A 72,089-nucleotide genomic window follows, 5' to 3' on the forward strand; every position below is an offset into this window, starting at 1 on the left:
TTTCAAAACAAAAATGAGTTTTGAATAATCTATAGCACAATGCATTGTGTTCTCTTTTATTAAAAAAATCAAAATAAACTTTTCTAATATTACTGTTAATATCACAATACAAAAAGAAATGAATTTCATATTTTTTTTTTTTTTTTGCAGTTTGTGCATAATCTATTTTTTCTTGGCAATTTAAGATATCTTTCCTCTTCTATTAATAAATAATGATCACTTATTCTAAATTTTGTTAACAGTTTTCTAAATTCAAATTTTGAGCAAGGTAAATATTTTTCTTCTGTATTATTTAGTTTTACGTGTTTATAGATAGTAGGTTTGCTGTTGTCCTTTATATTTGTTATTTTATCATTTATTAGCTTTTCATTAAAATGCTTCAATTCTAATCTTATTTGTTCTCTTAAAGTTTTAGTTTTCTTATGTGAGGAATATTTCTTCAATGTGTCCAAATCCATACATGTTTCTTCTAACACATGTTTTACATATGAAAACCAAGAATAAATTCCCAATTGAGAAAAAACAAAAGATTCTTTCACAAGAGAATTAATGTCCCAGTAATTCGGTTTACAGAGGAGATAGAAATGTTTCCGTTTTAATAAATATGCAATATGCTTTGTCCATTATAAATATGTGGATAGTCTAGGTTAGTGAAGGATGAGTTCTGGCAATAATGTTAAACCCTCCACATAAAATGCCTGTCCCAATTCATGAGTACATGTATGTAATTTAGTGGATGTCATTGGTTGCTGTATGTCAAACTTGTTTTTTAAAACTTTTACGTTTATTATTTTGTCATAAATCGGGCTGTTTTCTCGTTCGAATTATGTCACATTTTAACATGTCGGTGCTATTTTATAGCTTACCCTACGTTATGGGTTTTGCTCATTATTGAAGGTTGTATAATTTAGACTATAATGAATTCTTGTCTCTTTGGCAATCATACCACCTCTTCTTACTTTTATATAGCTTACTTGTGTCGGTGATGAACTATTTGCAATGCATTGTTTCAGAAGACTTTTTACTACATTTTTTCTTGGTTCATATCCATAATTTGTCATAAATATATGATTGATTTATAAATAAACCTTTACACATTGATGCAGTTTTTTCTGTAATGTTTAATAATTCTGAAATTTGAGAGTTAGTCTATTTTCTTATCTTTTGCTAACTGTAAAATTGTTTATTCTCTCCCAAAAACCCCAAAATGTAAGATTCAAGGTAACAACAGGCAAAAATAAGGACCAAAATCAATGATTAAAAAATTAATGTAGTGCTGTTCTGAAAACATAATCACCAGAGTCTTAAAAGTTTCTATTATTACAAAAATAATATAAACAAATAGATATTGGTATATCAAAAATTAAATACATTTGTCAAGTATGCCAATTGTAAAACCGTCATTGTAAATCGAAAGACCGCACATTTACTCAATCTGAAATCTATTTGCATTTAAATCTTTTATATATTAATTACGAAAACTACACACTAGAAGGACTGTTACCGCAATGAAGTTATTACTATCCATAGCTTTTGTGATACATTGAGGATACTAGAGGATACTATGATATATTCTACATCTTACATGGAGGTTACACTAATTTGAGAACCAACACTATTTTATGTGTTAAGTAGATGTGAAATCACACCTATAGGTTATACACAAGACGATTTTTAGTGTTAAACACTCATATTTTTAGTTTGCTGTAGAAGCAATACAAAATAAAAAAGATGTGGTATGATTGCCAATGAGACAACTATCCACCAGAGACCAAATAACGTAGACGAAAGCAAACTTAAGGCTTTTTCTTTATTAACTTAGTGGTCATCCTGTTGGTTACTGGACTGTGCAGACCTTCATTGTGTGTTTTATTTTCTTTACGACATATGGTCGATATATGAAAGGGAGAGGTTTGTGTTCACTTAAAGGCTGGTGTGCACCGTTTAATTCTTGTTTGTGATATGAATTGGGGTCAATTTGTCACGGTCTGGAAGGAGTATCTATCTAAAATAAATGTATCTTTTATATCGTCATCTTCGATTTTTTTTTTAGCAAAATTGTCACAGATACTACGCCAATAATTTTAAACAGCATTAGGAATTCGTTTTCGTTTAGAATTTAACACACTATCACATAGAGCATTAGAATCAAGAGTTCGAAATTACAATTTGCGTAGGTTGAGACTGTCTTAACAAGCAATGGCCTATAAAATGTCAAAGATAACGTATACACAATGTGAAATATATTGCCTATAATGAAGCATGCAAATTCATAAAGATCTAATTTTGAACCAATTCTTAACGACGTAAGTTATACTTTAAATTTTAAGTATCGAACCCACCAGACACACATATATTGCATTCTTTTTACGGTTGATATTTTTCTGGTACACGGGAGACAATTCAATTTGATCCATAAACTTTTAAAAATATTGAAAAACCTGTACCCAATCGGCTAATCTCGGGTGACTCCGTTTCTCTCCGTCTCAGATGGAGATACGGAACCGGCCGAGTTGTGATGAATGCACCTGTGCCATCAAATTAGGAGTCCTACATTATTCTATTCTGAGTACCAGCATGGGGTGAAAAAGTTGTTGCTAAAATGTAAGCAAATAATTGTGCTATTATAACCATCAACGTTTACCAGTTATTACGTATGAACTCGGTGCAAGTATTTGGTTATAACCTATGCAGAATTGACAAAAATAACCGAAAATCCTGTTTTGAGAGTCTTCTAAACATGAAATTAAATTAGAAAAAAATCGAAACTTTTCAGCAAGTAATCAAAGTTTTAGCTGAAGTATCATTAATTGTCCTCGAAGATGGTTTTGCTATTTTCATGATCAGATATACCGGTGTAATTAAACTTAAATCTGCGTTCATACAAATATGTTTTATCATATTTAATATCACTTTACTATCACTGATGCGAACACTGACGTATTCTGTAATACACGTAACATAGAGATTTAATTATTAATTGAATGAATACTTTATTACAAAATTAACCAGTCTATATTGCATTACGAAGGAACGGATATCATCTTCTAATTGCATGAACGAAAACGGATAATTTTACATTTACCAAACTGAAGGGATACAAGAGGAAATTATCAAGCTACCGTTTCCTTTGAAGGGAATTCAATGGACTATTTTCCCCAAAAAAATAAATAAATCCCAGTGTCCCAGTGAATGACATATTGAAAAAAAATAGAAAGGATAGAAAGAAATAGTTGTGCTAATTAATGCGACGGTTCTTCACCTTTTAATCTTGTAAATTTTGCCAGATCATTTTTTTTTATATAAAATACAGAGGCATCTATATATTCTAATGTATTCAAAAGCATTGATCGTCAAAAAAAGGGGGGGTCCAACCTCCGGTCCCCCCGGATCCGCCACTGATAATACATAAATCGGACTCTACTTCCTTTTTGTTAAACTGTCACAGTAATTCAAATACCTGTTGTTTTGACTACAGACTAATTTTTTTAAATGCACTAAACATTTTATCGAATACGGCATTTGGTTCAATCATGGAAGTAATATAGTACTTCCATGGTTCAATCATAGATATAATAGCATATCTATGGTTCAATGAAAAGTTGAACATGTTTTAATCCTATATGTGTTTCAATTGATAAAATCAAAATATTTTGATGATAAATACGTATTTAACTTATTTGTAATACAAGATAATGCTCATCACGGTGAAAGTTTAACTACCATCCGTTTAGGAAGTTGTAAACTTTTAACGAGCATATTTACAACTATATATTCTCATGGAAACCAACTGGACTCCTAATAATACATCACATATCTTCACGTCCATCGAATTACATTGACTGACTGGACCTAACCTAGAAAAATTGTCGTGCGATTCTTATTATGTTCTATGTCCACTTTTGATAAAAATGGAGATAGCGATATATTTGAGATCCAGGTGCAATGGCTTATCTCCCCATACAACTATAAAACGAGATTTCTACATTCTAGGAGTTTTTGTCAGAACTATACTACTTGGACATCGGTTCGGAGAAAAATAATTTTATAGTGTTGTATCGCCACTATTTTTCAGATATTACTGTTCTTAAACAATTGTTATCATATTTATCTTAGTAATAATATGATTAATTGTTTTTTATTTTATTATTTCAACTAAATCTTTGAGTAATACTCAGCAAATCAAGCATTACAGAATTGGGGATATTACAGAATTAAAAAAAATCCATGGTCTATCTCCAATACAAATAATGGAAATAATTTCTAAAACAATTTTTGTATTGTGTATTGTAGTGTTCGATCGCCAGAAAAACGGATGCTTTATTTTTTTAAAATGGTTGTCAAGTTATTCAATAATAATTGAACAAAGAGTTGCTCTTCAAGTCCATAAATTTGATTGCTACATATCTTTTTTTTTTAAACCTGGGTCAAATATATATGATATTGCACTTTTGAAATATTCAATTTCCTACAATTTAAAAAAATGGGATTTGCATAATTATAACATTCACACGACGAAATACATATTGTTTGAATAAACAAATTGATTCTCTTAATGATACTTGCATTCTTATGGAAACTAAAATACTTTACATATTTATGTAGGCGACAACGCGGAAAAGTATGTATAATGGGAGACAGTCTTATGTTGAAATATTAAACAAAATCGAAAACTTAAAAAGTATGTTAAGTTTTCAAGAATATTAATTGTTAAAGTTCTAACTGAAAACGTTCTCGAGATATTCTTCCGTAAGCGTTAACACAAATTTTCGGTATTCATGATTTTTTATTGATATATATGTAAGCCTCAAATCTATGTCCAGCCTCAAATCTATGTCTTTTCCGCAAATCTATGTCCCTTTTAATATTGCGTCATAGACGTTCCAAATTTATGTCCTTTATTGTCTCAAATCTATGTCTTTTATTGTCTCAAATCTATGTCCTTTATTAACTCAAATCTATGGCCATTTTTGTCACAAATCTATGTCCTTTATCGAAATGTGGTGACGTAAGACATAGCAAGACGTAATCAAGTAAAAAAATATTTGTAGTTTCATTCTTGAAGGCACATTAATAAAGTAACACGTATGCTCGTTATGCCAATAATTTGTACACAGAATTATGTTGTGGTTGTTGAATGTTGATGTCATGGTACACAATGGATTTTAAAAAATACATAGATTCGAAACCGGAATAGTTTCACCAGAAAAAAAACCTTTTTTAATAAGATAGTGTCACAAAATGTCGTTGTTAAACCGGCAATAAATTATACCCTAAACATTTTTATGTGGTACCTATACATTGAAACATTGAACAAATAGGTGTATGTGTTTACAGATTACGATACAGAATAGGTTCAATTCATTGTTGAAGGCCATACATGTATCTTTAGTTGCTTGTATACAGATGTCATTTCGTCTCAGGTTGTTTATTAACTTATATTTCGTATTTGTTATCAAGACGTAATGAGTAAAGGGAAGTAACGATAATTACTACAGAACAATTAAACAAGGGATCAAGAAAAGCAAACAATTTGAAAATGTTGTAGTTTTACAATAAAATGTAAATCATACAATAATTACACACGCATGTAAAATTTATAAGCACAAACATGGAGAACACATCCCAACTTAACATTGAATTATGGGAAATGACTTAATAAAACAAAAATCCTTTCAGGCCGTACTTATTAGACTGGCATAAATTTGCGCATGGCGAAACAAACTGGAAAAAGATTTAAGAAAAGAACACAGATTTGAGGCCGTATCTTTTAAACGAACATAGATTTGCGAATGACGTCACGATTGAAAACAAATTTGAAAATAGGACACAGATTTGAGGCCGTATCTTTTTGAACGGACATAGATTATCGATTGACGTCACGATGGGGCACAGATTGGCGAAACGGACACAGATTTGAGGCCGTACACAGATCTGAGGTTTACATATATATATATATTTCTCACGACAAAACACATTTTCATATCATTTATCTATGTTCTTAAAAATTATTTTCATGAATATTTATTGATGAAATTAATATATAACAAGCGATAAGGAATGTTATTTTGCACTCGATAATATCCGCGTAATTATACGAAATACGTTCGGTTATCAGTCAAAAGCGCAAGGAAATTTCTGCGGCAACATAACACCGGTATGACCTCTCAAGGTCACATCCGATGTAAAAATCGTAAAGCTACATTTATGAATGTGTATAACTGTATTCTTATTATTGGCAGTTCCTGTGTTACACATACATTTGGTGAATTAATTGTGAGTATAGTATCAATGGTGAGGTTTTATAGATAAAATGAATCTAGTACATGTAAAGCATTTTCAATCGATATTTGATAACTATTCATTAGAAAAATGTGATGGACAATGCACCAATGCTAAAAATCATCCAGACTTTCAATTCAGTATGTTTACAAAATGTGAAGTAATGTTCATAGTTAAGGTAGCTCACGTGTCTTCCGCCATCTTGGATTATACAATAGCAGGAAACGATCGGTCTAGATCTTTAATGAAATGTGCAAATTTTGAGAGAAGAATGCCATTCATTTGTTAGACTTTTCATCTAAATGAAGAAAATTATGGATTTTATTATATTTTTGTGACTGTTTTTCACAAATATTTTGTTTGATGCAGTTTTTTCAACTTTGCTATACAAGGGGAGATAACTCAGGTAATATAACTTTTATACTGGAATGTGTTATGAAATTACCAGTACCTTATTTTGTTTTGCAGCAAGAACACAAGTCCCATGACCCTATTCTGTCTATCTATATTTGAAAGCCCATTATAATAGCTCTCTTATATTTTATCTTAAAATTCTATGGTTTAATTTTCTTTCTATCACACAAAATTGTGTTTACCAAGAATAATCTATACAAAATCTGATAATTTTGCACATCCTATAGCTTGAGAAAAAGCCCTGTGACCCATTCTTTTTATTATATATTTGAGAAATCCATGATATAAACTACATTTTGGCAAATTATTAAAAATTTCTATGGATTTTAATTAAGACCCACCATCTTTTTTAACGGCGTTTTTCTATCAACGGCGTTACACCTCCATAAGCCTGGAATTGTTATGGCGGGTCACATATATTGAACACCTCAAACATAGCTTGGAGAAAATATACCACTAATTGTGAGCTTATCAATTTGAGAAAAAAATTCTCGGAGAAATAGTATACTATTTTCTATATCAAAGATATCAGACTGCATTGCATTAGTTCAAGATTTTTATTTTTATAAACTAACAGGTTACGAAAAATTTAAAATAACGACATGCCTTTTAGATGTCCAATCGCATCAAAACATTGAACCTTGAACATATTTAAACTTTTGAAAACTGTTGTAAACCTTACGATCACCAGCCGGTGGGTAGATATTCACTTCAAGTCTTTTCTTGTAAACCTTACGATCACCAGCCGGTGTGTAGATATTCACTTTCTTGTCTTGTAAACCTTACGATTACCAGCCGGTGTGTAGATATTCACTTTCTTGTCTTGTAAACCTTACGATCACCAGCCGGTGTGTAGATATTCATTTTCTTGTCTTACTGGTTTTAGTGTTGGCCATATCATTTTCTATTTCAATACTCGCAAGTTGTGACCTTTCAGGTTTCATTTGCCTTAAAGCTTATAGTTTTTATACACTGAAATATTTTGAAAAACGTTAAGATATAGAGGCAATTTCAGATTAGTATGCAGCATAAATATACATACTATTGGAGAAAACAATGATAAACTAACACTCGAATACCAAATATCAAATTCGTTCACCAGTTGACCGAAATTTTTCAAGGTTGAATCTTATTTTTAATTTGTTTATGGATATTTAAAGATACAATAGATCTCAGTGTCACTATGAATGAAGTTTTGAATTGCGCAGATTTATGAAACCCAAAACGTTAACCTTTAATATGAAAAGTAGTATTCATTTGTGTATTGTATTTGAAATAATACATTTCGAAATACCGCACTCGGAGAACAAGTATATATGTACTCATAACGATTGATGAGGAGTTGTTTATTCATATATGAAATAGAAAAACAAGGAAGTTAATAGTGATACTAACGTCGCAAAACAACTATATAACTGTGTATTGAGGTCACAAGTTTATACTTTAGTCCACTCCCATGTGTACATTGATATGATTAGTCAACATTTGCTTTAAGAAACACCACAAAATATTCGAATAAAAGAAGGAGGGCACAATGACAATTGTATCATGTAAAACGGATTCTGTGAAAGTTTTATCGAAATCCAGTAGTTTAATATAAGCTGCAGATATGACACGTCTACCTTGTTATGTAATATAAAAAAAGTACATATTATGCCACATGAAACTCTAAAAATGATATTGCACAATGTAAGACAATGTGAGCTAAAAGAGGGACGAAAGATACCAGGGGGACAGTCAAACTCATAGATCGAAAACAAACTGACAACGCCATGGCCAAAAATAAAAAAGACAAACAGACAAATAATAGTACAGATGACACAACATAGAAAACCAAAGACTAAGCAACACGAACCCCACCAAAAACTGGGGGTGATCTCAGGTGCTCCGGAAGGGTAAGCAGATCCTGCTCCACATGTGGCACCCGTCGTGTTACTTATGTTATTACAAATCCGGTAAATAGTCTAATTCGGTAAGCTAGCTATGCAAGACAGATTATGTGAAAGTTTTATGAATATTTTATCAGTGGTTTACTTAGCAGGAGTTACAGATATAAGACGACTATCCCCTATGTAATATGATGGAAGTCCATGTTATCTTACATTGTGCCGAATGATTTTCGAAATTTTCTGTAGTAAAGCACGAATTTTGCAATATTACATGAAATGGTAGGCGTCTTATATCTGCAACTCATCATTAACCACGAGTTAAATTTTAATAAAAAGAACTCACAGAATAAACAAATAATAAGAGGTACATAATGCCATTAGATATTTAAGATACTATGAAAGTTTCAAGGAAATCTAGTCAGTTAATTAGAAGAAACTGTGGTAACAAAGTTGTTGAAGTAAATTCTAAAGGCCAAAACAAACGCAGGCATATTTCATATATGGAGTTTTTTTTAACAAACTTGTCTCTTAAAATAACTACAGTTATCAAAATATGACCTGAACATATTTGATCACTATCGACAACAAATCATCATGTTTCTATAAGCATGGGTTTGTCTTAAATAATTATTAAAATATTTTCAAATGATATTTAGCAATTCAAAAACAAAAAGCAAAAACAAATGAATCCCAAGAAAAATACAATAAAAACATAGAGACAAACACAAAAGATTAGACTTCTCTATATATTTGTTGCTTGAATCAAACGTAGCAATGGAAATAAATTATCAATAAATAATTAATAAATTAGAAGCGAAATATTTCAATTTTTTTCCCTCGTTCTTGGAGATCTATATTTTATGACAATTAAAAGCGTGTGTCATCTTTCAACTGTTCTTTTGATTCTATATTGTACATATTTTTCTCTAATTTATAATGCACAACATTTGCTCCCATAAAAATGGCTGCACCCAAGATAGCACAAACGCCACCTAAATAAAAGGCATAATCGTACGATCCATTTATATCTTTAAGTAAACCTACAAAGATAAAGTTGAATGTAGTTTAGGTTTCATGGTTACGCATGGAATATTCAATTGTATTTAAATATATTTGACCACAGTCAAGAATTGAACAGAAAAATCTAAATCTAAATCGACTCGTAAGAAAAACTAGCTACTAAAATTTGTGACTTAATATCATAAATATAAAATAAAATCGTTTCATGCATATTTTCAGGACGAGGACAAAGTTACAAAAGGGCCATAAATATAGGTAGATCAAGAGAATGGACAGATGATTTTTAACTATTACTCCAACTTAACATTTGTTAATAGTACACAATACTTATAAGTAATAGTAGAAGTATACGTATTAGTCTTCTACTACTAGGTCGGTACTAATGCTGGGGGACTATTAGTCCCAGATGATGCAATACGCCCAAAACCTACTTCTTGAAGTCAATGATACATTTTGTCTGTATATTGTCAGTTATTTTTTTTTTTGCAATTAAACTAAAGCCTAAAATTGCAACTCCCACAGGCAAAATTGACCTAATATGGTTTAAATTTGTTTGTTCATTCCGGGTCGTTTAAGGATATTTACGCTCTCAATGTTTTATATTTTTTAGCTTTCAAAACTTTGTTCTCGGATAGCAGAATCACGTGTGCATATATATTGGTTTCATACGTTTTTGTTGTTATTGTTGTTGTTGTAAGACTTATTAGGGTTGTTTTCATTACTTCGACTTATGGTTTTTGATTGTCCCCTTGGTATCGGCTCTCTCTTTTTTTTTGCCATCTATCTAACCTTGCTGTACAAACTCATTACATCGTTATCGTTCGGGTGAACATCCCTTTCTCTACAAAGAATCGTAGCATTATGTCACCACTGTTTCAGAGTTTGCTTGCTGTATATATATACGTACCAGATAATGGAGGACCTATAAATGTTCCTATTCCTTGAAACAGTATCAGTATTCCAAAACCACAAGATAAGTTTTCTTCTCCTAGGATATCAACAATTACAACCGACTGCTGGGATACACCGTTTCCAAGAAATAATCCAAGTATAGCACATACTATCCCGAATTGAGTGGTATCTGTAACTAGCGGGATAAACATTGTCGTTACTCCCAAACAGAATAGTGCTGCATTGTAAATATAGCATCTTATAGGCAATATACACTTGCGGTCAAACAAAAACCCTGATATGATTCTCCCAAGTCCGTCACAAATACCGACAACTACAACTGGAAACGATTCAAACTCATCGATGCCAATTTTTACTGAAAGCGCGGGAAGAAATATCATGCTGGACTGGTAAGACACGTTGAAAAGCACAACTGCTGCGCATAAACTACTGAAACGATTATTTTTTAAGAGAGAAAAGTCACAAAACTTTCCGTTTTGCTTTGTTTCTTTATTTTTCTCATCGACTTTCAGACTGACTTTAGCAAAACGGTTAATATCCTTTACAATAATTTTACTAGTCCTGTGTACTGTATCCGTTGGCAAAGATCTGGCATTTTCTTGTGATTTAGCGAAACTTAAGACACTTTTATTATTCTCAGTCCATTTCAGTATTTGTAGTTTTCTACAAAAATAAAAAAAAACAAACTATTTATAATCTTTCTTTCTGTACAAATACCCGTTTTCATTTCAATTGCACGTGCAGACAATATAATTAATATATAATATGTAACATAAAGTCAATACAGTTAATGTGGTTAAATGTTTTCATTAGTTTTGACTATGTGTGTCCTTTTTCCGATTGTGACATTTTGACTGACTGTGAATTCGCACGATGGGTGATGCATACATAACAGTAGACGCTGACCCTATCGACGCTCCCGGGCTCGCTCCTTTAGGAGTTCATGCGATTCTTTCAGTTTTTGTTTGTTACCTTGCTTTGTCTCTTCCTAATCGATTAACGAGATTTGAACATGAGTAAATTACTGTCGCCTTAATTGCAAACCTTGAGGAAATAAAGAATAAATATATTTAACTTCAAGCTGAGTCAATATGTACATATATGGGTAGGTAGATGCCAACATATCTTTTTTATCTATACACAAATGCCTAACCATATAAAAATAAGCTGTGGTATGATTACCAATGAGACAACTCTCCACCAAAGACCAAAATGACGTAGAGGTTAACAGCTGTAGTACATCGTACGTCCTCCAACAATAAGCAAAAACCCAAACAGCATAGGAAGCTATAAAAGGCCCCGAAATGACAAATGTAAAACAATTCAAATGAGATTTATGTACAAACCAATAAACGAAAATCAAATATGATATACAGCAATAAACGACAACCACTGAATTACAGGCTTCTGACTTGGGACAGACACACACATAATATAGCTGGGTTAAACATATTTGCTTGCGCCAAAACCTCCCCCTAACCTGAGACAGTGGTGTAATAGTACAACATAAGAACAAACTATAACAATCAGCTGAAAGGGCTTAACGCATCAGGTCGATACAAAGCACAAAATAAAACTACAAAAAAAAAAGCCAAAAGACACAGAGTACAGATCTGAGAGTACTGGCATATCACATATCACATATCACAATGTTGTGAGTAAATCTTATCGGACAAAACAAAAGATCTTCCGTTAGCACAACATTCCCAAAATGGACCAAAAATAATGTGAAAATAAAAAATAAGGCAACTACTGACGAGGCTTTTAGCTTTTGATAGACACATTAGCACGTGACTGGGTTGAAGTAGTTTTATATTTGGTATATATATAGCAGACAAACCTTCTTTCATACTCCGTAATCTGTTTGTGTAATGACAATGGTCGCAATAGAAATCCACACACAACCAACTGTAAAGCAATCCCTGTCATGATTATAAAAGCTCCAAGATATCGGTATTCCGAAAATGAGAACTCAACCAAAGTTGGCACAGCAAAAGCACCCAATGCCACACCGGAGGTACCCAAACCAACAGCTATACCGCGTCTTCTACTGAAATACATACCTACGATAACGACACCTGGTCCGTATGCCAAAGTCTTACCGATACCTGAAAAAGTATAATAATATGGACATGATTAAAGGTAGATTTAAAGAATATATTTACTATTCTTCTCGTTGTATTTTATTTCTTCAGTTTTCGAAATTATCCTTATCTTGTTCAAGAACGGTGGTTTTTATTCTATATACAAAGCAGGCACTGCGTTAAATATGGACCTCCCTAATCATTTTACTTTTCTTGATTTCCGTCGTCATTATACTTTTTCACATTATCATCGATTATTCTTCCAGAACTGTGAAGTACCTCTTAACATATTCATATCATTTAATCTACTATTAGCCATGCATATACTGGTAACGTATATTTCATTTAAGAATTGAAGGCTTCTTTCTGATATTTTATCGGGGAGTAAAAGCGTTGACCGAAACAAATTTTGTATGAATCGCGAAAGCGCTTCATGCTAAAAAAAGTGCGCACGATCAACACTTTTACAACCCTATAAAATTACAAAAAGAAGCATTCAATTCTTATAATTTCATTTTTATGCTACAACCATGAAAGTACGAATTATATCAAATATTTAGTTTTTTCCTATGCATTTTGTGACGTTGTCACGGGAAGCACGTGCTGTCATGAATGTTGGATTTTATTGGAAAATAAAATCTAGATTTGGAATGTCTCTCGATAGTTGACAGCCAATCAAAAGTATGGATTCTTATGAAACATACATGTTATGTAATTATATGTCTATATCATCTTAATTCTCTTTTTAGTATTCTTACATTAGTTCAACATTTTAAAATGCATTAACTTTTTAACCTTCCATTTTAACGTCTTATTTATTTTTGTAGTTTGTTTTGTAATAATTACATTACATGTATGTTTCATGCTAATCCGTAATTTTGATTAACTGAAAACAATCACAAGGCCCTCCGATATCAAATTATATACCAATATTTCCGTATAAAATACAACAGCAGTGACTCCACGTGCTATCCGTGGCAATGTTATAATAATGCATTGAAAAACAATAATAAATCTTGATATAACTTAATTTCATGGTTGAAGCACAAAAATGCAATTATAAGAATTGAATGCTTCTTTTTATAATTTTATAGGGTTGTAAAAGCGTTGATCGTGTGCACATATTTTATATAAAGCTGCACTTCATGCAAAATGTTTTTGGTACCCCAATAAAACTTTAAAAAAAGCATTCAATTCTTTTTTACCGATTTTTGATTTATACATAGTAAATATTAAACACTATAATAATTTGTGTTCACTATTTTATAAACAACATGACATTTTAACAATTTGTTTTACCTCCAATAACCCCATAGCTGACAAACAAAACGTACAGGTTGGGAGAGAGTGCAGATATCACCATGGAGACAGCTAAAACTATTCCTCCTGCTACAACAACCCATCTGTACGAAAATCTGTTACACAATGCTGATGCTACTGGACCTACAAAACCAAATGATCAAACATAATTCATCACTTTCAAAATCCAGAAATTTTGCGTGCACTTATTATTGCAATTTTTGAAAAATGGACAACATGTGAGATTAATTATTGCGATTTCAAGAGTATCTGTATATCGATATATGTATCAGATACAAGAATGCAAGTTCTTATTATTGCGATTCTCTCCGAGTCGCATTACTCGCATTATAAAAATTTCGCAATAATTTCTGAATTTACAATATGGTGTCTTAATATCAGGTTATCATTGTAATATTTGTATAACCAATAATAAGGATTCCTATTTTGAGACTGCCTATCCCCATAAATATCGACACATGTTTATTAATGAAGTCAGATGTTGAGTAAATATCAAGTCAGATGTTGAGACAATATCAAGTCAGATGTTGAGTAAATATCAAGTCAGATGTTGAGACAATATCAAGTCAAATGAAAATAATATCTACAGGTGAAATACGATCTTCAACAATATACATCTGGGAAGCTCCAAATCACCATGTGCATTTATACCATGTATATATGAAATCAAAAGAAATAACTACAGATTTGACACAAATGAACAAAACACGTCGAATGCACAAATGAGGTGCATATAATAGCGACAGACAATCTATAAGACGCGGAGGAAATAAGGATTTTAACATTAAAAATATAAGTCTCAATCTATGAAAAGAGAATTGATACATTTCCCATCAATACAATGTGTGATGCTCGAAGCCAACGTAACAGATAACCTCAAACCTAATACAAGCGTTGAATGAAACTATCAAATATTGAATGTACTAACCACGAGCAACACGACGGGTACCACATTTGGAGCAAATTCTGGTTACCTTTCCGAAGCACATGAGATCACCTATTTTTTTTTGTGGTGTTCCTTGCTAAATCTTAAGTTTTTTATAAAGCGATTTGTAGACTTGTTTTTCTTTTCGTCGGTTTTCGTTAATTGCATAGGTTTTGTCGGTTCTTCTTCGACTTTGTGTTTCTTTTTGTATATTTCGCCATTTTCAAGAGCAGAAATAGTCGAAAAGGATCAAAAGTAAAGCCAAACAAGGAAAAAGAATAAGAGCTACTCTCATATCAATCACGTTTAAGTATGTCTGAAGTACTTGCCTCCAGCCAGAGTCAAGCTGACTGACAATGAAGTAACCCACGCTGTGATTGAAGCAGGTTTATTGAATTTCTCTTCAAATCGCAGGTATAATATTCCTGCTGCCCTGTTTAAACCAGCTAGAATGAAATAGTAGTTGATGAAAAATATGGATACTGTTATATAATTCTTAAATTGGTCATTACTAAGTATAGTACATTTTTTAAAAAAAATATCAGTAAATATACTAATAATCATGAAAAATATGGACCTGTTATATATTTCTTGAATTGGCCTTTACTAAGTATAGTACATTTATTTAAAAAAATATATCAATCATACCTAATCATGATAATGTTTATTTCTCATCAGTGATATGTGTTGTTATTTGGTTCAATTTATTTTAAGCGAAAAAAATGTTGTCAAATATCAAACAATTTGTTTTTAAAAATAAATTATCTGCCTTATAGAGTTAATTGGTTAAATTCGCAAGCTAAGAAACTCCATTGCATTAGGGTATGATATCTTTAAATTTAAAGTCACAAACCAACAATGAAGTGGATCATCATACTGCTTATCACAATGAACCATCCCCAGCCTCCATCTGAAGTCTCGTCTAAAGGATTTATCAAGGTCAGATCGCTATTTAGTTCTCCTTTTGCTGTTTCCGATGATGACTCTGCTCCTGTATGTGTAATCAAAACATCTGGAATTGTAGAAAGCTCCTTTGCTGCCATTTCTTGTCAGATGTGGATAGTAAATGTTAATAATTTAGTTGGATGGGAATGTTAGTTATATCCGATAATTAATTAGTAGCCACACCAAGTCCTGTTCTTAATTCATTGGTCTTGCTTCTTGTTTTTTTTAATTTTTTATTTTTGAGGTACTGATTAGTTATCGTGGTTTCCTGTAAAATATTTTTAACTAGAAATCTTATTGGACAATATTTTCTGAATCACCTCAAAAATATTATTGCTTTAAAAGTACTATATGGTTAATATACAAACAAACAAATATATATGATATCGATAAACAGATATAGACAGGTGTGAGTATTTCTTCTCAATTTTGTTTCTGAGAAAGATCTATGTATATTGTTTGTATGCCATTGAATGCCTAAGAAATCCTGTCCGAAAATGACGTCAGACCAGTGTTTTTCAGTATCGTTATCATCTGCAAATGTCAAAATTATGTATAAATTAATTTAATATTAACCCCTATTAAAATGAAAGGAAAAATTGCAGCAAATAAATTATTTTATTTTGATATTTGACATATACACGTAACATATACGATTCATAACATGTTTATGATTTAGTGTCTTTAAAAATTATTTGTAAAACAAATTGTATCATTGTCGTGACTTATAATCGTAATTTGGAATATTCTTGGGTCTCGCATCCTTTTTGCCTCCAGATGTTTATTTTTAGTCCTTTACATTAACATCCAATGAAATTCGTGAGCATCGTATCCTTTCTGTTGTTATTTAAAATTGATGATACAAGTTCTTATGTTGGTTAAAAGACACATGTCTATACACACTCAATTGACGATAAAATAACTCTTTACTTATGTCCACAGGGTAGATACAGAAAATTGAAATTCATAGGAAAATAATAAAAAAAACAACATAGAAAGCAGATGTACAGCTAACAAAATTAATCCATACAGTCATAACTCGTATAGCTTTGTGCAACTCAAATCAAACTCCCTGAAACCTGATATAATATCAAGTGTTTCAGAGTGGTAAACGTATAATAAGTACAATTTTGCGAATCTCCGATGTTTTCAAAATTCTTAAATAATGCGTGCCGCTTCATATTTTCCTCAATGGCTCGTCCTCCCAAAAACTTAATCACACAAACTATTTCTGACCTGCGAAGATCACATGACAACCATTACATTATAATTTTGTTATGTACGCTGCATTTAGTCAGTATTTTACAGAAATCTCCCAGACATGTTTAATTTCAAACTAGTTTACCATTTGTCATCAACTTATGTAGAAAATGGTGGATCAAACTTGGTTTTATAGCTAGCTAAACCTCTCACTTGTATGACAGTCGCATCGTATGATATCATACACCATCAAGAAATCAAGTTCCAAGAACGGCCATAGAATGAGGAAAAATTATAAAATGCAATTGAAATTGAATTCCTTCATTTGTTTGTTTCGAGGGGTTAGTATAGCTAGCTTGGTTGGTACACTTGCCCTTGCTTAACACCGTTTTGTGGCCTATTAGTGTTATGTATTTGTCGCTCCTTATATTGATTATATTATATTTTAAATACACTCTTCAAAATAACAAAAATATCTGTTGAGAGTATTTACGTTAAATAACGATTCAAAAAATCGATGAAAAGCGTTCTAATATTACACAATAAGGTTTGTTTGTATGTGAAAACTGCGTCTCTCTTGTTTAAGATCAATTCTTGGGGTAACCGAGGTTAAACAAACTTAATTCAACTGTTCATATCTATACCTGCGTATTATAAGACGAACTATGTTATATAGTTTATTTAAACGCATGCCTCAAAGATAAACCAAATTTACAACGTAAAAAAATCAGCGATTAAGAAATGAGTACATACATTATAAGCTTATTGCTGTTATAATTAACAATTATGATTCCGCGAAAAAAGTCATTAAAAATAATATCACGGAGAAAAATACTTATCCTACTTTTTTAATTATAAATGTTTTATAAAAAATCCTGGTAAACTTCTAGGAAAAAAGGAACATTTATCTTAATTGTCAATTACAAAGGCACGTATCTTAATTACCAGGAAGTGTGTCAACAAATTAATCATGATACATGTAATAGTTTGCAACTTTCAGTGATGTGCAGATCGTCACATTCTTTGATCTATGACACAAATTCTTGTATGTTGGTATTTCAGATATTGACAAAGTATTCCACCAGTGTATATGATATATAATGTGAAACCGTGTATCAAAATGAATGAATAGTTTTCTAAAATCTTTATAAAATAAGAAGATGTGGTAGATTGTCAATGACAAAAAAGCCAACAGTGTCCATATGAAGCGGATTTAAGCAACTAGAGGTTACCACAAGGCTTCACAATGAGCAAAACCCATACCCATAGTCAGATATAAAAGGCCTGACATGACAAAATGCGAAACGATTAAAAATTAAAAAAAAATACCGACTTGATTTATGACAAAACAATAAACGAAAAACAAATATAACAGACAACAACCAACGACAACCATTTCCTATCCTTTGACAGTGGTGTTAAAGCACAACATAAGAACAAACTTTAATCAAAATGTCGTTTATTTCTTTAAATAAGTGTCATTTAAAAAAAGTTTAAATGATGTTCATTGTTTTGTAACGTCTTGAAACGGAAATATTTCACAGCCTTTTCGAGTATTTTTGATTTCGTTGATCAATCATCATAATGCAGATGTTTCAAGAGTAATTAGAATAGTTAAACTGTCTGATTTATTCTTCCCGGCTACTTTATGTTTGCTAGATAAAATGAATTGTAATAGCATAACATTAAGTACATTTGTACTTGGATGAGAAATTAGAAATTACATCTGACAATGTTGACCAAAAATCCATTGTGAACGCGAAAAGACAAGTTAAGCTATGAATTCCTGTATCTTCTTCACGGTAAGTTTCTTACTCTAAGTTTAATCGAAGAATTAAACCCTTTTGATAAAAATGTTATGAACTGGCTGTTTCTGTATTGGCCCTGTTATAGATTAATGGTTAGCTGTATATTAACCCGAGACTCGAAGACTGTCCTTTAATGAAGTTGGTTAATAAAAGTATCAATATATGGACTTTTTCTTATTGGCCCTGTAACATGCCCTTGGTATGAATAATGGCCTCGGACAGTTGAAATGGCCCTCGGCGTTGCCTCGGGGCTATTACAACCATCCTTGGCCATTATTTATACCTCGGGCATGTTACAGGGCCAATATGAAAAAGTCCATGGATACATTAATACTATAGTAAAATATAAAAAAAATACCGACCTGAATTATGACAAAACAATAAACGAAAAACAAATATAACAGACAGCAACCAACGATAACCATTTCCTAATCTTTGACAGTGGTGTTATAGCACAACATAAGAACAAACTTTAATCAAAGTACTGAAGTACTGTTAACTCGGATGATCCCAAGATCTGAGGGCTGGCGAATAAATCATATAGATTTCCATGTCCATGTAGACAGCTACATGTAGAAGTAACTTGCAGTTGCTTTCTTGCCTCGATTGTCAAAGGTTTTGGCCACACTTAAGACGATAACATGTTTAACAGTTAATCAATAAGGAGGATATGTCCTGTGGGCACATATGTTCGAAAGGGCCAACTGAAAAAGGGGAAATGAGTTTTGCACTGTGTGAATGCTGAATAATGCATTCAATGAAAGTACGCATTCCGATCAGACGTAATTGTGAAAAAAACAATCAAACAGACACCCTCCCATAATACTAGCTTGGTTGGTACACTTGCCCTTGCTTAACACCGTTTTGTGGCCTATTAGTGTTATGTATTTGTCGCTCCTTATATTGATTATATTATATTTTAAATACACTCTTCAAAATAACAAAAAATATTTGTTGAGAGTATTAACGTTATATTATTATTCAAAATCGATGAAAAGCGTCCTAATATTACACGATTAAGGTTTGTATATATGTAAAAACTGCGTCTCTCTAGTTTAAGATCCATTCCTGGGGTAACTGAGGTTAAACAAACTTAATTCAACTGCTCATATCTTTACCTGCGTATTATAAGACGAACAATTTTATACAGTTTATTTAAACGCATGCTTTAAAGATAAACACATTTACAACGTAAAAAAGTCAGCGATTACGAAATGAGTAAATTAATTACAAGCTTATTGCTGTTATAATTAATAATTATGATTCCGAGAAAAAAGTCATTAAAAAGAATATCACGGAAAAAAAATACTTATCCATATTTTATATTATAAATGTTTATACAAGATCCTGGTAAAACTTCTTATAAAAGCGGAACATTTATCTTAATTGTCAATTACAAAGGCATGTATCTTAATTACCAGGAAGTGTGTCAACAAATTAATCATGATACATGTAATAGTTTGCAAATTTGATGTGCAGATCGTCACATTTTTTGATCTATGACAAAAATTCTTTTATGTAGGATTTTCAGATATTGACAAAACATTCCACCAACGTACTTATAATAAATAAGGTGATACCGTGCATCAAAATTAATGAATAGTGTTCTACAATTTATTAACCAACTTACTACAAAATGTATAGAAATGCCCATGCTTTATAAATGGAGAATTTCGACAACTGGTCATTATGAACGGAGAAATTGCTACAGCCAGTCATTACGAAATCTCAGTCATGCATTAGAAAATCACACCCGTGCATTACGAAATCACAGCCATGCATTATGATCAGACGAAACGGGACATCAATTAAATCAAAATGTCGTTTATTTCTTTAAATAAGTGTCATTTAAAAAAAAGTTTAAATGATGTTCAGTGTTTTGTAACGTCTTGAAACGGAAATATTTCACAGCCTTTTCGAGTATTTTCGATTCCGTTGATCAATCATCATAATGCAGATGTTTCAAGAGTAATTAGAATAGTTAAACTGTCTGATTTATTCTTCCCGGCTACTTTATGTTTGCTAGATAAAATGAATTGTAATAGCATAACATTAAGTACATTTGTACTTGGATGAGAAATTAGAAATTACATCTGACAATGTTGACCAAAAATCCATTGTAAACGCGAAAAGACAAGTTAAGCTATGAATTCCTGTATCTTCTTCACGGTAAGTTTCTTACTCTAAGTTTAATCGAAGAATTAAACCCATTTAATAAAAGTGTTATGAACGAACTGGCTGTTTCTGTATTGGCCCTGTTATAAATTCTTGGTTAGCTGTATATTAACCCGAGACTCGAAGACTATTCTTCAATGAAGTTGGTTAATAAAAGTATCAATATATGGACTTTTTTCTTATTGGCTCTGTAATATGCCCTTGGTATGGATAATGGCCTCGGACATTTGAAATGGCCCTCGGCGTTGCCTCGGGGCCATTACAACCATCCTTGGCCATTATTTATACCTCGGGCATGTTACAGGGCCAATATGAAAAAGTCCATACATTAATACTATAGTAAAATATAAAAAAAAATACCGACCTGATTTATGAATTTTAAGCCTAGTACCTTTTGTTAGCTATTATTCGTGTGTTTCTTTGTCCTATATGTTCTCCCATTTATTTGTATTGTGGTCCTGTCATGTGATGTTGTCGTTTTGGTGTTGTGTTTGACGTTGCCATTAAAGCGGGAGGTTTGGCATGCCACAAAACCAGGTTCAACCCACCATTTTTTTCTTAAAATGTCCTGTACCAAGTCAGGAAAATGGCCATTGTTATATTATAGTTCTTTTCTGTGTGTGTTACATTTTAATGTTGTGTTTTTGTTGTGTCGTTGTTCTCCTCTTATATTTGATGCGTTTCCCTCAGTTTTAGTTTGTAACCCGAATTTGTTTTTATCTCTATCGATTTATGAGTTTCGAACAGCGGTATACTACTGTTGCCTTTATTTATGACAAAACAATAAACGAAAAACAAATATAACAGACAGCAACCAACGATAACCATTTCCTAATCTTTGACAGTGGTGTTATAGCACAACATAAGAACAAACTTTAATCAAAGTACTGAAGTATTGTTAACTCAGATGTCCCCAAGATCTGATGGCTGGCGAATAAATCATATAGATTTTCATGTCCATGTAGACAGCTACATGTAGAAGTAACTTGCAGTTGCTTTCTTGCCTCGACTGTCAAAGGTTTTGGCCACATTTAAGACGATAACATTTTTAACAGTTAATTAATAAGGAGGATATGTCCTGTGGGCACATATCTTCGAAAGGGACAACTGAAAAAGGGGAAATGGGTTTTGCACTGTGTGATAGCTGAATAATGCATTCAATGAAAGTACACATTCCAATCAGACGTTATTATGAAAAAAGCAATCAAACCGACACCCTCCCATAATTATATTACAAGACTGAAGAAGTTTAGGAAACTATAATTCTGTAATCATGTGACCCTTGCTTGTGTTGCGGTGGTTGTCCCTTTTCCTTAAAAATATTTACAGCGTAGACCTTTCTTATTTTGAACACTGTGTTTTATGTTCTTTGATTAGTTTAACGGTTCAAATTTTAAAAGCAAGACCTCATCCATTTTCTTAATCATTCCATGATCTTACCAATGCATAAAATATTAAATTCATGTATTTTTACAATGTTTATAATAGCAATTGTTTTAGTTGACTAAATGCATTATTCTAACGGAAGAGGTAATTCACAGAAGCCTATTTTGGTTTGCTAACCTTAATCAGTAGTGGACCAAGGAACTTTTAAAACTGAGGGGGGAGTGGTAACATGTGAATAAGGGGAACATGAAGGAGTCAAACCTTATATTATACTTATTTTTACTTGATTTCACAGCAATTTAAATACATTGGGACTTGTGAACCATTAACCTTTTTACGGGTTCATTTTCCTTACAACTTAAAAATCATGTTTTAACACTTATTTAATTTTTTCGTTTATATTGCCAGTATAAATGGCCATTGATTTGTTTTGATATACCTGAAGTGTTGGAAATTTTTCTCTTTTCTCTCTTTTTCAATGGGTTAATATACAATAAAATGATTTGAAAGACATGAATAAGGAGATATTCAGTAAAAATCAGCAGGTCAGCAACCTAATACAATAGATTAACACGCATAGACATCAATTGACATTTGGGATATTGAAAATGCAGAGTCTATCGAAAACACTGTTTGGTTTGTTGGGCTTCATAACTTATAAAAAGTTCCTGCTTAAAGTCAAGGGTGTAGGAGCTGAGAGGGTGGCAAGGCATCCCATTTGTTTTTGGTAAAAACAAATTATTGAATATGAAAAATGAAAACTATCAAACCATTACAATAAAGAAAAGGTACTTTTTCTTTCTTTTTTTTTGTTTTGCTTTCACTTTCAGAAGTTTGCCACAACGCCATCGCAAAAAACGAAAAACGCCGAAAAAAACAAACAAGTCCACACAACACTACCAAAAAAAACCACTTAAGACTGAGCAACAGGAACCCAAACAAAAACTGGGGGCAATCTCATGTGCCCCGGAAGGGTGAGCAAATACTGCTATACTATATGCTTAAAAATCCTAATATCGTTGAGAACTAAACTTCACAATTTAATCCTCGAGACGATTTAGATCTTGACATAGCATACACACCTCGCTATTTTGGAAGAACGTATGTCTATCGCGTGCATGAGTGATTTGTTTGTACGTACGAAATTATATTAAAGATTAATTTGACTGTAATGCCAATATCCACTGAATTTACTTCTTGTATAAGAACCTTTGTACACAATAAATACATTCAATTTCATGTACAATTCCCATGTTAGCCGTAAGTTTAACGTCATCAGTTATGTGAATACTACAACCCCTGATAATTAGTGATCGATAGATAATGTAACATAACTGTGATGCTTCTCTACCCTTTAATATTTGACTGGTATACGTCATCAAATCAGGAATTCACCCGCGTAAACAAATTTACAGAATTATTTTTCTCACAACAATACATGTTGATATTACAAATAGATATTCTTAACAAAATAATTTTCATGAAATTTCATTGATAAGATTTATATATATGAAGAGATAAAGATCGCGATTTTGCACTCGATAGTGTCAGCGTAGGCATCATTGCTGTAATTGCGTTTTAAAAGCACACTCATATAAAATCGATAATCCATTAGGAACAGCCCCAACCTTTTCCTTCGCTTAACTATATAGTAGAAGTAAGAGAGTTTTCGAATAGCTAAAATTGGGTGATAAGATAACTACGGATCTCATCCGAGTAAAAATCAGTTGAAAATGGTTGGACCAATCAAATCGGCACGAAGCACCAAATAAAAATAAAAACTAAATAAATAAAATAAAATAAAAAAGATACACAATTTACAGTTACTGAAAACTAGTTCAAAGCCAATAACAAACAATAAATATTCATGTTCTTTCAGACTAAAGTATCAATCAGTGCACATCCAACGGATTTGTTGTAAAGACGTCATAAACACTATGAGAAAACATAATGACCTTGTGCAATTCTAAGATATAAGTACAGAATGTCGACAGGATGTAGTACCACAAGTTTTTATAAACGCAAAGCAATTACATATTCATTTCATGTTTTAATTCATCAAAACCAAAATCAACATTAGTACCGATGAAAATATTAAATTGATATTCTATAAGAATATGTTTATTCAAAGGAACGATGATTTTGCACGGATTGTGTCTAAGTTTACGGGCTTTATAAACAACATTACCGTCAAATTAGGATGTGATATCCTATTTTTGATGAGAATTCTACAGGTACAATCAAACTTCAAAATCATATTTTTTATATCTATGAAAGGTGTTTATTCTTAAAATGTGCGTCTCTCTGATCTATTCCCTTTGTGTATCTGAGGTTAAACAAAATACTTTGAAACACTGAGTTTTGATTTTTTTTGGAAGCATTTTTCATTCTAGTATTCAATTGAAGTAGCTTACTGTTATGTGAGTCGTGTATCCAATTTACTTGTTTGGGGTTGTGGTCCATTAAATTTTGGATAGAAAATAATGGTTGAAATTTGGCGCATTTGCTATCTATTTTCTGAACAGAATATTTTTTATTTTATATTTCTGCATTTTTACCAAAATTGTTTCTAGTTCTTGGACCCGTCAATAGTTTGCATCATTATTTTTCTAACGTTTTTAAGGATAATTTTTCCGGAAGATTTCTTTCTGTAGAAATGGAAATATACTTTTGAAAATTGGTTTAGGCATTTCATTTAGTCGGGCAGAATAACTTAAATCTTGTCAGTATCAAATTACATAGCAATATGAATAAAAGGAGAAGTGATTAAAAAGCAACCCAGCGACAAAAATGACCAAAATATACCTAGAGGTCAGTATAAGGTGTTCAACGATAGATAGATGTCTATGTAATATAAAACTCTAAAATCGTCGAGTCTAAAAAGTTGTGAATAGTTATATTAAGATCAGCCATCAACACCAAATTTTCGAAATAACAAAAATCATTAGGATCTGTTTTTAGTTATCAGAGGTATAAGGCGATCAAAAGAAATAACGAGAATCATAGTATGCCTTTATATACATGTCACATATATAACATTATAATTTTCATAGGACTAGTTTTCAGCGATAACGTAATAAATAAAATAAAAATATCAACTATTGAATCAGGTAAAATAAGAAAATGTTAACAACATTTAATATGGATAAAACGTATTATTAAATAAATATGTAGTTTCATTTCACCAACAAAAATAAAACCAAACAATCATATAACAGGAAACTAAAATTTCACTTCTTACCTTTCTGTAAACACGTGAATTTTTGATTCGTAATAAATAAAGACGTAGAAAACTATTCGTCGAAATATATTAGGAGGCGGTGTTTACTAAAAACGATAAGCGCATTTATATACATTTAATAGTATTTATTTTACTGTCTTATAAGACAACAGATCCTGTATAATCCTTTTTTCATTAAACCAGGATAACTGGAATGATGCACTCGAACTGGAGAGGTTGTAAGGTAACAAATATTGTATTAGAAAATAAAAACAACGCTTCATAAAGTTTTCCACGATTTTAAAGGTACATTCTTATGAATAGTAAACTTAAAAGTTTGGTAAGTTGCATCACCAGGAATGATGTTTCAGAGTCTTTTTCGTAACTTAAAAAATAAATTAAAAATAATAGAACGCTGAGACTCTGGTAATTTTATGTAAAATACATGGACAGTCAAAATTTTGAAAAAGAACAAAGTGCCTGTCCCAAGTCAAGAGCCTGTAATTCAGTGGGTGTCGTTTGTTGCTGTATATCATATTTGTTTCTCGCTTATTGTTTTGTAAATAAAACAGTCCGTTAGTTTTCTCGTTTGAATTGTTTTACATTGGCCATTTTAGGGCCTTAGCTTGCTATGCGGTATAGATTTTGCTCATTGTTATAGGCCATATGATGACCTATAGTTGCTAATTTCTGCGTCATTTGGTCTCTTATTTTTATAATCATATAAAATTTGAATTACTCCATGGAAATTTTTCAAACAGCAATTTGAAAGTATAAGTAACATTTCTATTATAAGGACATTTATAAAGTAGTCTTTTACGTTTATTAGTTAGACTCTTTAATATCTAGTCGCGTAAGGTCTTTCTGAGAATTTAAACAAAATTTAATTTGGATTTGGATGTGTACTGATTGATACTTTAGTCTGGGATATCGTTATTTATTTATTTGTTGTAACTGGCATTTAACTAGCTTTCAGCTACTGCGAGTACTCTTAAATTGGTACTTTGTGTTTATTCAATCTGCCATTTTCTACATGAGGAAATGCCTGTACCAAGTCAGGAATATTACAGTTGTTTTCCATTCGTTTGATGTCATTGAGCTTTTGATTTTGCCATTTGATAAGGGACTTCCCGATTTGAATTTTCCTTGGAGTTCGGTATTTTTGGTATTTTTTTTTTTTTTTTTTTTTATGTTAGTCTTCAACCTGATTTTTACAGATACATGTAATTCCTATGTTATGCTTTTATTACTCTGCCCTAGTAAGGGAGTTTTAATCTCGCCAGATTTTTCATTTGTCTGTCCCAAGTCAGGAGCCTGCAATTCAATGGTTGTCGTTTGTTCATGTCTGTCATTACTGTTTTTCGTTTTTTCGTAAATTGTATAGTAATAAGTTAGGTCTTTAATTTTCTCGTTTTAACTGTTTCACCTTTTTCATGTCGGGGCCATTTATAGCTGACAATACGGTATGTGGTTTTCTTATTGTTGAAGGTCTCACAGTGACATATAATTGCTTATATACACGTCATTTAAGGTTGCAATACCCCCTAAACAGTTGACATAACACGGTTTTATATTAAGACCTATTCATATGTTCATGCTTAAGCATTCAAAACTTTTTAATAAGTATTTCTAAAGTGCTCAGCACTTTAATGCAACAGTAATTTAACGATTTTCAAATCTCATAAATCGAATAATAAGATAAAAAATCAAAGTAACAAACAAAAACTGAGAGAATCGCATGTACTCCCAAATTAGTGAGTCATACTCCTGGTTGCATCACCCGCCATGAGAATGCACACTAAGTCAAAATGACACCATCGGGAATATGATACAATCGGTAAAATACATATCTGACTACTATTTTGGTTACTAAAGATCTAAAGCAACGAATACATGACTATATGTCGCTATAGAGTTGAGAAACGGACCAACCGTATCGGTCAACCAATTCGTGAAGGTGACCTAAAACTTATGAAGTGTCCATTTCAGTCGTTCTTTGTCATAATTCTGTTAGAGCAGGTTTTGTGCAAGAAGCACACCACTGTTGATGAAGTCCGTATAGTTTGAACATGCGCGAGCGTAAAGTTTAAAAAAAAGTAAAATAAAAAAATACCGAACTCTGAGGAAGATTCAAAACGGAAAGTCCCTAATCAAATGGCAAAATTAAAAGCTCAAACACATCAAACGAATGGATAACAACTGTCATATTCCTGACTTGGTACAGGCATTTTCTTACGTAGAAAATGGTGGATTAAACCTGGTTTTATATCTAGCTAAGCCTCTCACTTGTATGACAGTCGCATAAAATTCCATTATATTGACAACGATGTGTGAACAAAACAAACAGACATAATATGTAAAAATGTCAAAATAGGGGTACAACAGTCAACTGAGATGTGTAATCGTCATACGATTATACAGATAGTATTTTACTGCTGAGAAATAGGAAATCGACAATTTGAAAGTTGAAATTATCACGTTTGTCATAGATTCTTGTTTGTGTAATCGGTGAAATTTAAAGATAAAAAAATGAAGCAGATTTATTAGTTTCGGTAGTATCCTTAATCTCCAGTTCAATGCGATATATAAGATGCAAGCACTCGCTGAAAAGTGTGTTATTGAGTGACAGGACACCATCAATATATCTGAAAGTGAAATTAAAAAACTTTGCAAGATTTGTTATGCTATTGAGAAGGTTCTGTATAAATTTTGCTTCACATGAGTACAAAAACAAGTTGGCCAGTATTAGGTGCACAATTAATTTCCATTGAAATACCGACTGTCTGTTGAAATATTAATCCACCAAACTCAACAAATATGCTGTCGATAAAAAAAAGTACAGCATTTTAATGATATCATCTTCGGTGTATTTGGTATTGGAATCCACACAAAGTACAATTTTTCATTACTTAAAACAAGGAATTTGTATCTACGATTCCCATTTTTGTAGAAAAAACTCTCTGTTTAATGATACGATGTACTCGATTATTCAATTGCGCAAGGGGACAATCATCAATTATAAATGAATACAAGAAGATCAAGAGGTCAGCATGCGGTCTTCAACAATAAACAGATGTTTACAATATGCCGAAGTGGGTTTTAAACTGTGTGTAACTTAGTATTTCCACCGTAAATATTTCATTTTCTTTTATCTAACCTCGAGGTGAAGATTTTGTAAAAATTCCCTTTTTTGTAAGAAATTAACAAGGGCAAAGCTTATTTCGTGAAATGAATGAAGCCTTCATGATAGAAGTGTCAAAATTTTTCTCTTTTGAAAATAGAAAATAAAAAGAAATCACCTTTGTTGTCTTCTTGTCACATAAACATTAAAACAAAATGACATTATATTCTTGTAAAATTACATTTATAAGCTATGATACCTTTTACATTGAAATTTGAATGCATTTTTAAATGTTAACTGAGATATTATTAATGCATGCAATTTATTCATGCACGAGGGACATATATTTCAAATTACAAAAACAGCATATTTCGATAAGTAAATATTTGTATTTTCATTTAAACATGATGGAAAAGGTTATGTCATCTCTTTGGAGGTTTTACGGACAACATCATGATTTGATCGGCTGTCATAAAATACCTGCTATAGAAGAACCAATGGTATTGCCAACTTGATGAGGACATAGGTCACAATCCCTCTTGTTTTTTTTTTTGCCTATGAAATCCCCAATTGTGACTTCTCACCGGATGTGTATATGCTGCTAAGGCGGCTGGGGTGTCTTCCACCATCTTGGATTTTGAAGTAGCAGATAACAATTGGTCTAGATCTTTAATGAAATGTGCAAATTTTGAGAGTAGTATGTAGTGTGTAAGACTTTTCATGTTGATATAGAAAATTAAATGTTTTATCATATTTACGGCTGTATTTTCTATAAAACACAATATGTTTATTTGATTCATTTTTTTTCAACTTTGCCACATAAGGGGAGATAACTCAGAAAGTATGGGAGATAACTCAGATTAAGTAATTTTTATAATAGAAAGTGTTGTGAATTTACCTATTTTAATATGTGGCAAGAAAACAAGTCCGGTAACCCCATTTTTTCTTTTTCATATCTGAAAGCATGTTATAAGAGCTATCTTCTCACATTTTATCCTAAAACTCTATGGTGTAGTTTTCTTTTTATCACACAAAATTGTATTTGTCATAAATAATCTATACAAAATATGACAATTTTTCACCACCTGTAGCGTGAAAAAAGTCCGGTGACCCATACTTTTATTAAATTTTGGAAAAAAGCATGATAAAAACTATATTTTGACAAATAATTAAAAAAATCTGTGGATTTTAATAAAGACCCCCCCCCCCCCCCCGTCCACCTTAACGCAAAGGGGTGCCATAAGTGGCACAGGAATTACTTACATTTCTGGAGGACTCGAGTTCTTTGCTGGTCTTAGACTGGTTACGAGCCTCTCAGTTTTTAAAATTTTTCCATGCAGTGGGCTTTGTCCTTTTTTTTCTTTTGATCATTTTGTTGTGTGTGTTTCTTCGAAATTGTTTTAATTGCCTCCTTTGTAGTTATCTCTATAATTACGGTTTGAAATAATACTAAAATGTGTCATACATGTTCTTTTTGTAATTAAATATTGTTCATAGATGCCACTTGGAGCCTCCAGATTTCCAGTAAATGATCATGAGCTGACGATTCTTCATCTGGTCTTTTCGTGTCCTCTAGTTTTTGTTTAATCACTGAACAGCGATTTCCAAGTTACTTGAGTAAACGTTTTATCTGTGCACTTTCATTTAATTCATTATATGCTTTGATTTTCATCGGCTTCCGATATATTTTAAAAGATAATTTTCTGGAAATAACTTGTAAAATTTTATAGTATTTAATATTAATGGATTTTGTAGGATTGGGCAGACTTTGATATCCCATTGACAACTACTAGCGATGAAGCCAGTAAACAGTTCGATGCTGTGTTAACTCAGGTAAGATATAGCGGTCACTCATATAACAAATTGCTATAATGTGATCCACACTTCATTCGGATTTTATCCTACAAAACTTACGATGCCCTATTTTTATGAAACTTTTAAGTGTGACTTGTATAAATCCCGGCTAAATCTAGCAAATAAAATCATTTAGATGTTCACAAAAGCGCTTCGTACTCATATTATTTATGAAGTGTTATTTTCATTCTTTTTATAGCACTTATATATATATTGTATCGATACTGATGCTATTGGACTATCAGTCCACGAGGCTTTTGGACTATCAGTCCACGAGGCTATTGGACTATCAGTCCACGAGGCTATTGGACTATCAGTCCACGAGGCTATTGGACTATCAGTCCACGAGGCTATTGGACTATCAGTCCACGAGGCTATTGGACTATCAGTCCACGAGGCTATTGGACTATCAGTCCACGAGGCTATTGGACTATCAGTCCACGAGGATAAGGCTATTGGACTATCAGTCCACGAGGATATTGGACTATCAGTCCACGAGGATATTGGACTATCAGTCCACGAGGATATTGGACTATCAGTCCACGAGGATATCATCAGCGCAGTAGTTAGTGTTTCTGTACTGGCATGATTTAAAACAAAACTTTCTTAAATTGTCCATTTATAAATTTATGAATTGATAAGAAACTAAGATTCCAACTCCTTTAGACAAAGTTGACCTTTGATGGATTTTGCTATTATTTTAAGATCCCTTTTGGACATTTAGCTGTATCATGTTTCCATTCTAATTCATCCTTGGCTTTCAAATACTTGACTTTGAGCGTTCCTGAACGTAACTTCAGAAAAGGCGATTCAGACGCATGCAATGTATCCAGTGTCATTTTCACTGTTTCACAAGACAGTCAGTTATCTGTATTTTTTATCTTTTACTTTGGTCTTAGAGCTTTAAACTTTAAACTTCTTTCTTTTAACTAAAATTTTCAAAAAATGCCGAGATAGATAAATTTGGATCTTATCATTAATATTTCGAGATGAGCGATATTCCAATTTACATATTTATGAAGTCAAAGTATGTGGTCTTCAGAGCTTTTGGTTTTTTGTTGTTGTAAAGGTGCAAGTAGTACAATATCAATATTTTATCTCAACATTTGAAATATGAATTAATATATATTCTTATTTAGTATGTCGGATGGTACGAGGAAGACTCGGTTGGCGGTATCGATAACAGTATTAATAAAATGATTGAAGCAGACCCAGAGTTTGGTAACTATTCTTTAACATCAAAGTTCAATTATGATATAAGATCGATTGATTAAATGAATGTGATGTGTATTGCCAATTTCAGTAGAGTACCAACTTCGAAGAAAAAAGAAACAAATTCAATCAACAACAACAACAAAAACAATGAAAAAAAACCAAACAATCATCATGGCATAATTAGAAGTAAAACATATTTATTATTCGTTTTCTATGCTATACAAAGAACGATTAGTTTGATAATAAGATATGTAGAGGGAACGGAACCTATCTTTGCTATAACCATATTGTACAATATGCAATTGGCTCATCTCCGAATGAGCAACACGACACTCTAGTTTTGTTTAAAAGGGGTTTATGTTGATTTTTGTTTTAGTTTTCAGTGTTGTACCTTGTACTTTTTATTTTTTTTATGTCTACCCTTTGTCCTGATAATTTTCAAAATTTCTCCTTCAGCCTAATTGATGGTTAGAAAATTTACATGACCGGTTGTTTACTAGTTGGCGATGTCTTAGGGTTAGAGTCAATTGACAATCCGTTAATACGTGATGCCTAATCACTTGATATAACTTATTAACAGTTTGTATAGAAGTAACACGATGGGTGTCACATTTCGAGTATGATTTGCTTACCATTATAGATCACCTTCCGAGATGGCCCTAGTGTATTGGTGGGATTAGTGTTGCTTAGTCTTTCGTTTTCTATGTTGTGTTTCGTAGACTGTTGTTTGTCTTTTGATGGTTTGTCTTTTTTTTGGCATGACATTTGTCAGTTTTTCGTCGACTTATAAGTTTGCATCTTCCGCCTCACTTTCACACTGGTGCGAAGGAGTTGCCGGCCTGGTTAACCATTTGGTTTCATTGTTAAGGGTTTGTTTTCTTTATCTTCTCAATATTTCCATTTTTGAACTTCTTCCATCCGGCAGTAAATCATGCATATGCTGAAGAGGTGTTCGGAATGCATAAATATAAACGCAGGAACGTCCTGTCGAATGGGGTATATAAGTCCGAAGCCTCGTGTGTATGTTGACCGCTTCGCTTTCTGTGTAAAATAACCCATAAAACAACTCTTTGACGGACCCGTAGGTGGTCTTTTGAGAGATAAAATCATTTCTGCATTTATACAGCAGACCCTCATTTTCCAGTGAAAGTCGAAACAAATATTTTCTCGTTCTGAATACGCATGCTATGTTTGACCCTGGTCGTTAAAATAACAACTACAATCAATTAATTTATCTAAACCTTTGAAAATACTGATCCAGATTTGTATGTAGTGCGCACGTAAATTTGTATCAATCGTTTATATACGACATGTCTAATAAATATTCTTATCTCTAAATATTCAAAATGTTTGGGATTCTGTCTGTAGTTTTGGGTCATGTAATGAAGAACGGATTAGAATTATCAAGCCTGTGTAAAAACATCAACGCAAATGAAGAATTAAGAGAAGATATAAAGTGCATGGTTGATAAAGCTACAAAACAATATATAACAACAAGGGAGAAGAAGCATGTTTCAGCAGTTAAGCTCTGGGCAGAAGGGTAAATATTTTTCATCCGGCAAAAATTGAATAAAGAAGATCACCACATTGTTTTCATATTAAATTTGAAGCTGACATTTCAAACTCATAATACAAATGCATATTGGATGTGCAATAAGGTATATACAATTTGTAGAAAACATCACTATCTAAATCTCATATAAATAATAAATAATAAAGTTAGTCATTTTTTTTTTGCATTGTTATTACTTTTAATAAAAAACATCTCCGCTAATAAAGTAATAAATGAAACAGTCATATCAAAGTGGACGATACTAAATTAAATACATTTATGTAAACAATCGGGGAATCAATTATATAAATCAAGAGAAAAAAATATAGTATAGTACCGCATGATAGTCACGATGTTTATTAATTTCAGTGATCTGACAAAAGCATGTGAAGTATGGGAAGACATATTAATGGAGCATCCTACAGATATGCTGGCTGTAAAGTTTGCTCATGATTGTTATTACTGTTTATCACATCATCATCAAATGAGAGATTCTATCGCACGTATTCTTCCATTCTGGAACCAGTCTATACCACTTTATGGGTAGGAAATATATGGTTATTTTGAAAACCATACCATATTTATTTCAATTGTTAATTAACTTTCATTGTTTACATTAGTTTGTAAAAAAAATAAAATAGTAAAGGTTTAATCGTTCCTGATGACGGTAAATCAAGAGAAGTGCTTCGGACGCACGAAATATTTTAAAGTGTTATGTTCATTTTAAGAATAATTCATTTTTGTATTCTTGTCTTTCTTTTTTGCTTATGTACTTTGTCTATAGTGTGTCTACATGCCATTTTGTTTTTCTTTGTTGAAATAGTTATTTGTTTTTATAGAGATAAGATTATAACACAATGTTGATTGCTGGACCCCAATTTTTGACATTTTTACATATTAATATGTCTGCTTGTTTTGTTCACACATGGTTGTCAATATAATGGAATTTATGCGACTGTCGTACAAGTGAGAGGTTTAGCTAGCTATAAAACCAGCCATTCTTTTGATGTGTTTAAAGCTTTTGATTTTGTCATTTGATAAAGGACTTTCTGTTTTGAGTTTTCCTTGGAGTTCGGCATTTTTGTTATTTTACTTTTTTTTCATGTACAGAAAAGAAGATTATTGAAAGTCAAATATGTTTAGTTGTTCGAAATGTAGATAAGAACTATTATTTTGTTTAAATTAACCAAAATATGGTCAGGCACGTGCGACTGTTATAAATTTTTCTGTCTGCCCCATTCTGAATGCACAGAAGGACACGTATGATTATGATATAACTGATTATGTTTCTTCAAAAGAAGTGGCAGATGAAACAAGATAAAGACATTAAATATTTTACGGGAACTTGATTGGTTAATAGACGTTTTCAATATCATAAAAACATAAACATGTTCACATTCCTGTCCCAAGTCTGCTTCCTCGTTAAGGGTTGTCCTTTGTCATATCTGAATGGATTTTCGTCATTTGGAGAAATTGGTGTTAATGACAATCATTGTTAGTTTCTCTTAAATTTATACTTAGTACTTCTTACACTTGGAACGATTTAGAGCTTGATTTATTGTATAGACACCGGTCTATACCGTATGCTAACCCTTGAATGCCAACAAATTTTCACCTGTAATTTGTCGGCAGATCATAGAATGTAGACATTCAAGGAATAAACCGTTTAATTTATGATAGAAAACATTGTTTCTATGTATGCATAGTATTTTTAAAAAAACCTTTAAGGCACACTATATAACATTTACTTACTTTAAAGTTTTCCTAATACCTCGTATTGTTCTACTTCATAACTGATACTGATATTCATCTGTTAGATTAACAATATTGCACCTCCTTTCCCTGCAACACCTACGACATCTTTTCCCTGCAACAACTATATAAAAAGTATTATCTTTTGGCATAAAAGAGTGGAATAAATTTATACTCGCGCATCTTTTTATTAAAATTTTAAAATAGTACACCTTAACCTCAAAACTTGATCCGCCCTTGAAATGACAGGTGGTAAATTTTTCAGTTTTATTCAGATAAAGGTGTATCTAAATAAGTCTTTTATGGTCATATTCTTATTTCTGTAAACTGTGTCTTATTGTACAAAGACGAAGACATTCTTATTTTTGCAAACGAAGTAAAGGAATCATCGATATCCTGTCACACGATTGTCCGTTTAAACGTAAAATGAATATACTAATGTATAGATATGAGCAGTTTCCACAGAATAAAAGTAACAATGTTTAATTTTTGAAGGAAAATGAAGACCTCTAAAAGCATCACACTACTACCTTTCCTTGCAATACATACTTTTTCTTATCAAAATATTTCCTGGACATTAAAAGTAAAATTGCAGGCTAAATTTGTCAGACTCATTCTAATTCAACTATAATCTAATTAATTTATTATCTTTGTATACCGAGTCTTTTCCTGAAAGGACTTGGCGCTGGGCTGTCGGTGTTGTTGTTCTATGCCGTAATTGTAAAATACAGTAAAGTTTTTTTTGGGCCTTTTGCATTTCGGTATCAGTGTACTCGCTCTTATATTCAGAATTAAAGTAATTTCGACTGTTTTTCTTTAAAAGAGAATTGTCCTTCGATTAATAGTAGTTATTAAACTGAATAATAGATTCCTTACCATAAAATTGTCAATATCTTAGTTAATTTTCTTCCGTATTTATACTTGGTTTTTATTGAAATTTAAACAATTTATATATTTACATCGTATGCAATCAATGGGAAAAATGACAGCATTACACTAAACTTTTTTGTGGTATATTTTGGATGAAATATATTACTCAAGGATTTTCATGCTATTTCAAGAATAAAAACTAGAAGTGTGAGTGAATGTAAAAAAAAAACCCCACTGTCCCGCAATACCAGAAATATATTGAAGCAAGTAAATTCGATTATCAGCACTGTAACATGTAGAGCCACGATTTTTGATTCCCTAATATTCTGAGATAGTGTTCTTTCATCAATGTTCGTCTCGCCGTCTAGGAGGATTTATACTTACAAGCAGCATGGACATAGAGACAAACGGACGAACGAATAGGACTATTTCTATATACACCCACAAAATCTTGTCATGGTTTAAATATTTCATTCCGTTAGATAACATAAAAATATTTTCGAACATTAAAATCGCAAGATCTTTCAGGATAACATGTGACTTTATTCTGTCTAATATTATCCCATTATTATATAATGCTTAATCATCATAACTATGTTAAAATATTAAATTTACCAATAAGAAATATACTCCTTAAATGCTGTACATTCACAAGAAAAAAATGTTTTCTTTTTCGGGTACAATATTGTTTTTTCGACAATGAAATCAAAAAAATTCAAATGTATATAAGCAAGAAGAACATTGATTTAGTCATATAAATATTTGCAGAGTTTATTTATATTACTTTTTGTATAGATACCTATTAGGAATGCATGCATTTGGACTGGAGGAAACGTGTTTGTATAATGAAGCAAAGAAACAAGCCGAAAGGGTAATTACATATTTGAATATTAGCACTTTATACGTAAAAATCCTGTGCAAGCAATTCATACTAAATAAGCTGATCTGTTATGCTGTATTACCTAGTTGATCATTCTTACACATGAAAACTGAAGTCAAGTACCGTGTAATCTTACTTTTAACCCAAAATCTTTAAACAAATTGGAATTACATGCATATGATATTAAATATTAAAAAAAATGTCCTGTTGCAATGGTGTGTCCATAACCTAAAAACTCCTCCATCAGGTATGAGAAAGAACGGCTGAATCGCGATCCGCACATTTGACGGTCACCATCATAAATTAGTTGACCGATATAATGTGTCTTTGTTTGAACACACGAGAGACATGTTTTCGAGGTCTCAGATCTTAAGACATGAGAAAAGTCGCCTGATTTGAAATTTACCAATTGTTTTCTATTTCCTGTGTGATATTTTTTGACTAAGTCTAGATTTGCAATGCGGATGATACATGCACAGCAGGTAAACTGTTGTTGCCTCTTCTTTTTCATTTGGCAAAATGTAGATGTTTTAGTTTTTCTTTTTTCCGTTTGTTAATGATTATTCTACTTTAAGGCACTAGAAATAAACAGACATGATGCCTGGGCCTCTCATGCTATGGCCCATGTGTATGAGATGACAGGAAAATATGATGAAGGAATCAAATTTATGTCCAGTACAGAGAATGATTGGAAGGTAAATAAATATAAAGAGCAAAACAATCAAGATTCATAAAAGCAGACAAAAGAAAAAAGTAAGTGCACAATCACTCTTCTAATTTTGACTTTGGTTCGTCGATTAAACGAATTAATTGTTGTGGAGTATTTAGTTTTATTATTATTCAATCGAAATGGTAGATTACAGAGAATTAAATTGTTATCAATAAATCTATGAAATAATGAAAACGTTGATATACAAAAATCATTAGGAATGTCAAGTTCTATAGTTTTCTGAGGTTAACTTTCTTAACTGATATGCGAGATGTGGAGCAGGATCTACATGCATTCTCCGGAGCAATTTGGGATCATCCCGGTTTTTTGGTTGGGTTCCTCCCGGTTTTTTGGTTGGGTTCCTCCCGGTTTTTTGGTTGGGTTCCTGTTACCCAATCTTAAGTTTACTGTTTAGTGTTTTGAAGGCTGTTGCTTGTATGTTTGTCTTTCGTATTGTCGTTTTATCTTCGACATATGTATTTTGATTGTCATTTTGGTTTATTCTGTCTCTTCTGTATATTTTGAGAAGGCTTATTTATCTGGTAGGTCAATATTTTGGTTAAAAATAATTAAATGTGAAATAACAGACTCATCAGCCTTTTGTACATCATAAGTTTACCATCAATTGCCTGTTGACCAAGGAGGTAACTAGTGTTATAAATGCATACATAACTATGACAAATGAATCAAGCTTAGGCAAAACATGATTTATTATACACACGTTATCAGCTTATAATTTCATAATTTTTTTATGAACTCAGGTGTCAACTCTCACTTGCTAATGTCATGTTAACAGTTTGTACTAACACGAGCAACAAGACGGGTGCCACATGTGGAGCAGGATCTGCTTACCCTTCCGGAGCACCTGAGATCACACCCGGTGTTTGGTGGGGTTCGTGTTGCTCAGTCTTTAGTTTTCTATGTTGTGTTTTGTGTACTATTGTTTGTCTGTTTGTCTTTTTCTTTTTTAGCCATGGCATTGTCAGTTTATTTTCGACTTGTGAGTTTGAATGTCTCTGTTTTATCTTTCGCCTCTCTTTTAGAGAGTTATATTTGAGTACACTTGGAATCAAACAAAACTAAACAAGAACAGTTCCTTTGGATCATATTCTGTACAAATATATACTAGTTTCATTTGTATTCCGTACATATTCATTCTCTTTTTCAGGTTTGTGGAATGACTTCATGTCACAATTATTGGCACTATGGTCTTTTCTATATAGAAAAGGTAAGTAAACGCATCATAGATAGCAGGATTAAAATTTTGTACACTAGACGCGCGTTTCGTCTACAAAAGACTCAGCAGTGACACTCGAATAAAAAAAGTTAAAAAGGCCAAAAACGATGTTGAAGAGAATTAAGGACCCGAAAGGTTTTGCCAAATACAGCTAAGTTAATTTATTTGTGGCGTAGAAAATCCTTAGTATTTCGAAAAATTCAATGTTTTGTAAACGGTTAATTTATAATTTATAATTTCGACCATATCATTGATAACTCATGTAAGGTTTTAGGTTTTAGACTTCTAATCAACAAATTCGTTATTACCAAAACTTAGATACATTGTATTTATATCTGTCAAAACAATAAACCAATAATACCAGAAGTTATAGCTCGAAATGTATAAAATCAATATTGAATCTGCAAAATGCAAATGTCCTAACTAGAAGCAACTAAACCAGATATATTACACTATTAAACCAATAACAGTCTAACAAAGATTATTTGGAGATATTTTTTTTATCACATAATTTTAAAGTAATTATCATTCTGCACATTTTGTAAAAATCCCAAAGTCATTATCATATCACAACAGGGAGTAAATTGATAATGAACTTATGTAAATAAAAGCACATGGTAATTACTCTAAATATATGGGCATTTGGGAGGGGCTACTATGTCAATCATCTGTTGATACCAGTGTCCAGCTGTTAATCCCTGACCACAAGATAAATATTGTGGTCTTATCTCACTGTATTGCAACAAAAGTAATTTATATAACCATGAAAGTAAACAGAGAAAAGGAAAAAGATATGAAAAGGAAAAAATCTAGAATGAAAAAATCTACCAAAATGAAAAAGAAAACTATGGATAAGAGTGTGAAAGTATCTTTGAAAGCCTCTGACAAAGGTTCTTACTACAAACAAGAAGAATATGTCTCTGAATCTTCTACATTTAAATGATGAGCGTGTCTTCTGTTAGGAGTTTTAGGCATTTTAACCAATTTTAAGTTCATGTGAAATTTTTCAATTCCATAAAACTAAAAAATCATGTGGGACATTCTGTTTTCAGGAAGGGGATGGTCTTGATCTTTTTATGAACATATCTTTTATTGCATAATTTTAATGTTCTAGCAAATTTCAAAGTATATTTTTTTTTAAAATACAAATGAAAATTATTCTTTATAGTGAGAATGATGATGTTAAATATTGATTATAAGCAGCTGGTCAATTCTGTTATTCTCTTATCTTAGACTGTCTGGACAGAGGCGGAGCTTTGTCTATATTTCAGTACTACATTACTGATGTTGGTCAAATCTGTGACGTCAAACTCCCGCCAAATGCCAAGTTAGTGTTGAACAGTGCACACATAATGCAAAATTTACAGTCTAAGAGTATCAAAGACACAAACTGTGTGGTTCTATTGATAAAATAGTGATGTCAGAACACTCCTGGGGTGTTCCCAGTGGAATTTTTATATTTATGTTGCATTTATAGGGGTTCTAAGGGGGAAATTCAGTGTTTAGGTGATTTCTTAGAACAATTTTTCATGAGAATTGTAAGCAAAAAATGGAAATAGAAACTTTATGGGTACCCCCTTTGGTTTGGCTAAGATATATGTGATTAAATGGAGTATTTACTACAATACCGTGTCCCAGTTTTTGGATAATTTGTTTCTTAATGAATTTATAGGTCTCCAAAGATGAAAGGTGAAATGAGGTATGGCAACTGGCAGTTAAATCAATATATCTTCTTACTGGAGGCATATATCAAAAATCTGAGACACGGTTTTGTAGCTTGTGTATGGTTGATTAAAGGGATGAAAACAAATTTTTACTACAATTTGACCTGAATGTGCCATTTTCATCCAAGTTGGATGACCAGTTTTTTGGCAATTAATGAGCTATATTTTTAAAATAATCATACCAAAAATAAATGTATCTATAGATTAAGAAAGAGTAAAATTTAAGCTTTAAAATGAATTAAAGATTTTAAAAATCCATTGAGTAGTTTTGGAGAAATTAATCTTTAAAGACTGTTGGTTGGAGTCAGAAAATTCTGACTGTAGTGCTACCTTAAGATCTGTCTAGCATATGTTCAATCGTTATTATTTATCTGGACACACAAACAACATACTGAATTGTCTGAAGAGCTACTGAACAGTACTGAATTGACTGCAGGCGATTTGTCTGAACAGTACTGAACTAACTGCGGTGGATAAGACCGACAATTGACCGAAAGGCTGAAAATGACTTACACAATTAATGTTTAAACTTTTCAGATGATTTTAAGATCAGAATGACCGTTTCAGACTAAAATTAATTTATTAGTGTTCGTTTAAAATGTCATTAAATGAAATTGCCTCAAACGGTGGTTGCAGATAACAACTGTTCATCTGTTGTGGACGTAGTACCACTTAGACGCAGTAAAGATACTTTCTATTGATACTACATAATACAAATAACACTTTATAAATTTGCTTCGTCTGAAGTACTTTTCTTTTGAGAACAATCCCCACCAGAAACGCTTAAATCAAACAAATTGAAAGCCAGGATTGTGTATATATTTGAATATTTGATGAAAATCAAGAAAAATCGCGTCTAACGCGCCAAATTTATAAAATGTTTCTATAGTGTTACTATGTGTATTTGCAATTTCTAGCACTGGGTCGATACGGCTAATAGTGCACTGCTAGTCCACGAGGCTATTATCAACTCAGTGGTCAGTATTTCGGCACCTACATGATTTATAACAAACCTTAGATTCTTAAATTCTTCGTTGATTAATTTAGATTTTTTTGTAAGAAACTAAGGTGACAGCTCCCTCCGGCAAAGATTACTTTTTTTGGATTTGGCTTTTCTTTTTATGTCTTTTTGGTTATATAGGTGCTCAAGTATTCAAATATTTATACAACCTGGATTTTCATTTTGTTGTTTTGAGCGTTCTTGGTGGAAGCAAATACCGAAAAGAGCTTCTGATGCACCAAATTTATAAAGAGTTTTATTCCTTTTGAGGATATATTTGATCAAAAGAAACCAATTAAGAACAGCCATATCCACATCTCACGATTTACAATGGATCATTTAAATGCAATCATAATCAACAAATTTGAGAACGATGACATGCCACAATTCTTTTATCTTATCGGACAAAATAATTTGAAAAATCGTATATGTAAAGCGTTTAACGTCTGTATTTTCAGGGAGAATTTGATGAAGCACTTGGACTCTTTGATAACGAGGTAAAGGAAAATTAGCAGCAATGCACTTACGATATATTTTGTTTAACATTTTAAAGTTGTTAAAATGAGTACATGTATAATTAATTTGAAGGCGTCAAAATCTAAACTTCCCGTTTAATATTTCGATCTAAACACCAAAAATTGTCCAATATAAGTCTGAAAATCGTGTGATGGAGACATTTTCAGAGATGAAGATACAAGCTATCAGTTACAAATACTAAGAAGAAATTGTCAACAAAAAGATATGAAAATATTCAGGGATGATTGAAGTGTAACATAAATAAGGACTAAATATGAATAAAAGGAGACGTGTGATAAAATGTCAATGGTGGAGTAACTACACAAAACATAACAAAAAAAGAAAGAAATCAAGAGGAGCAAACATTTGCAAATCATCATACGTTGATTATTTGTTTAAAATGCAACCAGAAAACTTTAAAAGCTTTGTGGTAAGTAAAACTGATACAATGTATTGTATCTTGCAACCGGCAGCCAACATATAAGGATAAAATAACAAATACACATAAAAAATGTAAGTATCACCGAGGCCGGTGACAAACTTCAAAAATTGTGATTGAGAGTTATATTTAAAAAAAGTCTCCAAATACTCCATGCTGTTAGCAATCATACACAAAAGAAACCCAAATAGGAAGAATTATACTTTCAAAAATAGAACAACATGAATCGCAACATTATTATTATCCACAGCCGTAACTGAAAATCTATGGCATACTTTCAATTTCAAACAGTACGGAAGTCAACATTACATGTCTCATGAACAATTTTCAACAGGTTTGATCGTCATCCAAGATAATAGATTTACAATTGTGTGCATAAGCATCTCCTGGCTTATCAAACACTTTTGACAATCCACTTCAAATTATAGATCAAAGCAACAGCAACAAACAAACATGGAATTAAGAATGGGAGCCGTCATAACAATATATCTCATTGTTGGAGGACATACTGTTGCTTACAACCACGTGATTTTTTAATCTCGTGGTGAATTGGCTATTTGGCAATCATATCACATATCCTTATTTTATATAAGAGGCTCTACTATATACCAAGCTCTAAATCGCCAGAGCCTACACGATTCCTACTTGGACTTTGTATCTGATCATGACCACTATGTAGGATTTAACAGAGACCTCAAAATGTTACAAATTCTATGTTTGGTAGTTGGATTACTACATTACGCAAACGATAACTGACTTTAAAAACTTTACTATATCCTATATAAGAATACATTTATTACTGAAAACTTATTTATGAAAAAAATGTGTTTGTAGATTGGAAGAAGGGCATTCAAATCCAAATCAACCATGGAGATCGCTAATTCCGTATCATACCTGTACAGACTAAGACTTGAAGGTATACATAGATAAAGTTATTTATAAAACCTTTTAAAATTATCGATTAAATATTCGAACAGAACTTTAAAAACAATAAGATATCTCTTTCGAGACATGAAAATAACTTGTAAAAAGCCCTTTCCTTAAAGCTTCAGTAGTTGGTAGAATGTCCCGTACTGTGAACACCAATCCTCTTCCCTGTAACGATATCGTTTATCGATTACTAGTAATCGAACAAATAGTTAAACAATATAAAAAGAATAATTTATTTTATATTCATACTTTACGCAGCTTTAAAGGTCTAATATGAATGCACGATTGTTGTCCTCTGTACGTTTTGATCATTATACAGCCATTTTTCCATCATTTAATGCCGTAGGCGCCCCTCAACCATTTTGTTCTGACATATATGTATTTCACATTTAATTATTTATAACTATCCAATAGGTGTACCTGTAATTGAGAAATTCAAAGACTTCAATTCACTTTGTACTCATCATTACGACGATCATGCACTGGGATTTCTTGATACCAGTTATATGATGGCATGTCTTGGGGCAAACGACATGGATTCAGCAAAAAAGCTAACAGATTCTATTAGAAAATTTTTAAGGTAAAGGTCTGATCTAAACTATCAACCAAACTTAGGGCTTCGTCAAAAAGCTTCACTTAATCAGATACCCATTTGACAAATACCTTGTTGAAACACGAAATATTATGTCAAAACAAAAGCATTTGCAGAAGGAATAGTCGTATAAAGGTTTTAGAATGTCCGTTCTATCATCACCACTTCGTTGTACGCTGACCAGCACCTTATTTCGTTATCGGTAATGGAGGACTTTTTATAACTGAAAAGCGCCTTCACTTTTTGTAAGTTTGTATTTGATTTGAATGAAGGTTTTATCTAACCATGAGTTCGGTTATAAAAGGAGTTAGAAACCCTTTTTTATAAGGACGTTGCACATATACATCTTAATTATGCGTGTCAAATATACAGCAACTGTAATATGAACGTGTACCCGTATAGAAAACCGACGATAATTTCAGTTATCAGAAAAACAAGGGTTCAACCAGTACGATTAGAGCTTCTGATCTTATTAAATGTAAAAGCTTTACTGATGAAGTTTATTCAAAAGAAACGCGTCGTAAGTACGTTAATCGATCGCATCCCTTTTTTTTATAACCATGTGTATAGATTTCAACTTCTTCTTTTAAATTCAAATTATTGTATGATGTGTTTGGTACAGTAAGTGTGTATTATCTATCACTGTAATTGCGATTTCAGAATCATTGTATTATTGTATTCTATCTACATTCTTGTAATCCTCGGTATAATGTACAGTATTTCCATGTGTTTCCTATAAATGAAACTATTCATTTTTATCTATCTGAAAATAATCTATTTTGATACGAACTTTGAAGTTATTATACAGAATAGAATAGTCCCAGAGCAGCCGTGTCAAAACAAAAATATTATTTTCAACATTGAAAACTAAAGATTAAATCCGATACAAATCAGGGGAAATATCTCGATCACTCGCATTTTGATTTGTTTTTTCAAATATACTATGCTCTACGGTTTCATTTCTATGAAAAATTATAATAGTATTCTTTAATGCTACAAGTATCTGTCTTAGGACTTAGTCTTGTCAAAAGAATATTTATAATATGTAAATAATAACATTTTGCGGAATCCTAACAATAAAAATAGAGGAAATTGTGTATATTTCTTAAGTTGGATTTCCCTTTTTTCCCTTAATTGTAAAGGAGTAGGTCCAGTAAGACCCCTTTTTGGCCCCAAAATATAGCAGTTTTACAAAATTGTTAAAATGTAAACTTTAAGTTATTTATTGGTAAGAAGAATGCTTCTGCTACATAAATATGGGCTGTTTTTGACAATACAATGCACATATATCGGGTACTAGCATCCTTTAGTCAGGCTAAATTACTGAAATCATCACAATTTTAGCATTTTTGGTTAAATTTTAGACGTCTAAAATGAAAGTGGCCGCATTTGTGTTCATTCTTAATATTGAAATGTAAGTTGTATTTAATGATAATACATAACATATATAAAGGTTGAGGATGAACACGGATGCGGTCACGTTCATTTTTGACAAAAACCATCTGAAAAGTGACATTTTTGGCATATTAGATATATTTTTCATATTTAAGCTTGAATCGGAGCGTTTTTAATGACTAAATCAGTTAAAATCTTTCACATAAACTAATAGAATCAACTGAAATAGACACTTTAGTGTTCAAAAAGTGTCCAAAATCCTTCGTCATATGAATCTGAAATTTGAGGCCAAAATCGACCCTTACCGGACCTACTCCTTTATGATTTGACGGATTCATTTCACCCAAATATTTTAAGATTACATTTTTTCCTCAGTGATGGTAAAGGCAACACATGTGAGAGTATGAAATCTGTTGGTTCAGATTTATGTGAGGCACTCATTGCATTTGAAGATGGACAGTTCGACAAAGCTGTGGATATCATTTATCCTAAACGATATCAGATCATCAACTTAGGTGGTAGTAATGCTCAGGTAATAATCCATTCTGGATACATGTGATGTGGTTTCTGGTTTGTCGTGTTTCAAATACGTGTCAGTATATACTGAAGATTGGCAGTTTATTGGAGTAGACAACTAAAATAGTAGGTACTAGAAATCATTTTCACTCTACTCATTCAATGAACAAATCGGATAGCCAAACATGAGTTTTGATTCGAAAAGAGTGACTTTCTAACTTGATCTTAATACAAAATTTGCTTTTATTGCAAAAAAAAAAACCCAACAAAAACAGCACTTGCATGTTCATATATGTTCATACATGTATATATACTGTTTATTATGTGAAAAAACGGTTCAGTCAGATCAAATGTCGTTTCTCAAATTGATCAAATTAAAACTTAACATTTTATGATTAATATTGTGTACCAAGTCAGAAATATGACAGTTGTTTTCCATTCGTTTGATGTGTTTGAGCTTTTAATTTTGCCATTTTGATAAGGGACTTTCCGTTATGAATTTTTCTTGGAGTTCGGTATTTTTTTGTATAAGGGTAGGTATAAGCATCACCAATTTGATAGATTAAAATACATGTATATGGCTTATACCAATTAACAAAACAACTAGGGTTATATAATTTTATGTTACTCAAACTCCTTTTTCCTTATTACTTTTGCAGAGAGATGTCATTAATTTGTTCTTAATTCATGCTGCATTAAAATCGGAAGAAAAGAGACACAGAAATTTAGCTAAGTATGTGTGTTAATAATAAAGAAATGCATATGGATAAATAAATGTTTAAATGTTGAATAAACAGTCCCCTTACTTAAAACACAATAAATCTTAAAAAAAAAAGTAAACACGTGTCTATATCAGAAGCTGTAAAGAATCCAAAATGTAGACAAGTTATTAAAAAAATAGAGACAACCAATGATGTGATATCAACTCCAACCCTTAACAGGATACCCCCATAAAATGGTAACACACTTACGATTTTCCTGACTTGATACAAATTTCTTCTTACGGCATGTACATTTCTCAGTGAGATCGGTATGAGTGTGTTTGGAATGATGTCTCAGATTTCAATAAAGAAATATTTTCAAATGTCAAAACATTTACCAAATTTTATAACAAATTTATGTTTCATTATGGATGTATGATTCAACCTTATAGGCACCTTAGAGAGTGTTCCTTCATATTGATTCTTTTTTTTTTGTATCATTTGATTATGAAAAACCACTTGCACTTTGCCTCATGTCTTCTCAGAAAATATAGCGGTCGATATTAGAGTGTTAAACTACATGGTTTATATGTTAAGATTTAAGTTGTTTGAAAAGCTGGCTTGGCTGACTGCAAGTGAAGAACATCTTCAGTCATCCCTGGTTTTTGGTGCGTTCGGGTTGCTCATACTGTCTTTAATTTTATGCATAGTGTTTGGTATACTGTTGTTTGTCTTTTCGTTATTTTTTGTAATTTTATTTTCTGCTTTTCATCGGCGCTATATGTTTTTTTATTGTTCTCATGATATCTTCTGTCTCTTTTTTTTTTGCCCGATTTTTTTCTCCCTTGGTTTTTTGTTCGAGTTCATGTTGCTCAATCCTTAGCTTTCTGTGTAGTGTATTATAGACCCATTGGTGGCCTTGGGCTGTTTTATGCTCTTTGGTCGGGTTGTTGTCTCTTTGACACATTCCCCATTTCCATTCTCAATTTTATTTTGTTGGTCTTTAAGCATCTGAATGTTTTGTCCTTGACGATTTTTGTACTGTTCACAGCTGTCAAATTTCCTCGCGTTAAAAGACTTGGGGCTATTATAATCTGATATTTGGTATAGGCACTTGTCTACTGATGTTAGCCTTTTAAAGTCTTTTTATGTGTGTGTTGTAAGTTGACTGTATCATTGACGTGTGCTACACTTCTTATTTATATTATTAACATTGATATTTGGCTGTATTTGCAGATTTAAGATATTTAATTGTAAGAATGAAACATGTAACAATAACTAGAACCATCATATTTATAAATCAAATTAAACAAGACATTATCGTTAAGTGAAAACAAAGTACATTCACTCTAAATCGACTGTGGGTGTATTTTGATTCTTATTCTCATATTTAGGTACACGAATCTCTTCAAAGTAAATTCATATAAGCGATAAAGACAAATGAGCATCATAGCCAAAAGTCGAAACAAATTGACAACGCCACGAAAAAAATCTCCGAAAAACGACCTAAAGAAAAACAACAATATACAAAACACAACATACAAAACTAAGATCAGCAACACAAACCCAAACAAAAACTGGGGGGGATTTCAGGTGCTCCGCTAAGGTAAGCAGATCCTGCTCCAAATATGACGAAAGGAGGAAACATGATAAAAGCCATGGTTTGTATCCCCTGAAATTGAAAAAACCCAGTTCAAACCGTTACAATTATGTTAATTTTATTGATAATTGAACAGGTTGATACAATCTGGGCACTTGTGGTGTTATTTTGATGAATTAACTTACATTGTATTTGACTTAAAATGGCATTTTTTACACGTAGTTCTGTGAGTGAAAACATCCTTTTGGGTAAAACTTTTGCAAGATGATTGAGGCCTTAACGGGGCATTAGCTGTCAAATTCATGTTCACTGATTTAATTCAAATTCTCATATTCGACTTATAACATACTTTAACGTATATCCAAATTATAAAAAGTCTAAAATAAACAATTTACAATGCATGAACACAATAAAATGTATCAGCATTTCCCGGATTTTTTATTCAAGACGCCATCTAATTAACATTCGAGGTGACCTCCAAAGACTGCCGACGGTCATATAACACGATATAATCATAAATATAGATATAAATAGATAGCGTAGATCGTGCAATTGGATTTTTCTAGGTCTGTTTGATTTCATATTTTTGGCTAAAAAATGTTAATCATCGTTTTTACCTGTATAAAAATGAGTTTTTGTGGATCGAATCAGTCAACCAAATGGTTAACCCTTGTTTCACTTCCAATGTTGACATTCTTTTCCTTTTAATAGCTGAACACGACTAGTTCATACGAGTAAATAATTCTTCAGCGATGGTTCTTAGCTTATTTTGACAAAATTGAACCAAACTGGTTGCTAAAAGAGAATTATTATTTCACTATATCACTTTCATCAATGATTGAACAAAAAAAAATAATATTTCAAAAATTGTTTATCTCGTAGCTAATGCCTTTTTAATGGAAATATGTAAAACAAAATTCGAAAATATGAATACAGACTAATTTCTCATGAACATTTGGTGTTTTTTGATAGGTTTAGAAAAATTTTGGATTTTCGAATTCAAAGGACTAAAAAGTGGCTTCATCATACTTCCTCAACGTGTATTTCAAATAATAATGACGTAATTACAATAAGAATCACAAATGATAATACTATAATTATCATTATAAGGAGAAACATGATATTTTTTTTAATTTTAGGATGTTGATATTTGAAAGGAAAAGCCTCAAAGAGAATTCCCCCCTTACCGATCGATTAATTGCAAAACTTGTAACAGTGTAAATGGAGAAGAACGAGTAGAACATCATTGGACAATATCTCAAAAAGTAAAATAACAAAAATACGGAACTCCAAGGAAAATTCAAAACGGAAAGTTCCTTAACAAATGGCAAAATCAAAAGCTCAAACACATCAAACGAATGGAAAACAACTGTCATATTCCTGACTTGGTACAAAATTCCTGTATTGTATCAAGCTTGTTGTTGAATAAGAACAAGGTTGCATGGCAAACGCATCAAACGCAATCAACGAATTAAACATCCTTCCAATCTAAAATTTGGTGATAAGTGTACGCGTATTATAAAAGCATTTTGTCAACATACTGGTAGGATGTTCCATCGTATTGACAAAGCCGAACATTAAAAAGGCCCCCCCCCCCCCCAAAAAAAAAAAAATAAAAAAAAAACTCTCATTAAAAGAGGTATTGAGTTTATCAAACTTTACTAGCATTTTTAATAACTGTGAAACATCGAAGTTTAGATATTTAATTAAGGTGTAATACCACCATTGATTTTCCCCTATTAGTCTTTGTTAAATTTGCACTTTTCAAAAAATTGTGCAGAATTAATCTTTGTTTCAAATAAAGAAATACTTGGCATGAGTAAAGTTTTATCCTGTCCAGTACTATAGAAAAAATTTCACATAACATTTCGTTGCATATAAGAAAATAACCATCACTGGAAGTTAACCAATCAAATTTTCACCTCTTTTTTTTTACCTGTGTACAAGCTTTAGTAACTATGTAACCTCAAGTTTCAAAAATATTCTATAGAAACCCCAAATAAAAAAATAATGGTGCTTTGAAATACCCAAGATATATGTTTATGACCCAGAAATGTTTTACTGCAATGAAATGTAGGATTAATTACCTACAACTGTCAATTTCAAGGGAATATTTTTTTTCGACCTATTTTCGTATGCAGCCGGATGTGACGTACTATGATTTGGTGGTACATCGTTCAAAACCGAGAGGTTATAAACTTATTTAAAACGTATTGTGTTCGTACAGGCTAACAATGCAGCCATCAATGTGGTAGTGGCATGATGTAGATACTATACAGAAGTTCTTATAAATACGACGACAGTAGTTTACTAACGTCAAATCTCGTCAATTACGATGATACAATTCAAGGTAACAAACAAAAACTGAGTCTTATGAATTAAATTATTAGTTCTTATAATTCAATGCCATGCATTCCACAGAGAGTAAAATACGTAACAATCGTATCATAACCACATCTCAGTTAAGGCCACCTCTGAACATTTGAAGGTCCCTACTATGCATTGGTGACCTAAACTACACAAAACTCGATCAAATATCGTTTTAAATCGGCTTTTAGTAAATATATTACAACTAATATTTCTGTGCTTCTAGTTAGTTCTCTAATCAAAATTTAGAATAAAACTTGCTACTAGTAATAACTTTTGTAATAAAGCATTTGCAAATAGTGGAAGAATGTTTGGAGTGTAAATAACTCTTGATATTATAGATGAATTACGTGCTTTTGATGGTCTTTTCAATTCGGTTGTTAGTTATATTGTTTGTTAATATATAAATAACACATAGCTGAGAGGGTGATAGAGCAGATTGTTACCCCGAGAAAACATTGTCAACTGAGGCGAAGCCAAGGTTGACAATGTCTTTTCGAGGGGTAACAATCTGCTCTATCATCCTATCAGATATGTGTTATTTAATTTATTATACTGAATGTTCTGTTATTACTGTCGATAAAATTTCAAATTCAAGTAATAAACTATGACGTCTTGTACATAACAACCATCCGTATTTAATAAAGCGCACACTTGATCAAGCGTCTCCGTGAATGGTAATAGAGTATTTGCCATATGATAGCGTCGTATCTTATGAAGCACACACTTAATCAAGCGTCTCCGTGAAGGGTTATAGAATATTTACCATAGAATAGAGTTAATTGTCTCACTCGAATTAACCAATCAAAATCTGGCATTTTGACATGAAGCATAATAATATATAAGTTTCGTCAAAAAGCATCGACAGGTTGTAGGTATTCCTATAGGCACCCATTCAAGACCTGTTCTATCAGACTTGTTCTTGTATAGTCATGAATCACGGTGTATGGCCAAATTCAGTAAAGATCCGTCTTATGTCATGTAGTTAATAGATTTAATAACATATACCGTAGCCTTGATGATATTTTTGCTTTAGATAACCAAGAATTCTTTCTTTATACCGAGGAAATTACCCCGGGTAACTTTAAATACCTGAAACAGCAATCATGTTCTTTTTCTAGAATAGGATATTTCAGTATCACACGGATAATTGTATACTGAAATTTACGACGAGACGATTTTTCTTTCCCTATTGTTAATTTTCCTTTTTTGGACAGTGATGTTATTTTATCCCACTCTTACGGTGTGTACATTTTCCAACTATGACCCGTGTCTGAAGTGGCGATTTAGTTTCGCTACTCTTGGTAACCATGCACATCCCTCATTCTTTGTTTTATCTTCTTTTAAAATGTTTAATGAGATTTAAACATCGGTAAACTACTGTTGCCTCAAATTTTATTTCAATCTTATTTTTGAAACCCGATATTTTTCAATGTAAATGACCAGACATCATATGTATTTTATAAAAATTTGCATGTAATATAATTTTTAAAAATGGTATATAAGTTTATCCCAATGGGATTGTTTAAAAAAATGGAATATTTATCAAACTGTTTCTTAAGTTTAAACTTGATTGTGAATTTTTAAATATTTATTGCTTTGTTGATTATTTATGTATGTTATTGTGTCGTTTGTAACCATGCAAATATCATTAAATTCATTTTGTTTTTGTTTTAATTTCATTTTCTTAAAAATAAAACCCAAGGTGACTAAATATTCTTTGCGAAACTTGGACAAAAAGACAGGTACGTGTATAGCGTGATGAGCAGAATATGGTTCACCATCAAGAACATCTGATATCATTAGCTTTTAACGTTTATTTCAACGTTTTAGGTTTTTTCTGCATATTTCTTTCCTGTTGTCTTCAAAATTGCATTTTTTTATATGATTTAATTATCTATAATAACTTTGTTACCATAATATCATTTCACTAATTATTCCACATTCACAGTGAGACAGTAATACAAAACATTTAAGAACGCTGTCACGAGTTGGTTGACCGTTATTGAATATCTATTTCATAGATGACGACAAATCTGTTCTAATTGTCGTAACCACACTTCCGTCCTCTTTTTCTCGAATGTGACATCATCAGGTGACTTATAACCGAGTTTGTACTTACTGGAGCAGGATCTGCTTACCCTACATGATGTCACCCTGGTTTTTGGTGGGGTTCGTGTTGCTCAGTCTTGAGTTTTTCTAAGTAGTGTCTTATATACTGTTGTTTATCTCTTTTTGAATCCTTGGCAATTAAGGTCTACAGTAATTATCTTATATTCGTTATCAAACTAAAATACTTGATATCTGAGTGTTTGATACCATTTCATAATGTTTTGTTCTTATGAATCAGCCATTAAATATTAGAAAATATTTTAACATTAAAAATTTTAATAAGCCAAAGCGGAGAATTTGTTTACTTGTTTTGAAATTGAGTTGAATTCAACTTTATATATAACTAATATAGGACTTTGGTGTTGATTCAACATTACATTATTATAGGCCCTTTTGTTTTCAGCATAATTAATATTACCAATAATCAACAAGTTCTGGGTCGAATCCGATACCGATACCAATAGTATATGTCACATGTAGTTTCCGGTTGTAGTAAGAAAACCAGGTAGGGTTCAAACAGAATGATTTTGAAAGCAGAGAAAACTATGCACCTAATAATCAGCATGACTTTATCAGATGACAATACCAATAATAAAAATCAAGGCTAAAAATAAGACGTTGGAACTTTCCAATTTGTTAGCCGGCATGACATAAAAACGACAAATCAAAGAATTCATTTTTTTATATAACTAATATAGGACAATGGTGTTGATCAAATATTACACCATTCCAGGCCCTTTTGTTTTCCACATAATTATTATAAACAATAATTAACAAGTTTCGGGTCGACGGGTTCAAACAGAAACAGAAAAGCAGAGAAAACTGTGCACCTTAAAATCAGAATGACTTTATCAGATGACAATACGAATACTAAAAACCCAGGCTAAAAATAAGGAATAGGTACTTTAATTCAGTCACGGAACCGTAATGTCGCGGGTGTGTTCAGTGTGTTCTTATTTTTTAAGCCCGTTTTCACATAAACGATCATGAAAACGAGGTTGGTGACCATGTGACCTATATATTTTGGCAATTTCGAAGGGTATAACATATGTAGTAAAAAGAAGATAATCTAAACGGGGAATAAAGCCTGAAAACTGAGAACTTATAATTTTAGGAATAAAATTGATCATTTTCAATAATGATTGATGTTTTTTTTTATTCTGGAATACATCATCATCCGATTACAACATATATATATATATATACCACATTGATTTTGAAGAATTCGATCGAAAACCGATGGTTTGTCCTTATAACAGATCCACTATAATATCATTGTAAGTAAGTTTATATAAAAATATGAAGCTTCAGTTTATACTAAATGCCAAACCATCATAACTTCTTATTTTTAAGGGTAAAAAAATACAGAACTAAACATGAATGAAGCAAATATAAGCCATTCAATGGTAATTTGCCTTAGGCATGTTCCACTCGATGTTGGGTTATGAATTTGGTGGATATCATTTAACCAAAATTTAACACGATCCTGGAACAAAAATTGACCCGTAGTAATATTGACATCCAAATTGATGTAATGTGCTTTAATGGCATCATAATCTTTCCACATTGGCAGGTCTGCGTCATTAACATCTCTGAAATAAGAAAAATAATCAAAACTTCAACTAATTTAGGGCACAAAATCCAACGTTACTTTTACCTTCTTGTAATGATTATTTATATATATACAATTTAATATATATTTATTATTTATGAAAAAATAAATAGAAAAACGATTATAAATGTCTTTGTTATTTTGTCATGATTTTGTCAGTCTGTACGTTTTAATTCCCTCTGGTATCTTTTGTCTCTTTTTTTTAAATAACTAAAGCTGCGGATTTTATTTTTAATTTTCAAATTTAAGTGAAATGATGACCGATATAATCATTGGTATGTTGTTTTAAAGGGGCATTAGCAAAGAGATTTAAAACAAAAATGTTTTTTTTTTGTTCAATCAGTAATGAAAGTGAAATACTGAAATAATAATTTGCTTTGTAGCAGGCAGTTTGGTTCAATTCTGTCAAAAAAAAAATAAGCTAGGAAACATCGCAGATAAATTATTCACTTGAAAGTGAATAATTCGACCTCACTGAATCCGTATTCATGTGATCTTCAATTTAACCCCTTAGCTAAAGATAGGTTAAATTAGTCGGGATCAGTTATTAATAGGAAAATTATGTCAACATTGAAAGTGAAACACGGGTAAACCATTGGTTAACTGATTCGATCCACAAAAACTCATTCTTATACAGATAAAAACGATGATTAACATATATTTTTAACCTATTATATGAAATCAAACAGACCTAGAAAAATCTAATTGCACGTGTTCGCTGTCTATTTATATCTATATCTATGTTTATATCGGTTTATATGACCGTCGGCAGTCTTCGGAGGTCACCCCAATGGTTAATTAGATGTCAATTGGACTATAATACACACGAAATGCTGATACATATTATCGAGTCCATGTATCGTAAATTGTTTATTTTGGACTTTTTATAATTTGGATATTTGTTTAGTATGTTATAAATCAAATATGAGAATTTGGGTCAAATCGGTGAACATGAATTTGACAGCTATTTTTTCTTTAACGAGTAGCAGACAGGTTGATAAAATCCAAAGATAATTTTCAATCCCCACGTTCATTTTATATTCAAATGTGATATAAACGTCTGTATTGTGTAAAATAATGACAACATCTAAAAACTAAACAAGAATCATTCAAAACAAAAAATTGCTATGGATATATTTCCCCACTATTATTTGTTGTTGAAATTAGAACACTATTTTCTATAAACGAAATGTACATGTACATGCACAATATATATAAACTTCAACATGAAGAACTTACCCAGTTTTTGCAAAATTTGTCCAGTACTTCATGAAATTTTCTGATAGATCGGTGTCCAGAGTGGGAAGAGACACAAAACTGTTGCCAAATTGATACATAGTGTCTGCTGCATGTTCAGACCTGTTGAACCAAGGTGGGAGTGGTCCAAACAAGGGAAAGGATGGTTGACCATAGAACATATACAGAAACTGGCGACTTTTCTTTGCATTGTTTGGATCATGTAACAGCAAAGAACGTACAGCAGGGACAAAAAACAGTAAATCTGTATACAGATCAAGAATGTCAAAGGTTTGTCTCATTGTATCATTTGATTGGCCATATTGCTCAATAATAGCAGTGATGACTCTAGGGTTGCCATTGAAGTATGCCTTAGCGATTTCTGGCGCAAGAAAGTCTGTTAGAATACGTTTAGGAATTCCATCTGATATATTGAAATGAAATGGTTTCTGAAGTTTTTGAAGCGAAAAAACAAAAAGTGATGCTTCGCCACTTGTAGTTCCTATTATGACATCTAATGACCTATAAAACTTAGATGCTGGAGAATCTGCATCATTTAGAAGCTTAAGTGGGTGGTCAAGAAACAGTTTTCCGTCTACAACTGGAGCAAGTTGAATTCCTAATAGTGTTTGCTGTCTAAATTTTGACTTCATCAATCCTTCAAACAGCTCAGACGATGTTTTCCTCTTCAAACAGCTGACTAAATTCTTTTCATTGTGTGTACAATTTACAAACTGCGAAACTAGGGAAGAGTTGGCTTTTTGGCCCATGGAATAGGGGGAAATAGCTACTCCACTCTGCATTATGGCTCTCTGGAATAGTCCGTCATTTCTTGAAGCGATCGATAACAGTCCAACACTGAATCCTCCTGCGGACTCGCCAAAAATCGTAATTGAATCGCTATTTCCACCAAAAGATTCAATATTGTTTTTAATCCACCGAATAGCTAAAATCTGATCCCATATCCCATAGTTGCCATCTAAATCGGTAGTACTTAAAAATCCAAACACGTTTAGACGATAGTTTATAGTGACAACAATTACATCTCCTGTTATAGCAAACCTTCCAGCGTCATATAAAGCCGCCTGTCCAGTAGAGTATCCGCCGCCGTGAATCCATACCATCACAGATTTGTGAGTCTTAGGAGTAACTGTAAAGGGAACTTGAATGTTTAGAAATAAACAATCTTCAGTTACGATTTTGTTTACTAAAACATTCTTTACATTTTCCGGTAGATCCTGATAACAAGACGGGCTATATGTGGTTGCGTCTAATGGAGTTGTCCACGACCCATAAGGCACTGGTTTTTCAAATCGCAAATTGCCGACTGGAGCTTTGGCATATGGAATTTTACGGAATTCCAAAAGTTTGATATCTAAAATTTTTCTTTCAACTCCAGTTATGTTCCCAAGTTTTGTTCTTAATGTGATTTGTACGCAGGTAACTAAACAATAAGAAATGTTCAGAGTAAATATCAGAAAAATCAGCTTCATTGTTGATTTCTTCTGAAAAGTATGAAATAAACCAAAATAAGCAATCCTTACATCATATTTTGTTTCGTGTGTATAACGTCAACAGTCATGCTAAAAAAAGGCACCATACATGTATGTCCAGGTACAAATAGGATTGAAAACAGTCTTTTAGTAGGAGAGTGTCACAAAAAATAAATTGGGATTTTAATCCACCGTATATAGATGTATACGACTTAATCATGAATATTAATGGAGAAAGCAAATTGTGTAGAAAATGATACAGCCAAAAAAAACCCTTCAAAATACACTATTATTGTTGTGTGATTTATATTTAATCTTTTATTCCGGTTCTTATTTTGGTTTATTAAAAAAAACCCAGAGTTCCAATGTCCCCCGCGTTGCACATATTTTATCGATCGAAGGGCAATAACTAAAACTAGAGGCTCTAAAGAGCCCGTGTCGCTCACCTTGGTTTATATGCATATTCAACAAAGGACACTCTCCAACATTGTAGACGAGAATAGAATAAATGACAAAAATCTTTATTAATATTTTTTTTCTTATACTGCTGATCATTGAAGTCTGTTAAGTTCTCTCTATCTTATTTAGCTTTTGCTCCAAACACAAAAGAGAGGGTAAAAAAAATCCTAGTTTAAGGGCAATAACTCCTATAAAGATTAACAGTCTACGAATTATATCGGCAAACTTTGACTTGTTAGTAGGTCTTGGTTTCTGTCTATCTATTATAATTTTTATCATATAAGTCAAAAAGCCAAAAAATGGTAAAAATCGTCATTAAAGGGCAATAACTCCAATAAGGATTCGTCGAACAATTTCCGCCATTTGTCTTAATTGTAGATCTTGTCTTGCTGATAATTTTTGTTTATTTAAGTTTCTTTCTATCTATTATATGTTTTAAGATATAAGACAAAAAAGCAAAAAAATTGTACAAATCGTCATCAAAGGGCAATAACTCTAATAAGGAGTCAACTGACAATTTCAACCATACACTTACTTGTAGAACTCGTCCTTCTGATCATTTTTGCAATTTAAAGTTTCTCTCTATTTATTATAGTTTTCAAGATAATAGGCAAAAATGAAAAAAAAGTGGTAAAATTTGTAATTTTAGGGCAATAACTCCTACAGGAAATCGTCTGACAGTTTTGACGTATATGGACAATTGGTAGAGCTCAACATTTTGAACAATTTTACACTTTTCAGATTTCCTCTATTCATAACTGTTATCAGAATAATAGACAAAACTTGCATTTTACCCCATATGTTCTATTTTAGCCACGTCGTCCATCTTTGTTGGAAGGCGAGGTCATCGGACACATTTTAAAACTAAATACCCTAATGATGATTGTGGCCAAGTTTGATTCTATTTGGCCCAGTAGTTTCAGAGGATTTTTGTAAAAAATTACAAAAATTTACGAAAAATTGTTAAAAGTTGACTATAAAGGGCTCCTTAGGGGGTCAATTGACAATTTTGGTCATGTAACTTATATGTAAATCTTACTTTGCTGAACATTATTGCTGTTTACAGTTTATCTCTATCTATAATAATATTCTAGATAATGACCAAAAACTGCAAAATTTCCTTAAAATTACCAATTCAGGGGCAGCAACCCAACAACGGGTTGTCTGATTCGTCTGTTTCAAGGCAGATAGATCTTACCCTGATGAACATTTTAACCCCGTCAGATTTGCTCTAAATGCTTTAGTTTTTGAGATATAAGCCAAAAACTGCATTTTACTCCTATGTTCTATTTTTAGCCAATATACACATTTTGAACTTCTCCTTATCATGGTATATATATTATACCTATACAATGTATTCATCTACAGATTTCAATGAAACTTGCGGGACATTCGTATATAGTATTTTTGAAATGTTGAGCTTTTCAAATTTTTTTAAATTTTAGAACCTTTTTAACACGGTATAATCATACATGTGCTTTTGACAGGATCCCTTTCGTTGTAAGTTTAGTTTAGAATATTCATTAAACCCGGTATTCCACATTCTATCATTTAACTTAATGTTGACCGTCCTATTGGTTTCGAACTCAGTCGTATTAAAAAATTATGAAAAAAGCAAATAAATATGCTTCTAGTAATCTTTCTTACATCATAATTATTTGTCTTTGTCTGACTTTCTCAATAGATATTTGTAGTTTAATATTTATATTTTATATTTATATAATTTTGGATCTTCTAATAAAAAAAAATCCCAAATATGTAACCTGGTGTAAATAGAGACCTTTGTATATGCTTTCTTGCACTCTGGCACCTCTGATCGGCTTTATAGAATTTCAATATGTGTATGAAGAAATGAAAAGGATAGTATCCATGTATAATATTATATCCTCACATTTGTTTTCAAAGTGGCAGGTTTGATGATTGTGTCAGATGTCATTTTATCTTCCTTATATGGTTCATTTTTTACAAGATTTGTCATTTAACAGGTATCTCTAACATAAAGTGTTTGTTCGTTGTCACTTTTGTTGGATTAAACACATTATCTTATTTTTTTTTATATGGCACGAGTCCAGCTTTAAGACAAATTGTTTTAATTGTTTTTAATTTACCCGTTTTATAAAGCAAATTTTTGGAGGTGTATAGTATTAATTTCAATTTCAACTATGTTTATTTATTCATTTTTTTTAAGGAATCTGAAATTTTATACTGTTTGAAGGATTCGTAATTTGAATGGCTATATATTGCTGAAATTAAAAGTTTAAAGCATTCCTATTGATATGAATAGTATCTTTCCATTGTACCTTTCTTACAAAAATCATATTTTCCTCTTTACTTGATGTGAAAAAAAATGATTTTTGTGTTTCTCGAATCATATCAACGTCACAATTTATAAAGTATCTGAAATTTGGGTAGACCGACATTTGAAAACGAAGGGCATTGGTTACATCCAACCGAGTGCATCAAATTAGTTTGTTGCCCTATAATGATGCAAGAGCATCTTTTTCGCATAGCAAAACATATATCCCTTAAGCTTATAACCACACTTATTTTAATTCAAGCTACCGCACATTTTTGGGATGCAAAGTCAAATTATACACTTAAAATTACAATATTTTGCCGGGAGTTATTAAAACATACTTACAGTTTTTATTTACACACCACACACTCATCTATATTAATAGTTGGTTGGGGTTCTGCGAAGGTGAATTCATAATAAATGTAAGCAATTAAACCAATCTTAACCGAAGAAAAGACCTATTAAGCAAGAAAAGGTTTATTCTGGGAGGATTTCACTTACAGATAGATGGGACTTGGTTTACTGAACGAAATAAAACACCAATTTGTATCTACCAACAAATTTCCTTACATAACATGCACTCTCTTCAACAATACGGGGGCAATGATTCTAGTAAACAGAATTGCTATAGCTAGGAGAAAATGATTATCTAATGTTTCGTATATCCATTTGATCGAATGTCGGTGCATTATTATATATGCATCTAAAAACTATTATTGTTGTATATTACAATCTCTTCAGTTTAAATAACTACATTGTACATTGCATTCATCTTAGCTTTTTTCAAGGCCTTGAACATTTTTTTTATCCTATCTATATATAGCTTATATTGTTCAATTATATAAACATGCACATTGAGGACATTAATTTAAAAAAAATAATCATTATTAAAGTATTTTTTAAACACAATGATGACTGTGCACATGATGTAATCGCAAAAGCAATGTTAACATGTTTCAAAGAGAATACAGGAAACATATTGGATACCTGCGGCAGCAACCCCATAACACAGTCAAGTTTTTATTGCCAACACTCAAATATTTAAGACTGTTATCCATCCACATTAATATTGACCACTATGTACATTTTGTACCACATCAATCTAAATCTAAACACATTGTAGCATCCGATATTGTTTTAAAATATGTACACACAACTACATGAAACTGCTATTCAATTTAAACTTTTAAAACAGCTTTTTAAAAATCTTGATTTCGTTAAAATATCTTGCACTCTTACCTCGTCGACACTCAAACTCTTATATGGCCGTCAAATAAGTAATAACGGCATTGTAATTAAACAAAAAAAGAGAATAAATGCATGAACTTGATAGCAAATGAATACATATTTAATGATATATTTTTCAATGTTAAAATAATGATACAAGTTACATCCCTTATAATAGATATATGACTGTGTGATAATAAAAAAGAAATCTGAATGAGTGTGTTCGTCGTATCGACTGTTAAATGAGGTTTTATTCATTCATAATAAAAAGCTAATTTACAAAGTAACACATGTTACGTATGAGAAGGAATGACTGTGGATATTGTTTTAAATTCTTGCCCACAAATATAATAGTCATTTTCTTTCTTTTCGGTAGAGTGCGAAATGTCTTCAAATATTACTCGGGGATAAAGCGTAATGACCCTTCCTATTCTTCGTGTTTAATGCTGAAACACTTTGCTAATATACGATTAGTGCATAGGCAATTGAGAATATTATTGAAAGGACAGGAAGGGGGCAAAATTTGTTCTCAACTTGCTAATAATTTTCTTTAACATAAAAAAAAAATATGTTGTTGCAGGTTATTGTTTCGCAAGTTTTTAACCAATTTCAATCGATGATGATTGACTTTCCAGTATAACACAACATAAATAACAGCAATACAAATTCATTAACATATATATAATCGTTGTCCAATCTACATGGTCATTCAATATGTTTTCTTTTCCAATCTATATTCTTAATTAGAAAAATACCATTCTGTCAAAATTGATAGGTTATGTATGATGCAGATATAGATGAATGTGAATGTCATTCATCTTAATGTTTTGCAATGTTTCAATGAGACGAAATTATCATAGTAGTAAAACATAATATATATCTACACTACTAAAATAAAGAGGTCCAATTTGTTAGCCGGCATGACGTAAAAACGACGAATCAAAGAATTCAACTTTACATATAACTTAAATAGGACAATGGTGTTGTTTAAAAATTACACCATTCCAGGCTCTTTTGTTTTCCACATAATCAATATTACCAATAATTAACAAGTTCCGGGTCGAATCTGATACCGATACCAATAGTATATGTCACACGTTGTTTCCGGTTGTAGTTACCTGTTACCTTCTGTAAATCCTTCCTATATCAGGAGATCCTGAAATTCTTCCAGTAGTTGTTTTATGCCTATGTTACACTATAATAGTACACTATTTTACAAGTCTGTTTTCTTCCGCCTCAATACCAATATTATTTTTTGTTAATTAGTTCAAAAATTAAATTTAGTTTATAGTAAGTTTATTGTAGTAAGTAAACAGGACGAGTTCAAACAGAAAGATTTTGAAAGCAGTCTGGGCACCTTACAATCAGCATGACTTTATCAGATCACAATACGAGTACTAAAAATCAAGGCTAAAGATAAGGCAAAGGTATACTTTAATTCAGTCACGGACCCGAGATGTCGCATAGTGTTCTAGTATATATATAACATAAGTAGATTTGGTATGATTGTCAACAAGACAACTATCTTTTATGTTCAAATGGTAAATGTACGGCCTTCAACAATGAACAAAACCCATATAATACTGTATATATATATAGTATGCTATAAAAACAACATATCAAAATGTTAAACATTCAAACGAAAAAAACAACAGCCTCGTTTATGACAAACTCTATACGAAAAACAAATATTTCATACAGCAACTAACGCCAACCATTGAATTACAGGCTTCTGGCTTGGGACAGACACATATAGAATGTGGCGGGGTTAAACATGTTTTTAGCGCTCATCCCTCATACTACTGGAACATTGGTGTAATCGCACAACATAAGAACAAACTGTAAAAATCTGTTGAAAATGGCTTAACACATCAGACTGGCACGAAGCCTACAAAAAATAACTAACATAATGACAAAAGATACAAAGTACAGATCTAAGAGTACTCGCAGTTACTGAAAACTAGTTCAAGTCCAATTACAACTATAACAAATAAAACATGCTCTCCCTGACTTTAGCATAACATCTCATTAATTAAACGTGATTGTAGGTTGAAATGAAAAAGATATTGCAAAAAATTATCGCCATCATCGTAATTCAACCTTTTACGTCTATAACGTCAAACGCCACCAGAAATGTTTGCAACGTCCATGCTTTTTCTGCCATGGCGTTGTCAGTTTATTTTCTACTTATGAGTTTGAATGTCCCTTTTGTATCTTTCGCCTCTCTTTTATTCCGGTTTTAAGGGGGTAATAATATCAATCCCAGAAATATCACAGGATAATTTAATTATGATTGTTATCAATAAGTCTATCAAGTTAAAATAAAACTATCATTTTTCCCCTCCATTAATAATATTATCACGAAAAACTTTTACCAAATTCAATATTTGTGATAAAAGGAGGCGGTGAGATTATATAATCATTATTTCGTCCCTGAAATTGCAAAAATAGTAAAACTATTCAATCCTTTAAAAATAAGGTTAATTTTAATGGTAAATGGCCAGCTGCAGATTGCTATAATTTGGACACTTTAGTACAGAAAGGTCGCTGAAATGTCATGAACATATCGTTTTTGGCATATTTGACCTAAAAGTAGTTTTCGGACACAACAGATATGAACCAAGACCTTACTCAATAAGATATTCCATATACACACATTAACATCTTAGCAATATGCATATTGTAGCAAATTGTTTCTTTGGGTAACGCCTTGGCTCGTTTCTAAAAATTGATGACAAGATTTTAAAACAAGGATATTTTTTAAAAAGTTTTTGCGGTTAAATTTGCACTAAATACAAAACGTTTCAAGCACAGTGAGTGACTAATGTAAATATTTAAGACAAAATTTAAAAAAAAACAAATACTAATATCTTTATAGACTGATGAATCTTATACATTTGAAAGATGTTGTTTGGTAGTTTATAATACTGTTTGATTTTCTAATTCAAATGACAAAACAAAATGGCCTTAGCATACCTTTTCCTTTGGTGAAAGTGTCAACCAGTTTACGATATCGATACCATTAAATTTGATGTAAAACAAATCAGTCATAAACATATTTTTCGCGTTTATCGATATATGAAACGTTCCTGCAAAAACATCACGTATATATATTTATTTATTAATTTTCGTTAAAAAATAAAAGCAGCGTCTTCATCACGGAAAGGAAAATTCACCAGGAGAAGATTGGGTCGCCTATTTTGTCATTATTTTGACTTTTACGATGTTTCTAGTGTTTTACTTCTTTCCCAGTACAATATCTCCGTTAAAGTTAACACGAAATCATGCCAGGAAAATTTTAATATGTGCAATTTATAGATTTAAATTGATTTCGCATTGAACGCAGCAGTTTCTAAATTTTCTTAACATCCCATATCTTGATGGTATTATATGTTTTGTGTTTTCTTATGTATAAAATGTTTTTAATTTTACTACATATTTTTAGCACGCAAAGCATATCAATTTAATTTAACCGTCGATAAACAATTACCTGATATATATCGTTCAATTATCAGAATGCCATCTGCGCATGTCAAATATTTATAATACGGCTTGCATTTCCAAAAATTTAGAACGGTGGTATATATATTTCAAAGACTATTTTTGAATTTACAGAAAGATAGAAAAATAAAGTATTATTTGAGTGCTTTAATAAAATATAATTTACGCAACTTAGTTTGTCCATTTATAATTAAGAAAAGAAAAGACATTTTGATTGTCATAGTTAAAAGTGAAGATAAAAGTACACATTTACTTCCACGAGCTATGCACGCGATATAAGTGAAGACATTACTCCTACAATGAATAAGCAAGATAACTGGACGACTAATTAGAAGAAACAATGATAACTTTGTGTGATACTTGCAGAAGGTTATCTGCTTGTAAATTGTATAACCGACTTGGGAGGCTAGTACCGTCATTATACAGAGTGACAAATTATGTTTCCATTTGATATGTAATTCCCACATCAAATAAGTCCCTGAATCGTTAACAAATCTTATTCCCTGTGGGTGTGCCAAACATTTTGTTTATTTACTCTTTTTTTTAATCGTTAAAGTTGATGCACATTAATAATTATAATCATCAGTCTTTGTACTATTACTGAATGGATATAAACAATAGCATGAATAATCAAATAAGGAAAAAAATAGCTAACCAAGTTTTAAAAAATATTGGAACAAATGAAAACTCGTTATTCAAGACCGAGAAAGCTCAAATAACACACAAATTACATGGGCAAAATGTACTTATATTTTTCTATTTGAAATCTTTTACAAACTTATAAACTTTTATTCTTCGAACTGTTGAATTCTGTATCTAAACTGAAATCGAAAAAACAATATTTGTTAATATATATTCATGTTCTTTTTAGTAAATATCACTTAGTTAGCTAATTTTATTGTTACCAATAAAGCTGATAAAAAAAGTAAATAATGTGAATAAAATAGTTCACGTTTTCAAGTTATTACATAAATAAGAAATGAGTCATGACTTAAATATAGACGTGTCTTATCGGTTTCATGAAAATTTCAAATAAAAAAAAATGAAAGAAATACAAATTCTATTTCTGTTTCCGTAAGAAAATGAATAACATATCAAACAGATAAATCCTTCGAACAGACAAGATGTATCTGTTTTGCAGACGATGGGGTGTTTGTGATGTATGCTGTTACCATAGCAACGTCTTATCTTAAATTATCTTTGTAGCTGCATCTTCCAAAATTTTCGTACATTCCTCTTGCCACCTTCTCTTTCAGAATATTGCCCAGTAGAAGGGCTGGGCTTTAAATATGGAAACTATTTGGCTACAGAGGTCCAGTGGCGAGGTCCCCTGGGGATTTCGTTTGCAAGGGGGACGTGAATTCGCTCAGCCTTTATCAGTACAGAAGGTAGGAATACACAATTTTTTTACTTTCGGCAAATACTTTCATATAATGTTGAATTTGTAACAAATGAAATTTAAACGATCGTTGTGTTATACAACTTTATATTTGAATTTTGCAATAACTTTTTTTCCGTTCTTTTAAAGCAAGACGGAGAAAAAATTCACTAATAGTTAACATACATGTATTCTATCACATACGTTTTAACAAATATTACAATACGTAATGGTAAGAACACTATGTTGTTTTTACAAATTCAATTATTCAATTTACAACAATTATATATGATGTACATTATCACTATCTGTATTATGATGTCATATTACACCCCTTGGGTAAATATCCCCCCTTTTTTCCTGTGTTATACCATATTACATACAAAAATGTACCTCTTATCAACACCAGACACCTCAGAGCAAATAAAGTTAACGAGTCACTGACTGGTCTTAATTAACTTAGTACCTTCTATAAACACGATAAACAAAAATACACAAATCACACTAATTTTCTAGTACAGAGATTAATATTTTCCTTTAATTCGAAACAGATGTTACTTTTCTTTAGTAATATTACAAGTGCTTTTGTGATTCGAGATCATACTTATCAAATCGATCGGCAATGTGCAAGGATAAAATATAGGATTTGAATAAATCAAACTTTTCGGTAAGTTTTGAAGAATTAATTGAACTGAAACAACTGGAAATGATGAAAAGTAAAGTTAGTATAAAAAAAGTAATAATTAATCTAATTTATTATTTTATTATATTAATTTAACCAAAATACCTTTATTTTAAGTTTTTTTTATTAGGCTTTCATTTGAACCAAATACCAATTTTTGTTTATGATGTTTTATCTTTATATAACTATCAATCAAACTAAAAAGATTAATGATAAAAAACTACATCTCTTATCAAATAAAACAAGGAGTACTTTGTTGATGAATCTGTCTATTTTCAGAGAAACTTGATTGCTTTGTTAATGACCGATGATATAACTAAGTTTATCGGATACCTACACTTTATCTTATCTATACCTATCAGTTACATCGACTACTGTACTTGTGTATAGCATGTCGTGCACCTGTTCATCAAATTCTTCGGTTTCATTCGGAGTGAAGTAGCAGTTTCCTTTTCGGAAAAAAAATAGAAACCAGGTGGTCCATAATATTCGCTCACTACCACTCCATTAACTTTAGTTGATAGTTGTCTCAATGGCAATCATGCCACATCTCATTTTTATAGAATACAAATAAAATCCTACTGGCTTAGGTAGATTAACTCATATTTTTGAAATTTTGACAATACTGAAAAAAATTGAAGCTGCTGAATGATCATAACAATACACGTAGAACATGAACGTGTTAGAATTACCGATACATAAATAATGCTTTAAGTTTTATAATCATCTGTACAATCTGCACATTTGCGATAAACAATCCAAAATAAATATCTGTAGAAACTCCACGGTAACGTGCATTTATACTATAAATATTTCTCCTTCTGAAGGTTAACAGCAAATTGCAGACGATTGACTCACAAGTGCCAAAACGATTCGGCAATGTAAAAAGATTTACATGATTTTGTGAGGTTGTTTAGAACTTGGCGTAAACATCTTGAGAAGTTAGTTCAATGACTATTAAACGAGATATTTACACGTTTTTGTGATTAATCATCTTTTGTTTCATTAATATTGTATAAGTGTATTAATGTGAATACATCCCCCTTAAATTCCGGACATTTTACATACCAATGTGCATATTTTATCGTAAAGTTTTAAATAATCATTACATAATACAGAAATAATTATTTGTATATGGTCAACTAGATAGCGGGATATTTTATTCATTGTTTCACTCTGTGAGAAAGAATTTCAGCTGAGAGCAGGATAGTCATTGATATAACAATTTCCATTAGTTGTGTTACAAAATTTTTCCTGCTGTTACAAAGCTTGAGGACAGCGGACGGGTTTTTTTTTTCTCTCAACAGTACTGAATAAAAATATCGAGCCCATCGTAAATTCAGAAAATCGAAGCAACATTATTGAGTTACATTTGTAAAAAGCATTTCTGTTGATATTTCCAGTAACACTCAAGGCATTTCACATTAGTAACAGTCCAATAACCAGTAAAATGGGAGCCGTTCGGTGATCATCTTTACTAGTAGAATAAAAGCCGTTTTACTAGTAGATTGAAAGCCGTATGGGGACTTTTTTGCTAGAAAAATGAGAGACGTACGGTGACCTTTTTTTGTTAGTAGAATGAAAGCCGTACGGGTACTTTTTTACTGTTAGAATGAGAGACGTATGGTGACCTTTTTTTGCAAATAGAATGAGAGCCGTACGTTGACACTTTACCAAGAGAAAGAGAGCTGTAAGGTGACCTTTTTTTTACTAGTAGAATGGCAGCCGTTTGGTGATCTTTTTTTACAAGTAAAATGAGAGCCGTCAGTGATCTGTCTTTGCTAGTAGAATGACAGCCGTACGGTGACCCTTCTTTACTAGTAGAATGAGATTCGTACGGTGGTCATTCTTTACAAGTAGAATGAGAATCGTATGGTGACCTTTAGTGAGAGCCCTACGGTGATATTTTTACTAATAGAATGAGAGCCGTATGATGACCTTTCTTTCCTAGTTAATTAAAAGCCGTAATAGTATTATGACCTTTCTCGACTAGAAGAACGAGAGCTGTACGGTGACCTTTCTTTACTAGAAGAACGATAGCCGTATGGTAATTTTTCTTTACTAGTTGAATGAGAGGAGTACGGTGATCTTTCTTTACTGGTATAATGAGGGCTTTACGGAGACCTCTCTTTACAAATAGAATGAGAGCCTTACAGTGATTTTTTTTATAGCAGAATGAGAGCCGTACATTTACCTTTGTTTGATAGTTGAATGAGAGTCGTACGGTGAACTTTCTTAAATAAAATATGAGAGCCATACAGTGACCTTTCTTTACTAGTAGAATGAGAGCCGTATGGTGATCATTCATAACTAATAGAATGAGAGCCGTACAATTATTTTATTTACAAGTAAAATGAGAGCCGTACTGTGATCTTTCTTTATTAGTAGAATGACATTCGTACGGTGACCCTTTCTTTACCAGTAGAATGAGAGCCGTACGATGACATTTCTTTACTTACTTGTATAGTGAGAGCCGTACGGTAATATTTTATACTAGTGGAATGAGAGCCGTACGGTGACCTTTTTTACTAGTTTAATGAGAGCCGTACGGTGACCCTACTTTATAATAAGAATGAGATTCGTACGGTGACCTTTCTTTGTCAGTTTAATAAGAGCCGTACGGTGACCTTTCTTTTCTGATATAGTGAAACCCTTACGGTGATATTTTTTTACTGGAAGAATGATATTCGGACGATGATCTTTCTTTACTTGTAGAATGATAGCCATATGGTGACCTCTCTTTATAAGTCAAACGAGACCCGTCAACTTCAACCGACAACAATACTGTATTATTTGTAGTACTGTATTGATTCAACGCAACTTTTTTCTTGCGTAGGTGACAAGAATATGTGCTACGGTACAAAATGAGGTCGGGTATATATCGCATCTACTTTTGAATCATTTATACTATTCTGACTTTGCATTTTTATGATGTATTGTACTTTATAAATCATTCTTGTTCTTTTGGCCATAATGGTTACGTATTTCTGTATGCGTTAGGTGTTGTCTTTGTATATAGACCAATATCATACTGAGTGAACTCCAAATGATTAAACGGTGAAACAAGTAAAGGTATCAATTGACAGGGGTTTTCTCCCTTAATGAACAATAAATCTCAGTGTAATAATGGCGTAATTGTTTAACTATTTCATTCATAAACTTAAGTGATGTAAAACAGGTATTTACCTGTAATCGTGGGGTATCTGAACCCTTCATCAAAATCTAGTAAAAATCAATTGTGCTTGTAACTGATAAAGATTATAATAACCCAAGTTTCGAAAACAAAACAAATTGATTTACTAAAATTGTGAAATTGATATTGAAATCATTAGTTACCCTCTATTCAACTCGGCTGATAAAGATTTACGATTTTATAGTTTGTCAAAAGGAGAGGTAAATAAGAATGGGACAAAAAAATGTTTGTTTCATACTGTTGAATTGGCTTTTCCTGTTATAGGTAACACCAGGAAGTGTGGCAGGGAATGTTCTCGTTCCTGGAGATATAGTTTTGAAGATCGGTAACAACAACGTAACAAACGTTTCTCACAACGAAGGACAGGATTTGATAAGATATTCTGGAGATCTTTTACAGTTAACGATCAAAAGGTTAGTTATTGCATTTGCTTTCCTGTTTTCCTATGTCTAGCAAAAACAGGTCCACAAGTCTTATTAGGAAATTAAAAAATTCAAAATCATGCATGTTCTGGATGGTTGATATCTAAATCACCTTACCCGTAATATATACAAAAAAAGTCAAGAACTGTATTGTTTAAAGGTTAAAGAATGTGTATTTTAACCATAGGTACTATGCGAACAAATACTACACTTCATCATGTTGACGTATTTAAGATTTTTAAGATAAAAGTCTCCCCGAAAATCTAATTTAAATGTAATCCGGCTATCTGTAGAATGTGATTTAGTTTCAGTTGTTGTACAACTACAAAATATGTCAATTGATTTGTCAAGATGTGCTTTCCTATTGGTAGGAAATCAACATGTTTGTTTGTTTAGATAAAATACGATGCTTAGCAGGATTCGTTAATGGCTCCTATGAAAATCTATGAAAACAAACTAACTTAGATTGTATACTCTATTTTTTAGACACAGTGTGTTTGTTTTTCTCTTTCCGCTTGTTTTCTCGTATTTTTCTGTTTATTTGTTCGTTGTGTTGTTTCCTGGTGTTTTTGTATCGTATGAGTGCAAATAATAAATTTTCACGTATATCCTCCATTTGCCCTATAATCTTAAAAGAGAGAAAAAATTAATAAACTACAGAAAAAGTATATGCTATCATCTTTGTACTAATGTCGAAGTTAAGGTTTAACTTTGAAAAAGCGTTGAAAGGCATTTTGCACAATAAAATCTTTGAGAAAAATACAAGTGACCAATATTTATTTACCATCCAAGTTTGAGGCTACATCGTATACTTACTTACTATTTATGATGACAATTTTAAGGATTTATGACGTTTCGATCACAATCAAAGCTACAAAAAACCACCCATGGTAATATAGTACCATGATACACTTCGACATATACCCCTAAAATGGTAAACATATACCTATTACTTGTAAGTAGATATGGTATGGTTGCCATTCTACCGTTGCACCATTGTCCCAGGTTAGGGGAAGGATTGGCTCCTTCAAACATGTTTAACCCCGCCACATTCTTCATGTGGACGCCCAAGTTAGGAGCCTGTAGTTCAGTGGTTGTCGTTGCTTCATGTCTGTCATATTTGATTTTTTCGTAAATTGTTTTGTTATAAATTAGGCCGTTAGTTTGTATTGTTTCATATTGTTCTTGTCGGGGCCTTTTATAGCCGACTATACGGTTTGGGTTTTTTAATTGTTAAAGACCGTACGTTTGCCTATAATTGATTACATCCACTACATTTGAACTTTGGTGGATAGTTGTCTCATTTGGCAATCATACCACATCTCCTTATTTTCATACAACTATCCATCAGAGACCAAATGAAGAGTTCGAAAACAACTATAGGTCACCGTGCGGTCTTTGACCATGAGCAAAACATGTACCATATAGTAAGCTTTTAAATGCGCCGACTTGGAAAAGGCTTGACTCATAAGATCGACACAAAGCACAAAAAAAACTCCTACTTACTTGAAGAAAAATGCACAAAGTACCGAAATAATAGTACTTACGTAATAGCAATTACTGAAAGCTAGTTCAAACCAATTCAAACTTACAAACCATGATTCCCACTAAAATATCAATCTGGATACACCCGACGGATTTAGTTAAATGACGTCATGAACAGTCTAAGAAATGCAATATCAAAATATAAGTGTCGACAGGATGTAGGACCATACCTGTTCTAGCAATTATAAATTGTTTAGTTAGTTCTTTTTTATTGAATCTTCACCTTCAATAGTTGCTTTGTCGGCAGTGTCTTAATATTCCAGTACACTTTTATCTATAAAGATTAGATTTCTAGATATGTACTACTCTACGAATAACTTGTACTTGTCTTTAAATGATATTTTTATGTGTTTTATGTTTATACCCCATTCATGTCTGTCATA

At 31.9% G+C, this 72,089-nt stretch overlaps 4 protein-coding genes across 12 annotated transcripts in view; 2 read left to right on the forward strand and 2 right to left on the reverse strand.

Annotated features, from left to right (window-relative positions):
* Positions 1-9,077: 9,077 nt before the first annotated feature.
* LOC127708780 (monocarboxylate transporter 14-like) lies at positions 9,078-18,383 on the reverse strand. The gene is made up of 6 exons (XM_052213900.1): positions 15,700-18,383; positions 15,176-15,292; positions 13,901-14,044; positions 12,358-12,625; positions 10,513-11,180; positions 9,078-9,625 (listed from the first exon to the last, which is right to left on the reverse strand). The coding sequence occupies exons 1-6, from the start codon at positions 15,887-15,889 to the stop codon at positions 9,453-9,455; spliced, it is 1,560 nt and encodes a 519-aa protein (XP_052069860.1). The 5' UTR covers positions 15,890-18,383; the 3' UTR covers positions 9,078-9,452.
* A 7,309-nt stretch (positions 18,384-25,692) lies between these two features.
* LOC127708777 (tetratricopeptide repeat protein 38-like) lies at positions 25,693-52,227 on the forward strand. The gene is made up of 14 exons (XM_052213896.1): positions 25,693-25,824; positions 30,457-30,534; positions 31,695-31,776; positions 33,139-33,310; positions 33,692-33,865; positions 36,740-36,815; positions 37,400-37,519; positions 38,702-38,761; positions 41,953-41,991; positions 43,284-43,365; positions 43,794-43,959; positions 45,742-45,898; positions 46,542-46,615; positions 49,323-52,227. The coding sequence occupies exons 1-14, from the start codon at positions 25,795-25,797 to the stop codon at positions 49,402-49,404; spliced, it is 1,392 nt and encodes a 463-aa protein (XP_052069856.1). The 5' UTR covers positions 25,693-25,794; the 3' UTR covers positions 49,405-52,227.
* A 101-nt stretch (positions 52,228-52,328) lies between these two features.
* On the reverse strand, positions 52,329-57,009 carry LOC127708776 (carboxylesterase 5A-like). Its single transcript, XM_052213895.1, has 2 exons — positions 55,514-57,009; positions 52,329-54,254 (listed from the first exon to the last, which is right to left on the reverse strand). The coding sequence occupies exons 1-2, from the start codon at positions 57,001-57,003 to the stop codon at positions 54,011-54,013; spliced, it is 1,734 nt and encodes a 577-aa protein (XP_052069855.1). The 5' UTR covers positions 57,004-57,009; the 3' UTR covers positions 52,329-54,010.
* Positions 57,010-65,674: 8,665 nt separating this feature from the next.
* The window catches only part of LOC127708772 (uncharacterized), a 24,202-nt gene continuing 17,787 nt past the window's right edge, over positions 65,675-72,089 (forward strand). For 5 of the 9 annotated variants that reach the window (XM_052213882.1, XM_052213884.1, XM_052213883.1 and 2 more), the window contains exons 1-2: positions 65,676-65,874; positions 70,004-70,152. In XM_052213882.1, coding sequence (XP_052069842.1) covers positions 65,776-65,874; positions 70,004-70,152 — 248 coding nt within the window. In that variant the 5' untranslated portion in view covers positions 65,676-65,775. Of the gene's footprint in view, positions 65,875-66,486; positions 66,532-70,003; positions 70,153-72,089 lie in introns of those variants that run through there. The other 4 variants (XM_052213885.1, XM_052213888.1, XM_052213889.1 and 1 more) reach the window with 2 other exon arrangements.

The sequence above is a fragment of the Mytilus californianus genome, unplaced genomic scaffold, assembly GCF_021869535.1.
Source record: "Mytilus californianus isolate M0D057914Y unplaced genomic scaffold, xbMytCali1.0.p SCAF_7, whole genome shotgun sequence".
Taxonomy (NCBI): Eukaryota; Metazoa; Mollusca; class Bivalvia; order Mytilida; family Mytilidae; genus Mytilus; species Mytilus californianus.

Bases quoted from the DNA above. Each gene is read 5' to 3' on its own strand.
- LOC127708780 (XM_052213900.1), bottom strand. From the start codon at position 15,889: ATGGCAGCAAAGGAGCTTTCTACAATTCCAGATGTTTTGATTACACAT. The intron at 15,293-15,699 runs GTTTGTGACTTT...ATTTCATTCTAG, and splicing joins GATGATCCACTTCATTGTTG to CTGGTTTAAACAGGGCAGCA. The intron at 9,626-10,512 runs GTACGTATATAT...TTATCTTTGTAG, and splicing joins TATAGGTCCTCCATTATCTG to GTTTACTTAAAGATATAAAT.
- LOC127708777 (XM_052213896.1), top strand. From the start codon at position 25,795: ATGATGCACTCGAACTGGAGAGGTTGTAAG. The intron at 30,535-31,694 runs GTAAGATATAGC...ATTCTTATTTAG, and splicing joins TCGATGCTGTGTTAACTCAG to TATGTCGGATGGTACGAGGA. The intron at 31,777-33,138 runs GTAACTATTCTT...TTCTGTCTGTAG, and splicing joins TGAAGCAGACCCAGAGTTTG to TTTTGGGTCATGTAATGAAG.
- LOC127708776 (XM_052213895.1), bottom strand. From the start codon at position 57,003: ATGAAGCTGATTTTTCTGATATTTACTCTGAACATTTCTTATTGTTTA. The intron at 54,255-55,513 runs GTAAGTTCTTCA...TTCTTATTTCAG, and splicing joins ACAAATTTTGCAAAAACTGG to AGATGTTAATGACGCAGACC.